The sequence below is a fragment of the Ixodes scapularis genome, unplaced genomic scaffold (assembly GCF_016920785.2).
Source record: "Ixodes scapularis isolate PalLabHiFi unplaced genomic scaffold, ASM1692078v2 PGA_scaffold3__209_contigs__length_174095766, whole genome shotgun sequence".
Lineage (NCBI taxonomy): Eukaryota > Metazoa > Arthropoda > Arachnida > Ixodida > Ixodidae > Ixodes > Ixodes scapularis.
The window spans coordinates 73,269,462-73,323,584 of NW_024609868.1; the positions used below are offsets into that span (position 1 = coordinate 73,269,462).

Consider the following 54,123-nt stretch of genomic DNA (forward strand, 5'->3'; position numbering starts at 1 on the left):
CACCGGCATTTTGGAAAGAAACACCGAAAAACATCCGCCGATTTTTGACATAACACCGGAAAGTATACGGCCTAGTTGTACTGCACTGGACAATTTTCTCATCTCATTGGGCGTGATTACCTTCTGGCTGTGTAAACATACACACAACACAATTACAATTATTAGTTAATGTTACCGAGGTGCCACTTTTAACATATTGTAGAATGTTGTACTACTCCAGGAGAGCTGTCAACAGGCAGTGTGGGGGATCATGTCTCGGACCATAACAATGAAGTTGCACTCTTGAGAAAGCAAAGCTGCACAAAAATAACCTATGCATGAATTGTAAATCTTGCAAAGAAAGGAAAACATTCCGTGTGAGTTTGGGTCAACATTTTTACCATTTATTTGAGCTTATTTTACAATTGCTTTGGTACAGTGACACCTGTTTTCAGAAGCCTGCTGCTCCAAAGAGTTTACTGGCACATTTTGAACACAACAACCCACGTGGCACTTTTTGAGGACCCTCACAATGCCAGCCCCAGCTCCTTAACCCTGCTGCGCGACCGCCACACCTTGAGCGTGAAGTCGTCGCTCGCAGTGACCAACATCTGGGGATCCCGGGGGTTGAACGCCACCGCATTGACCACGTCGTCGTGAGGAAGCTTGGCCAGGCAGACCGCGTAGTGGCGGTCCCAAAGGTAACCTTTCCGGTCTTCCGCACCGCTTGCCACATACTGTTCGCTCACATCGAGGAAGATGAAGAAGCACTCGTCGTTTGGTGTGTAGGCCCTGTGGGACCGGAGGAGGTTTCCCACTTCCTCCATGGTTGTCAGGTCGATGACGTGGATGTCTATCTCCTGCGCGATTGGGGGGGGCGACAGCGGTTGCTCGATGACATAGTTCTGCGGCCAAGGCCGGCTGTTAATGTACAGAAACCGATGGTCTGGAGAGAGCCCCATCCCGATGATGTGGCCGTGGAGGTCGACCAGATGGTCCACGGCGTCAAACGCCTGTTCGATCGGGTCGGGGGGTTCGGCCAGCCTCTCTTCCTCACGCATGGCGATCCGTTCAGACAAAGTCGGCACTTCCTTCTCCGGCTCCGCGAAGCGGAATGGCTTGATCCGTTTGAAGCCGACCTGGTGGGGAGCATAAGTGAGCGACCCTGTGGTGAAGATGAGCAGCTTCTCGCGCGGGTCGAGGGGATCGTCGGCGTCCGCACTGTCCTCGTCCGTCTCGTCGTCGTCCTGCGAGGTCCACGGTTCAGACACTGGGTTCCCGCGCACGTGGGGCTGCTCGCAGTTTGCGACCAGGATGGTCCGGACGGAGCTGGCGTTGCTGTTGAAGAACTTGAAGAGCGGCTTGACGATGGGTTTTTTCTCCGACTCGCTTTCCTGCCAGGCCTTGTTCAGCCAGACCGCCGAGCAGGACAGCATGTGGCCCAAGAAGTGAAGCTTGCCCGAGAGGAGATAGTGGTCGGTGTACCAGGTCCCAAAGATGTCGTACGGCTTGTTGAGGACCCTGCACTGGAGGGTGAAGCCCTCCCTGAGGTTGAAGACCGCTATCTCTCCCGATGCCGTGTGGGTGCCGAAGTGGACTCCAGAGACCAGAACGAGGGTGTCCGACTCGTTGAACTGTGAGAACTGCGTGTAGTTCCAGCTGAGTTCGCGCATGTTGCGTGAGTGCAGCACGCTGGCAGGGAATATCGAGCTCCACAGCTTCACGTGGCCATCCTTTGAGCAGCTCGCGAAGCAGGAGCCGTTGTGGGAGAAGCTGACGTGCAGCACTTGGTGAGTGTGGTCACGGAGGACCTCCGTCTCTACGACTGGCGCTTCGTATAGGAGCCGGCGGTACTCCAGCTTCCAGGAAGCACCGTCGCACGCGGGGACGCTGCGGTCCACCTTCCAGTCCTGCCGGAGCTTGTGTCGCCAGAGCAGCTCGTCTCCGGCCGCTTCGGACCAGGAGCCACAGACGCAGCCGCAACGGCAGATGTCGCGAGCTGGGAGGTGCACGAATACCCGCAGCAGAAGCGGGTATGGCAAGGAAGCCCACATGGAGCAGCTTCCGAGGGTGCTCTCAGCGAGTCACGGCAGGCGGCTATTGTCTTCTCTCATTGGCCGGACCTGCGATGTTCCCTACATTAAGTTCGTAATGAGCCGGATGCTCGCCGAAATGTTTAGGTAAAGGGCTTGCGCAGAAGTTGCCGACGCATTTAAAATAGTACCTCCGACTGCAATAGAAATTCCATTCCACGCAAAGAGCTAGATTCCAGTAAGTTACGAATGGGTAGCACTGAAATCATTTTGTCTAGCTCCCTTCACTGTGCTAATTTTACGCTATTCATGCGGTACTCAAATGGGAGAAACCAGTAGGTGTAAACTGGCAGGATGTTACCTGCAAGACACATATACATGACTTGCACTGACACTACATCATTTGCCACTGCGGTGGCCTCGCTGCCGATCACATACCTTCTGCAGCATACATTTTGGACTGGCAAATTAGTTCTCGGCAACAATAGGGAAGGCCTCCAGCATGATGTAATGTCATGTGCAAGCCATGTATAAGTGTCGTAGTGGGCACACTAAGTCGCATACAAGCAAGGTGCCGAACTGAACCCAAACCGAAAACCAGAGCAGAACTGCTATTTTTGACCGAACTGGAACAACAACCATAACCGAAAACAAGCATTTATATTGAACCCGAACTGAAACGGAACCGTAATCTCATGTGGCGATTACCGGTCCATTGGAGAACGGTTTGGAACTATAAAATGTGAGCCGCACCTTCTTGCGGCTACCAGTGTGAAGTTTATTATATATTTGCAAAGGTGACACCGGTGGCGCAGTTCTGACTTAACAAACGGCAGTGACGTAAAGAAAGCTCAATAATAATGAAACAAACAAATATTTCATGTGTATGTGCAGCACGAATTGGCATCAGCGCAGTGCACGTAGACGTGAACACACTGTTTCACCTGCGACGGATTGCAAAGAATGTGACGAGCCACTGGTGCGAATCTGTAGCCCAGAGGGTGTCATGTGCCCTTCTGGCTGGGCGGTACGATGTGGGGAGCGTGAAGTCACAAGACAAGCTACGAGCTTCGGATTGGCGCGGGTTGCTCGTAACATCCGTCGTGGAATTTTGTAAGGTGGAAACGGAGTATATCCGACTATGCTAAAGAGGCTAGAGAGCTATTCCTTGTGTGTGACTGCGTGTGTCATGTGTGTACTTTTCTTCCTCTGCTGTGCTAAGTAATATTCGTCAAGGAGAGAGAAGGCAAAGAAACATCAAAGTAAAAAAAAAAGGTTGACAGCTGTCGGCATGTTTGTTCCACAATGGCAAAATCTGGAGGTGCCAAGAGGCGAAGCTACGACCGACACTGTGGCGCTGGTCGCCGGAACGCCAATCGTCCACAGCCCTGGATGCTGCATGGCATTTTTTTTGTGTGTGTGTTTTTTAAAAGCAGCATGTTGCCATATTTTTTTTCTGTTTCGTTTTGTCTTTAGCCTGCCCTTCACCGTCTTCCTCCTTTTGAACTCGACTGTTTGAGTAAGTCGTTAGCGTGTGCAGGGTAGGTAGTTTGAGAGTATGATGCACAATACCGTAGCGGTGTCAATGCGTGTTCCGACTGATTGACTTCACTTGTGAGTACTGCACTTTGGTACTGTTTCTGAGTGCTTGTATGACCACTTAATACGCGTAAAACGGTGTTCGCAATATGAAGTCAAGATAACAAAACGAAATTAAGTCTATGTAAGGTGTCTAAAGTAGTCTGGCTTGGTTTAAAATGTACCATAAAAATAGGCACCTGCACAATGCAGCCTAAACTTTTCGTCAAAGGCGTATTTCACAAGTTGGTTTTATCTCGTAAAATTACAAAGCGCAGCTCCTTTTCTGTAAAGAAATAGGGCCAAGAGACTTGCCAGGGTCAACGGCGACGCAGAGGCCCGAGTTGAGTGGCGGGATACATTTGGTGCACCTATTGATAGATGGCAATACCCACTTATCAAGTCTGCCCGCAATGACTGTGGCCTATTAAAATGAACAAATCTTCTTGCAACATACCTTTGGTTCAAAAATAAATGCAAACAATGAAAAAAAAACAACAAGTGGTTGCATAACGAAGGTCTGTTTGCTGCCAACGAATTTGTTCTGTGTCGTCTGCATTCTTTTGCATGTTAACTACACGTTCCACTGCTGCTCGTGATGCCATCCATCAATACTTGTGCCAAATGTACCCCGCCACTCAACTCGGTCGTCTGCGTCGCTGTCCGCCTTTGACGCTGGCAAGCTTTTGGCCCTATTTTTTACAGAAAGGAAGCTACGTTTTGTAATTTTGCAAGGTAAAACCGACCTGTGAAGTGCACCTTTACTAAAAGTTTAGGTTGCTCTGTGCTGGCGCCGATTTTTAAGGCTCATTTTAGATCAAGCCTGGTTATTTCAGACACCTTGTTTGTTTTGCTGCCCTTGCTTCTGCAGCACGTGCTTCTGATGACCTTCGGTCTTTTTATGCAAATGACGCAGTGTTAAGCACACTTTTTTTTAATCACTGGGAGCTGTGGAAATAGTCTCTTTTTAAGAACTTATTTGAACAGATTTGTGCTTGGTGGCGCCGGTGACCGAACCATTATTTTGAATTCATAATTGAACTGGAACCAAACCGGAACAAAACACAAAGCTATTGAACCTGAACCCGAACCGAACCGGAATAATGACCAGTTCGACCCCCTGCATACAAGAAATGTGTTGACTCCCGTAAATGTTAGCTAATTAGTAGATAATCTCAATGGCCCAAGAAAGGTTGATGAGTGACTCGAGGTTTGTTTCTGCATACTACGATCGTCTATTTCACGAGCTTTTATTTTTCTCAACAACTTGTCAAATCAGATATATATATATTTGTGTATTTCTCTACCACGATCATGACGTCAGATTCAGCATTTGCCCAGAAGCACTGCAAATGCGTAGCAATTTCGTCGCCAAACGTGTTTCGAGGGAATTACACGTAGTTTTTCCAAAACCATTGCACTCGCTTAGAAAACGCATACGTAATATGGGGTAGACATTGTTCAAGGATTAGCTCCTTTTATTTTCCACACTCAAGTTTTTACGCAGCAGGCAGACCACCCCCGGAACGAGTTTGGCAGCGATCGGTTGTTCCGAATTTGTCCGAACCTACGAGCTCGAAGCCCGAAGTTCACAATAAAATGTTTCACAGGGAACTGACCTGTGGTCTGACAATGACGTATAAACAGGGAATCTCAAGAGCAAGAGATCTCATTGTGTAAGCACGCTGGTTCTCGAAAAGGCACATTTTGAAATACAACGTTCACGCGGTACGGATCGTTATCAATTCACTTACAAAATGCGGCATCAGTGGGACCGCAGGTCGAGGTTGTGGGGGCAGTGGAGGCCTTGCACGAGTGAAACTTTAGCCGACTCGGCATGTTCGGTAACAATTTTGCATCCTCCTCCGCATTTATCCCGACCAGAAACGCAAGATCAAGGCAATCAAGGGCTTTCCCCTGACCTGACCTTCGCAACCTGCGCGGGAATTTTTGCAAAAAGACTCCGCAAGATGGAGCTGGTAGAAGCTTCTGTAAAACAGTAGTTTATTTTAATTTTCTTACCTTTTGAAGTCTAGATCAGTACTAATTTTTACGGATCTTTCTACCACGGTTCTTTAGTTTTTTGTTATTTTTGGTAAGGTTTTAGCCTTCCCTGACTAGTTACGTTCTGTAAAGAACGGTAACGCCATCTTCTGTTCCTAAGCGGCGAATCGCACCAACCACGTTTGCTCGACTCCGTTTGTTTTTTTAGCGGGTCAGTCGAGCAACTCCACCCGTATCCCCGTGAGGCGCACGTTGCTGAGAGCGGTATTCCTCAATTTGATATAATTTTAGCACATGAATCATACCATCGCGGCGTGTTTTGAGTCTCGTTCTATTCGGTCTCTAATGGAAAAGGTTTCCGGCTTGGCACGATTATGGGGAATGGTTAAACACTTTTATCTCTTTTGGCAACGTTGTCAATAGCGCGTTCGAGAGTCGGAAATCCACAAATTTGTTTACATGTACTCTTACCGAGTAACGACATTTGTAAGAAATTTCTGTGAGCATTGATTCCTCTCACTTTCCTTACGCAGCCAAGTTTCAACAATGAGCCTGAGGTGCCAGCTTCAGCTGGCTTACAGACTGCGACTCATTGCACAGAGGTGCAGTGCTGGATACAAGCTACAGACGTCAACGTTGAGCAGCCGTCCCGGCCAGGAGACAAACTCCCAGTACTTCCCCACAGTCGTCAGCACCCGTAACTATGCCAAAGGCGCCAACCGTCCAAAGCATTCTGGCAAGTTTCGAATACACGCAAAATGCCGTAAAACGGGATGCGACCTTTGTAGCGATTCTAGCAGCCAAAATTAACACAAACACTGTCAATCCAATCAGATACTTCTGTCTACATCTAGGTATTGATGTTGCAGGCATGTACAAGGGCGGAGCCTCTGAGAGGGGCGGGGCTTCTGAAACGTGGGAGGCTGGGCCTCTTCCTCCAGGGGCTGGGCTTATGGAAGGTACTTGAACAGAGCGGTGTCACGAGTTTCTCTCCTAGGGGCTGGGCTTGTGGGGGATTCTGTGGATGGAGCGGCGTTGTGGTGTGAAGGTCCTTGCCCCGCGCTGCGCTGACAGTGCCGGACTCGTCGTCATCGCCGTGTGTGCATGTGTCCGTACCCGTCATTAAGCCCAAACCTTTCGAGCGCCGTCAAGCCTCAGTTTAGAGAAAGGCCGTTTATCGAAAAGGACGCTGTTTTTTAAAAAAAAAAAGGCTCCCCTACTTGCGTGTATCACTGGAACGCGTTAATCCACCCACCCCCCTTCATTCATGCCTCTTCGTGCCGACGATCTACGGTGACTCATTACAAAAATGCTAACCAGCCTGGCAGACCTGTACACACTGCTTCACGATGGCTGATTCGCTAAAAGGAGGCTTTTTGCCTTTTTCTCTGAATTGGGCTTTTTTTTTATAAAGGGATTCAATAAACTGTGGTCGGTAAAACAAGCTTCTCTAAACCGCATGCCTCTGAGCGCAAGACACGGTGTTGCTCCAATGATTTGGGCCTAGTGACGAGTACGGACATGCACATACATGACTGTGATATGAAACTGGACACGTGAGGGCGCCACTGCCAGGTAAAATGAAATGCGTGCACTGCCTGGACCAGACGGTGCGGGGCACGCTCCCGTCTCGTGCTGTTGTTCCTGGCCGCACTGGCCATTCTCCGAGGAATGCTCAGGGTAGAGAGAATCACAACTAGCGACAAGCAATACACAGCGTTCGCTTCAAATTCATGAGAGCAACCATGGCGGCCATCGGAAAGGTAGAGCCATTCGACGAGGCTACGTCGGATTCGATTTAATATTGCGAATGTGTTGCATTGTACTTCGTGGCAAACGGCATTGCCGAGACGAAAGAGACCGCTGTGTTCTTGACGTGCTGCGGGTCAGAGACATGCTCGTTGCTGCGGAGCCTGCTCGCCCCTACGAAGCCTGCTGATACCTCCTCGGCTGAAATTTTAGATGTCCTGGACAAGCATTACTCACCGATTGTCTGAGGTGGTGGCCAGCTTCAGATATTTTTTCTCGGCATCGGCGAGAACAGTAGCCCGCCAGTGTTTTCATCGCATCGCCCATACAGACGGAGTGAGTCTCCTGCCGCTGCCCACAACCGACTTTCCCGTGGACTGCCCTGCCGACGTCTTTATGCTGGCGGAAGTATACCCACGAGTGTCGTCATCTACTGCCGTTGCAGAGGTCACTGCCAGGGACCTGGTGGTTTCACGAGTGAGGGAAACTGTGGACCGGCGGTTGACTGGACTTTGGACCTGAGGGGAAGCCTTATAAACTCGCTTCACTGAGATGAGTGTACTAGAGAACTGTGTGCTCTGGGGCAACCATGTGTTAGTTCCTGTACCACTCCAAGATGACGTCCCGAGGCTTCTTCATGAGAGCCATCCAGGGAAGTGGTGGGGGGTTAAGTGTCAAAGACGAAAGTTGTTGTGCGGAGCCACGTTTGGTGGTCTATGATGGACAATGACATTGTGGCTACAATTCAGGAGTACCTCATCTGCCAGGAGCAACAGAGGTCGTCGCGGCCGATACCAGTCATGCTATGGCCATTCCTCGACAGGCCCTGGTCGAGACTCCGTGTGTACTTAAACTACGCTGGACCAAACGAGCACTTTTTTTTTATCTTAGCAGACACATTCTCTAAGTGGATTGAGGTGTTCCTTGTGTCAACGCCATCAGCAGAGACTACCATCGCGTGCCTGCTAGTCATGCTTGCGAGCCAGGGCCTGCCAGACAAATGGGCCAGCATTCGTAAGCGACATGTATGCAACATTTTTGAAGAATCAAGCGAGACCCCGCCTCCTCATCGAGGCACCAGGGAGCGTCTGCCAGTGCTGCGTTACTCCCCTTAACCTCCGAGTGCTACTGCTTGTTTAACAAATTTTTCGTGGGTTTGGGATTGTTATTAACGTGCATTTCTTAGGGGTGAGAGGAGTGTGATATTATGAACCTGAACACGTGAGGGCGCCACTGCCGGGTATAACAAAATGAGCGCACTGCCCGGATCAGACAGTGCAAGGCACGCTCCCCTCTTGTGCTGCTTTCCTTGCTACTCTGACCATTCCCTATGGAATGCGCTGGGTACAGATCACAACGACGACAATGAAAGTCCAGCACTGTAAGCGCGTTGTAAGGAGAGGGGCACACACGGCAACAGTCGCCAAGTCCAGGCACTGGCAGCACGGGGCGTGTCGCCGCTCCATCCATAGAATCCCCCGTAAGCCCCGCCCCTAAAAGAGAAACCCGCAACGCCGCTCCATTCGTGTACCTCTCAGAAGCCCCACCCCCCGGGGAAGGAGGTTGCACCCCTACCTTCTAGAAGCTCCGCCCATGGAAGAGGATGTCTTGCCTTCCTCGAAGACTCTGCCTTTGTACAGGCCGGCTACATCAAGTTTTTGTGCCATTTCTTTTCCTGTAATGGGGCTCATTAACCAGCCCAAGTTTTTTAATTAATATATTTTTTGTTTCTTTGCCGGCATGGGACACATTGGCAGCATGTGAAGATTCTTTGCGATTAGTTCCAGTGTTATTTAGGCCCATTTCTTTCCATCTGTTTGTTTGTAGCTATTGCGATGACTGTGATGCCACTCAGGCACAGTGGCTCGTAGGTCTCCAAGACTTTGTTGTGGCCATCCAATCCTCATTGCTCCTGTTACAGCTAGAGCCCTAAATATCTGCAGATTACCGTCGGATCATCCTCAGATATCTGCAGTCAACTGGATGACGCGGATAAAAATGAACCAGATTTTGGATCGGATGCGGTTGCCAGGGGCTGTGCATGTGGATTGGATCTGGATCTATGTTTTTGCTGAGGCGGGCGATAAACGCATGGGACTGCAAGGTGTAGAGTGAATAAGTGAGTTATACAATGAAGTGCATTCTGATTCTGACCAAAGATTGAATTTAGAGCGTTCTATCTTGCCAAAAATGCTGTCTATGCAGGGGCATCAATTGCCCTGGGAAAGCATGCTCTTGTTTGGCAGGGAAGGTGTTAGGTCCCAGGACTTTCGGGGAAACTGTGTTCTGTTTATATATATTCTTGTATGGTTTTTTTGTGACGGGCTCAAAAGAAAACAGGGGGCCCGCAATGGTTTACGAGTCCCGGACGCGACGGCAATTAACGAATTCCGAAGTAACCCGAATCTCGGGCACCAGGGTTGGAAATGTGGGGAGTCGGCGAGAAGAACCGCCGGGTCGGAACGACACGGCGGGGGGTGCGGAGCGACCTGGCGAGGTGACAAGCGATGCTGACCAGACGCCCGGGAAAGTGGGGACGATCCCTGGAATTTTGGGGGCGCGCGGGAAAGAGGAAGGCAGTTTACGCTGAGCGTCGGAGGGGGCAAGACGCCACCAGGACTCCGAGAGGTCTCGCGTAGCTCCTAAGATCTGTAACCCAGTCCGTAACTATATATGTAAATAAATCATATATATATATTCGTAACCTTCACCTGGGTGTCCCTCTGCCACTACATCTCCGTTGGCCAAGGCGGAATTGGGGGTTGCCATCATCAGATCGGCGGCAACCCAACGAAGATCTTCAGCCTCTCTCAACGACACCAGCAAGAGAGAGAGGAGCAGAGAAAATTAACTGAAGGAGCAGGAAACGTTCTTTGGGCAAAGGAAACCCAAATCGTATGAGCCACAAGAAAATAGGAGCCTCCTTCCCCAGTCGTCATGTGTGCGCTTCTTTTTCTCTCTCGACAGTCTGCAACTTGTTGCTAAGTGTGTGGTTCAGAGCATGCAGTTGTGGGTTCGTTTGAAACTGAAACTGAAACTGATAGTGGGTGTTGCCATGATTGGATGGTGTGATATACCACCTAAATATGAGGAGGGGTACTTCACTGCGGTGAGTGACCACCTTTTCTCCAACTTTTTTATTGTCTGACCTAAGTTAAATAAGACAGTATTATTAGTTTGTCCTTTGTTAATTTTCATCTTTAGAAAATACACGTCTGCTTGAAATAATTGTCTCAAAGCAAAAAAAGCAAACAGAATAAAATATTAAAACTTGCTTCTCTTTGAGCGCAATTTCTGAGCAGAGTGTCGCAGACTCCCAGGACAATCTCATAACTGCGGTCACTTTTCCAGCAACGCAAAATGTCTCTGGAAGGGCGATCACTTATAACATTTATTAATACAATAAAACCAAATATAATAATAATAAAACAAACAAACAAACTGATCATATTCTAACTTAGAGTTCTCTGTGCAAGATAAGCAAACGGCTTAAAACTACCATCTTTTTTGTTCATGCTCGATTTCATAATGAATCCATAGATTGCTGGTCAGATGCGGTTTTGAATTGTGCAGATGGGGTTCGGATGTGGATGCAAAGTATGCGGATTGGGCGCGGATAAAATAATTTAACTACATTGTGGATGCAGTTCGGGTGCGGATACAAGGGATCGGACGCAGGTGATAAAACTGTTGTCCATGCAGGGCTGTAGTTACAGCGATGCTGCAAGCGACCAGAAACAAACAGCCTTATTCATGTGCATGTTCTTTTATGCAGCAGTGTGGAGGAGGAAGGAAGATCGGGCGGAGAATGTGCCACTGTGGTTGGGTGATGTCGCAGAGTCATAGCAGCTAATACGAAATCCGATACAATTCTTCTGGTAGTGTAGATACAGATATGCAAAAAGTCTGAATGCTGTTCTGTGTTTAAAACAATCTGCAGCCAAGGATGCCAAGCCCAAGGTTTCACTGTCCGACGAGGAGCTCTCCGAAGTGGTGCGAATCCAGCAGTTTCGCTCCGAAATGCAGAAGGTTTTGCAGAGGCTACAAGACAGCTTCGTCAAGCACCTTTCTCTGCATTCTGTCGCAGGTGAACCTTATGGTCAACGTCTTTTTAAGCACAGTTTGTTTAAAATGTTGGATGAACTATTAAACTGGAGCTTGAAGCTGATAATGGATAGATGGTCAGAGCACAGACATTCCCAAACATTTTGTTGTAATTAAGCTGAGGCACTCTACCAAGAAATTATATTTGAGGGGGGGGCATCAAATGTAGCATACATGTTGGCAGCAAACGGTCGCATGACAGCAGCATCAAAGTTCAAACTGATGACCACACGGCACCATCTTTGCAGTGAGATTATGTACTCAACCAAGCAAGTTTATGTGCCAACAAACTCTCCAGCAAGCTTGCAGCATTTGTAGGGTGGATTTTGCTTTAAAGGGGTACTCCACCGATTTTTTGAGCTACCTCAACTAACTATATTTTCTGACTCCCCGGCCTTTACTCTCTCCGGTATGCTATTTAGAATCGCGAAATTCATAATAGTTATTGTGAAATCAGCAAATGAAAATGATGCAAAAACCAACATTCAAATATACGCGCGCTTTTCGGGGCCGTGACGTCAGTGGCAGGCAGGCTTGCCAGTCGAGCAAGCAGCCAAAAAATAGAATATGCCAATCATTCGTTCCGTGCTGGAGCGAGGGTACTGCAGCGAGCTTCCCAAGCATTCATTTGACACCATGAAACTCCTTCGAATCAGTTTAAAACAAAATCTACAGCCCAAAGAGTGAACCCCTGCCTTCCACTGACGTCACTTTTTCGTTGTTGCCAGTAGAGACTTCGAGCTTGAAAAACACGGTGAGGACCAAAACTGTAAATTCAATAACTTCGCGAAAAAACAATATTCTGACCTAATATTTGGGATACTATTGTCGCGATGTTTGTTGGTTAGTTTAGCAAAATTTCAAGCAAATCGGAGACAATGAAAAAATCGGTGGAGTAGCCCTTTAACTTCCCACTAGTGCCAGCAGTAGAAAGCAGTTTTGGAGATAACCGATTATCCGGTTATTCGAATTAGTGAATTATTCGAAGTTGGAAACTGGGTATTCGAATAACTAAATAAGCTTCTCGGTTATTCAGTTATATATATATATATGTTCAATTATTCAGTATTCAGTATTGGAATTGAAATGGTTTGGTCATAATAAATCTTTATCCCCGTAGCTCTATCCCTTAAGGGTTTCCTTGTTGTGTCCTCATGTTTCGAAAATCAGCGGGAATAAAAATAAAAAATAAGAGTTGCATTTTGTAGAAGCTGGTGGTGTTCCCAGGTCTCATACTCACACGCTTAATCTTAGTCTCAAGTGAAAAAAACAACAACAACAACAAAAAAATTCTACAGCAGCAGTTTTTAGTGGCTTGGCCCCCGGTTTCGTGACGGTGTGAGCGTAAAGAAAAATAAGCAGTTTTCCCACTAAATTTGGCGAGAAAAAAATGTCACGTGACCCGACATCGCGGGACGTAGAGACAAATTCAGGTTCCCCGCTAAATTTAGCAGAAAACATTGTGTCATGTGACCTGTGCACCAATTCACTTTTCTTGCTAAATTTAGCGGGAAATTTGATGTCAGGTGACATAACGTCACGGGATCTACATACCAATTCTGTTTCTCCGCTAAATTTAGCAGGAAAATTGATGTCACATGACTTATACACCAATTCAGTTTTCCCACTAATTTTAGCAGAAAATTCAATGTAATGTGACCTGATGTCACGGTACCTACAGACAAATTCAGTTTCCGTGCTATATTTAGTGGAAAATTTGATGTCACATGATTGCACATCAATTTCTAGGGCTGTAGGCCCTAGACATTGCCTAGAAATCATATGTGAGGTCGTCCTAGATGTCGTTCTTAACGTCATCCTCGACGGCGTCCATGGCCTCGTAACAAAAGAAAGAGGTAAACATGATGAATGCTATTGCAATTCATAGACAACCAACAGTACTGGTTTCTGTAGCCAATTTTTCTTAATTTTGTATAGTCGGCTACAGGTCAAGAAGGTAGCGGCAAATGCCTCTCCAACGGAATCATAGATCCCTCCGCCACCTCTGTATCCAATAGCATCCCATCGTTTCCGTGACGTTGCAGCCAACACGCGAGGAGGGTCTTGCTTTTTGTGCATATTTGCTTTATCCTTTAACTTTGACTTAGCATTGTGGAAGCCGCGAGAGGGAGATTAGAGTTTTCCCCCTCCGATGGAAACAAATACGACTTTCGGGGATTAGCTTCCCCCTCCGATGGATACAAAGGCTGCTTTCAGGGGCTCGGTTCCCCCTTCAATGAATACAAAGGTCGCTTTCTTAAAAAGTGGGATGGGAGACAAGTTGGAATCTATTGAAGCGGAACAAGGAGCGTTTTCAGTGAACTCTTCTTTCGACTGTGGAGAGATTTGAAATGGGCGCATCACGCTTGTGGGAGGAGCTTCTCCTACCTCCTTGACTTGTAACCGACTGTAGTTATCTACTTTTTGGAAGGCGTGAAGTATGACAAGTGGTTCATAAACAACAGAGCTGATTCGTCGAGCAGATTCAGATTATTGTGCTTGTCTCTAGGCCAAAAAAAAAATTGACTGCAGAAATTATTTTTGTTAGTAGTCTATGAATTGCGATAGCGTTCGTCATGTTTACCTCCTTCTTTTGTTACGAGGCCATGGACGGTGTCCTAGACGGCGCCTGGGACGACTTAAAGGACAACGTTAACGTCTAGGACGACCTCCAGGACAACGCCTAGGACGACCTCAAGGACGACCTCTAGGGCAACCTTTATGGCCTAGAGCCCTAGAGGTTGATGTGTGATCACATGACAACAATTTTTCCGCTAAATATAGCAGGGAAACTGAATTGGTGTGTAGGTCTTGTAGCGGCAGGTCACGTGACATCGCATTTCCCTCAAAATATTCGCGACTCCAGCAAAACGGACGCCGCCAAGCGGGAAAACCGGGAACCAGCCGGTCCAGGTCGCTCCGCGCCCCTCCGCGTCTCTGGTGGCTTTCGCGGACAGGTGTTGTCGGCGCGATGGCGTACAGTGTAATTTCACGAAGGTCCGCCTGAGTGTTAATCAGTGTGGTGAAGCCTCAGTAGGTTGTTTCCTTCCATCACGTGTTTGAAAGCCCGTTTACTCCACAACACACGGTCACGTGCTTTCGATTTCTTGGAGGGGGAGGAACCACGGAAAAACGTTTTGATTTCTTGTCTGTCTCGAATCAGATTCAAAGTGACGACTACTTGGTAACTGATAAAGTGTTTCTTTATAAGGATGTAGAACAGTGGACTGAGGACGACAGACCAGGCATTTCACTGGAGGGAACACCAATGTTGCAGTCAAGTGAATGGGAAGGTTCGATAGGTGCTTTTGTTGAGTTTGGTTGTGTTCGATTAGCTTCAAGTTTGAGCCACCCACGCTGGTCGGTGCGTTGGCTATCCATCTTGGCTGCTTTTCATCGAAAAAGCCTCTGGACCACCAGTGAAAGAGTTGGGCTGATTTCGAAATTACTTGATTCAGGAAAACCTGCTCGCTGCAAATGATGAATGAGGGAAATTATCTGTTTTCAAAAGGCGGGGGACGCGTCTTGCAACGTTAGAAGCTGTCACTGCATTTTGATCTATCGCGCCTCCAATATTTATATTATACCTCCGTCAAAGCCAGCAGCAATATATGTCTACATTGCTCAAATTGACCAACCACAAAAAAAAAAAAAAAAAAAATACTTCTTTTCTCCGTTCAGTGAACTCCAATGAAGACTCTTCAGTTTGTCTCCATGCTGCCGGCTAGAACCATTTGGCTAAGTTTAAGTAGTATGTCTCTGTCTGTCAAATAGACTTTTATTCGGCAGTTCACCTAATATCTAGTCAACTAAGCTCATATTTCAACCCGAAATATATACTAATATCGTTTTAGTGGGACATAGTACGTAATATAATACATAACCCGCTCGTCAAAATGACTTCTCGATTGCTACTAAAACCTGAATTGAAATACGAGTATCAGCTGGTTAGTGGGGTGCTGGCGGGTGAACATGCTCCTTGGCTCAAGGAGCGATTGCTTAATTTTCGTAATTTTCCTGCAGCCTGTGTGGTTGACCGAGCAGACGACTGGAGCTGTTTCTTAAACGCGGATACGCACAAAAGCTCGATTTCGCGGACAGAGAAGTCGCATGGTCGAGGCATCTGAGTTAGTTGAAAATTACTCTCGGTGGAAGAATTATGTTGTCACTGCCACTTTCCTTAGATGATCAAAACTGATTAGTATTTTACCGCCTCTCCGGAGCCCATAGTTTCGGTTTTGAACGAAATCTCCGAAACGAAAGTTTGACATGAAAAGAACAAAAAACACCGGGAAAACAAAACCATGCTTTGCAAGTTTATGCGCACCGGCTGCACTTAACCGTCTCAGTTCAAATACCTATAAAATCGGGCATTAAACAAAAGGAAATCTGTTAAATTGAACGCGCCACCTGTTCAGGCAGCCCGGCCGAGCCGACGCGACCTGGACTCAGCCGCCATGTTTGTTTGGTGGTGGCGCCCCCTATAGGTCGCTGGAGTCGCGAATAGCGGGGGAACTGAATTGGTTTGTAGGTGCCGTTACGTCAGGTCACGTTACATCGAATTTTCTGCTAAATTTATTGGAAAACTGAATTGGTGTATAAGTCATGTGACATCGAATTTTCCGATAATTTTAGCGGGGAAACCAAATTGGTGTATAGGTCATGTGATGTCAATGTTTCCACTAAATTTAGTGGGGAAACCAAATTTGTTTTTTAGGTCCCGTGACGTCCGGTCACATTGCATCGAATTTCACGCTAAATTTAGCGGGGAAACTGAACAGTGTATAATTCATGTGATGTCATTTTTTCTGCTAAATTTAGCGGGGAAACTGAACTGGTTTGTAGGTGCCGTTACGTCAGGTCACGTTACATCGAAGTTTCTGCCAAATTTATTGGAAAACTGAATTGGTGTATAAGTCATGTGACATCGAATTTTCCGATAATTTTAGCGGGGAAACTAAATTGGTGTGTAGGTTATCTGATGTCAATGTTTCCACTAAATTTAGTGGGGAAACCGAGTTTGTTTTTTAGGTCCCGTGACGTCCGGTCACATTGCATCAAATTTCACGCTAAATTTAGCGGGGAAACTGAACCAGTGTATAATTCATGTGATGTCATTTTTTCTGCTAAATTTAGCGGGGAAACTGAATTGGTTTGTAGTTGCCGTTACGTCAGGTCACGTTACATCGAATTTTCTGCTAAATTTATTGGAAAACTGAATTGGTATATAAGTCATGTGACATCGAATTTCCCGATAATTGTAGCGGGGAAACCAAATTGGTGTATAGGTCATGTGATGTCAATGTTTCCACTAAATTTAGTGGGGAAACCGAGTTTGTTTTTTAGGTCCCGTGACGTCCGGTCACATTGCATCAAATTTCACGCTAAATTTAGCGGGGAAACTGAACCAGTGTATAATTCATGTGATGTCATTTTTTCTGCTAAATTTAGCGGGGAAACTGAATTGGTTTGTAGTTGCCGTTACGTCAGGTCACGTTACATCGAATTTTCTGCTAAATTTATTGGAAAACTGAATTGGTATATAAGTCATGTGACATCGAATATCTTGATAATTGTAGCGGGGAAACCAAATTGGTGTATAGGTCATGTGATGTCAATGTTTCCACTAAATTTAGTGGGGAAACCAAGTTTGTTTTTTAGGTCCCGTGACGTCCGGTCACATTGCATCAAATTTCACGCTAAATTTATCGGGGAAACTGAACCAGTGTATAATTCATGTGATGTCATTTTTTCTGCTAAATTTAGCGGGGGAACTGAATTGGTTTGTAGTTGCCGTTACGTCAGGTCACGTTACATCGAATTTTCTGCTAAATTTATTGGAAAACTGAGTTGGTATATAAGTCATGTGACATCGAATTTTCCGATAATTTTAGCGGGGAAACCAAATTGGTGTATAGGTCATGTCATGTCAATGTTTCCACTAAATTTAGTGGGAAAACCGAGTTTGTTTTTTAGGTCCCGTGACGTCCGGTCACATTGCATCAAATTTCACGCTAAATTTAGCGGGGAAACTGAACCAGTGTATAATTCATGTGATGTCATTTTTTCTGCTAAATTTAGCGGGGAAACTGAATTGGTTTGTAGTTGCCGTTACGTCAGGTCACGTTACATCGAATTTTCTGCTAAATTTATTGGAAAACTGAATTGGTATATAAGTCATGTGACATCGAATATCTTGATAATTGTAGCGAGGAAACCAAATTGGTGTATAGGTCATGTGATGTCAATGTTTCCACTAAATTTAGTGGGGAAACCGAGTTTGTTTTTTAGGTCCCGTGACGTCCGGTCACGTTGCATCAAATTTCACGCTAAATTTAGCGGGGAAACTGAACCAGTGTATAATTCATGTGATGTCATTTTTTCTGCTAAATTTAGCGGGGGAACTGAATTGGTTTGTAGTTGCCGTTACGTCAGGTCACGTTACATCGAATTTTCTGCTAAATTGATTGGAAAACTGAATTGGTATATAAGTCATGTGACATCGAATTTTCCGATAATTTTAGCGGGGAAACCAAATTGGTGTATAGGTCATGTGATGTCAATGTTTCCACTAAATTTAGTGGGAAAACCGAGTTTGTTTTTTAGGTCCCGTGACGTCCGGTCACATTGCATCAAATTTCACGCTAAATTTAGCGGGGAAACTGAACCAGTGTATAATTCATGTGATGTCATTTTTTCTGCTAAATTTAGCGGGGAAACTGAATTGGTTTGTAGTTGCCGTTACGTCAGGTCACGTTACATCGAATTTTCTGCTAAATTTATTGGAAAACTGAATTGGTATATAAGTCATGTGACATCGAATTTCCCGATAATTGTAGCGGGGAAACCAAATTGGTGTATAGGTCATGTGATGTCAATGTTTCCACTAAATTTAGTGGGGAAACCGAGTTTGTTTTTTAGGTCCCGTGACGTCCGGTCACATTGCATCAAATTTCACGCTAAATTTAGCGGGGAAACTGAACCAGTGTATAATTCATGTGATGTCATTTTTTCTGTTAAATTTAGCGGGGAAACTGAATTGGTTTGTAGTTGCCGTTACGTCAGGTCACGTTACATCGAATTTTCTGCTAAATTTATTGGAAAACTGAATTGGTATATAAGTCATGTGACATCGAATTTCTTGATAATTGTAGCGGGGAAACCAAATTGGTGTATAGGTCATGTAATGTCAATGTTTCCACTAAATTTAGTGGGGAAACCGAGTTTGTTTTTTAGGTCCCGTGACGTCTGGTCACATTGCATCAAATTTCATGCTAAACCGGAGTCCTGCAGTGCGACAGAAAGTTTGTTGCTGTTGTTTTTATACTCTACTATTCAGATTTTTAACTGTGCAGCTGTTTCATGCCACATTTGTGTGGTAGTCTGAACCAAACACAAGCAGGGGTTCCAAAACTGGAGTGCAACATTCTGGAAAGTCATGGTGTTTTTTGCAGCGAAGCTGTTTATGGCTAGGGTTCCGTGGATGTTTTGTGTGCAGTGACTAAAAACTGTTTGCTCGCGCCACCGCACATGCACACCTTCTGCATATAAAAGATTTGAAGTAAATAACCAAAATAAAGCATTGACGAACGCGCGTTTAAGATGCCATTTGTTTTAGGCTTTTGCTTTAGAACAGTTACTGCTACAGACGCCGGCACGTGCAGCGCGTGGAGCTCCATTCGCTGCATTCTCCTCGGTGCTTCGGTAATTTAGCAATAGGTCTATTCGGTAGATAAGTTATCAATAGGCACCATTTTCAAGATCAGTAGACTCTCAGGCCGATAATAAAGGTTTTTCAAAGATTTGCCGCTCTGCAACCTGTGTCAGCCATGTCTACGCTCGCATTGCCCTTTTTTTGTCGTCGTTCCAAGCGCTTGCGTGCCTAGTTTCGTTTCTTTCTGCTCTCCCGGAGTAGCGGTCCCGTCGCGCCTGTCTGGTTTCCTTTGGCTCGTTGGGGCGGGTCTGTGACGTGTGCGAAACAGCTTTGCTGGTCATCGACCTTCACACCAGCTCATGATTATTTCCTTAAACAACATAGCTTGGCAAAAAAAAAAAAAAAAAAAAGCATTGAGGATTTGCAAGTTTGGGCTGAGGTCTGAGCTATTAAAGGGGCCCTGCAATCACATTTAAGCGTCTACCTTTTTTGCGGTTTCCACGTCTCTTGGGGTTCGGGCAAGCCAGTGGGCACGGAGAGAGTAACTAAATATCGGTGCGTCATATTTTAACCGGACGACGCGGAAACCTCCTCCACCTACGAGGGCGACCTGCGTTGCCAAAAGCGCGCAATATGTGACGTCTTTGGTCCTGGGCTTACTACTGGTCAGAACCGCTAAAATTTTTTTTTTAGTCGAGATACAAAATATATGTGTCGCGAACCGTTTCAGTTATGTATGAAAGTAGTTTTTGTTCAGTATTTTAGATCAGAAAAGAAACAAATGAAGTTTATAAAGTACGGAAACAAAAAATGACCCGTCGACATACCCACCACCAAGCGGCGGAAAAAAATGGCGCTTACTAGAAAGGGGTAGTGGGATGAGGCGCCGACGAACAGCGAGCGTAAAAAGGTCTCGGATGTACGCGGCAGCGCTGTGGTCGTATACCGGCTGTGGGATCCGACCAGTTCTGAGCGTTTTGAAGGCTTTCGGAGCGGGCTTGGCTGGCGATTTTGCCATTTGGCTGTATGGCAGTGCGATGTGGCTCCCGTTCTGAACTGATATTTACTTCATGTTTGCTGTCGTTTGTGGCCAATGAAGTGTTATGCCAAATTAGTCTCTATTCGTGAAGCAAATGCAATGCGAGTCGCCCTGGTCGCCCGCTTCATACAGCCTATCCAACACATGCTTTAGTGGCGCCCTCTCGAGCCGTCAACACGGAGTGCGGTAGCCGTGAGCGCTCGATGAGTTCACTAGCCCTCCTCTAGTTCACGGCCGCTCAAGCCAGGATCTACGACGTCATGAAGGAGGTTATTTTTGCTTGTTTTTGTAATTCTAATTTACCTATAACTTTTAAAATAATGCGAAATTTGAGAAAAGAAAAGCTTCATTAAGTTACTACGTTCAGTGCGCTCAGGATCAATGCGAATTAAAAACCAGACAAAAAAATGTTGCAGGGCCCCTTTAAGTGCTGAAACCAAGCTTTGATATAGCTTGTACCACTTTTGTGCAATAATACATCTAATCATTATCATCAACAGCCAAGCACTGACTGATGTCTACATTTATTTGATCTGACTGTTTTTGAATTCTTTAAAAAGAAAGTGAGGAGGTGCTACTACACAGATGTACACTTAATCATCATCATCAACAGACAAGCACTGACTGATGTCTACATTTATTTGATCTGACTGTTTTTGAATTCTTGAATAAGAAAGTGAAGAGGTGCTACTACACGAATGTTAGGAATACACACAACAAAAAGTAAGCGGAGGCAGAGTGTTTCTGGGTGCAAACTTTGACATGACCGAAAATATTTCCAAACTTGTAGGGAGAAAATAGGATAGAGGGATTAGTCTTCTTAAAAATGATACCTTTTCCATTAGTTTCTCTTCTAGCAGTATACCTGCTTTTTTACTTGCTCGCAGACAAAATGCAGTATTGAGTTCCACGTGTATTAAAAAAACAAATACAAATTCAAGGCGGCAGACACGTTTAGAGTGGGAATAAGGGGGCACTCGGCGGGTGACGTTTTTGGCTACTCCCTGCTAAAGTCTGGGCACCTCGAGTTTGGGAAACGCTGCTCTTAAGAAAGGAGCCTCCCCCACATATGGCGATGCTCGGACAGCAGAGAAAGAAGGCACTCGAATATAATTTGCATGCGAGGGGAGTTTGGGGAGTTTTCAATTCCCCAATTCTCCTACTGCACCTAATCCTGCTTTGACTAAGTTGTCACATTTTGACTTTTCGTCCTTTCCGTAACAACGCTTACATTTTTGTTTTCTTCTTTAGGGAACATCGACAAAATTCGGGTTCACGTTGACAGCCAAGAGTACTCCTTGGCCGAGGTAGCTCAGATCTCCAAAAAGAGTGCTCAACTCATTGTGCTCAACATGGCAAGCTTTCCTGACGTAAGTGATTGTTAAAAGCTCGCTCAATCGGCACGTTGTGCCCCCCCCCCCCCGTTTTTGTGTCCCAGGTTTCACATCACTTCGATGTTACTTTCACACACAGGCGATCAAGGCCGCTTTGAAGGCCATCCAGGAATCCGGCATGAACATATCTACTCAGCAAGACGGGACCACAGTTTTTTGTCATTTGCCAAAGTAAGCCTCCTTGAGCCTCTGGCACAGCGATTAACCGAGCAATTAGTCACATTTAACAAACGTCTGGAGCATTCTAGTTTAAAATATCATAAAATACTAAGTCCACCTTAAAACTAAAAAAAAAAAAAAAAAAAAATCATGAAAAAAAAAAAAATTGGGATGATTACGTCGGACGTAACTTTAATATTTATTTGGAGTTCCGTCGGACGTAAATTTAATTTATATATTAGGTTACGTCGGACGTAACTCGAATCCTTACGTAAAGTTACGTCGGACGTAACTTTAATTTTTATTTCGGGTTCCGTCGAACGTAATGCTAGACACTGCGTTGTTTGTAAAGGTTGGTTCACACGTCTGCATCTGAGTGGGATTAACTGCTTTGCAGCCGCTTCCAGCGAGAGAACAAACTTTCACCATCTTGGTGAAAGAATAATTTCTTGACAATAAAGAAATACATGCAGGTTGGAAGTGTTCCACGGTTGCCAGATAGATGGCACCAGTGTCATGCAGACATGTGAACCAGCTTTTTTGTCCAGGAGCAGAAAGACAGAATGCCCATGCGGTAGAGGAGGCCCTTGTTTGATCCGACAGAGCAGTATAGGAGTCCGGTATAGCTCCTAATATTCGAAGCGACTGAGTCGCTCTCGTCAAGCCCGCTTTTCACTGGCGCACGTGCGTAAAGCTTTACTGCCCGGTACCGGCTTCTTGGAGAAGCGTCCGAGACAAAGGTACACATCAGTCAGCTTGGTGGGCTCTGAAGTTTGCCAGTGCGAGTACTTATCACGACACGGGCTGCACACTAGGTATCTGACGGTAGACATATTTCGACACTTCAACAGGAAGCTCGGGAAACGGTGATCTTTCTAGGAAGTCTTGGCGACCTCTCTTTGAAGACAAAGAAAACTCGGGAAACGGTGATCTTTCTAGGAAGTCTTGGCGACTTCTCTTTGAAGACACGCAAACTGGCACCTTCATCCTCTCATATTTTGTTCCCCCTCCCTTTCGAATTCGCTGCCCGAGCTAGTTGAGTTCTCAATAAAGGGACACTGACATTTATGGTGGCCAAGGTTTTTGTTTATACATGACACATGAGAGCCCAAGTACCCAGAACAGATTTTGCGGCTCGAAATTTGTTTTCTTTCCGCCTGAAAATCGCCGACGGAGAACTGGCCGCTTTGAGTCGCGCTAACTCTCTTCTTCTTGGTCACGAGCCGTTTTCTATGGTTTAGGCGCAGTCACCAAAGGTAATCAAAGTGGTGGGTCACCGAAAGCACACACTTCTAAAAAGCTCAAAATATGTTAATTGAAAAAAAAAAAGATTAAAAATTGTTGCGCAGTTACGTGATTTTTGGTAACTTTCTCCTCTTCTATATTTCTTCTTCTGCCCCAGTCCAGTTTCGGTTTCTAGTAGTTGCATATTTTGACTTTATTAAAAGTATATGTGACACTGTTGCAAAATATTAATTGGGTATTGTTCGAACACCATAAAAATTGCATTGCAAAGAAAAACATTTTGGAGGGTGTCAGTGTTTCTTTAATTGCCACTGCCCGGCTGTATCTCTTATTGACGTAACGTTAGCTTTGTCACGCTAGGTTATGACTTTAAATTATGAGATCACTTCTTAAAATCAAACCCATTCATATTTCTTGGGAGCTGTCCTCTGCATGTGGCCAAATTTCACTTCAGTGTTACCTTAGAGCTGGTACTTTGATCCACGACGCTAAACTGTCAAGACCTTGTGCATTACTTGACGTTGGTCGCTCAGACAACAGACCTGGCACTTTCAGGGTTACTCGAGAACACAGAGAAACGCTGTCAAAGAATGCCAAGGCCCTGTTCGTCAAGGCAAAGGAAGATTTGGTGGCGATTGAGCGCAAGTACTTGAAGGAAATCCAGAAAAACAAGCTAGGCATCTCCGAAGACGTCGTGTACAATGCTTCACTACAGGTTTGTCTTTCTTTATTATTTTCAAACCTTTCATTCTCATTTAGTAACATTAGGTCTCTCATAGCTGAGACTTCTCTTATTCTTTGGTGTGTTCTTGCTATACCTTTGTGGCATGTTAAATATGGCAATTTAAATTGTTTGCCACTCTGATTGTGTCCTCTTTGTTGCATATTGTTATTTCTGTAGCCATTCCTACAGTGGTCCAAAACAAAAACTGGCAGTATAAAAAAAAAAAATGAAACCTAACTAAAATGATTACAGTAAAACGACCACAGTTTAGCAAAAATCTTGAAAATATTTCTTCCCGACTTTGGAGCATGTTGTTACGCAACTTTGTGATGCATGGAGCGCAATATTTATGTCTTACTCTCGGTAGCCACAAGGCCTTTCATTCTATGCTTGGTTTTTCCAAGCTTTCAATGCTCAAACTGCCGTCTTGTCTGTTGCCTTATGGCCCTGCGTTGAAGTTTAATTAAAATGCCTCACATATTCCCATTGCCCCAGGAGCAAGCCCTCGGTGGTACCACACTCAACGTTGAAATTTACTCTATTACATCCACTATATATTTTGTTTACAGGAGTTAGTTGAAACTCAACATTGAAATTTACTTTATTAGAGCCACTATATATTTTGTTTCACCTTACGACGGACTGTAGAGGATGCTACGAGCCATCGAAGCCAATCCAATGACGTGCGAATGTTACGTGACCTTGCGGGTGGGCGCAGTGACGTGCGGGGTGCATAGTAGTCACATGACACATTTACAGCACTGTATATATTGCGGCACGTCTGCTGTGGTCCATGATAAGGTGAAAGGGAGTATAGATGATACCAAGTGTTCCCAAGACACTGGTTAGGTGGCGCAAGCAGTCACCCGACTTGAACGGTTAGCCATATTTATCTATCCATTCCTTCATGTAGTTGGGTGCTTTGAGGGGGGCTGACACTCCTAAGGTAATATTTCTTTGTTTTCTAAAAAAAATGGAGGTTGTTGTCATAGACATGCAAAACAATACCGCAACGCAAGAACCAGTTTTTTTGCGCACACGCTCCCCTTTTTATTTTTGGCTTTTTTCTCTCCTTCTTCTCACCTCCTCGCTTCTTTTTATTTGTGACGTAATCGATTATGAAATTTAGAAGCTTTGCAAGCAACATTTTTTATATTTAGTAGCGGCATTCGTAAAACATGCTTTTTAACGCAATTGCGAATGACTTTTGAAATACCGAAAATCGGAGACTGGACTGATGTCGCCTCCTGGCTTTTTTTCCTCCCCCGGAAAACATGGCGGCGCTCGGCACATGTAAAACGGTGTCTGGTGTGTTTACCGTGTCAAAAAAAGTGGCCCCCCGATTTCCACCTGGTGACGTCGTAGAAGCGTCATGCTGTCACCGATCGCGACTCTGGCGGTGTCCCAGCAGCAGTGGTGTATGTCGCGGACGCTTGCTCGGCTGCAGGACGCTCTGCAGTGTCACAGTCCATGGCAGTGTCGGTAGCCAGGAGCTGAAACACCGCGACAACAGCGACACTCGTTCACTCGCGGTTTTCGCCGGCATTTGCACGACCAACCGCCAGGATTGCGACATCCGACAGCATGACATTCCGGCTTCTGTGACGTCATTTGTTTCCACTTTGGGACCACATTTGTTGCATGAGCAAGATAGGACGCTAAACACACCTGTCGGAGATGCGCTCCAGCCACCGTACATATAGCACTGAGGAGGATCGGTGAGTAGGGGAATCGGAAGAAGTTCTCTTTTTTTTTGTGTGCCCGACAACCTCTCAGACTTAGAAAAGTAAATTGTCAAACGGTCAAAACAACTGGTTTTGGTGTCTGTGTACCGTAGTTTCAGTGTGACTCCGCCAGGGCAGCCTCTCACACACAAACGGCGCAATTTGCCCCTCACGTCGCTCACACAAGTCCGCTGCGTGTTTTCTTCGACCTCACAACGTTTCAGATAGTTTGAGATCGCTGAAAGGGCCCTAAAAGAACTTCGAACTCGAAAGTGAAGCGTTGTTGGCTCACAGCGATAGGCGGCACGCAGAGAGAAGAGCGGTTGATCGCTGGACAAGGGCGAACGTGACACTTTGGGTCTGGACGGTTTATAGGCTTGAGAGAAACTCGAGTTGCAGGATGAATGTCGTTACTGCACTGGCGCGGATCGCACGGGAACTTCAAATTCGACTTTTGGAAATTGTTTTTTTACTTTACAAATACTGAGTTCCCAAGTTTAGAATCTTGAGGGTGATGTCCAGCATCATTTTTAATTGTTTCGTATAATACAACAAAATACAATATTGATTTGTCAGTGCCCCTTTAAGTAAACCTTTGTGTGAAGAATGAGCAGAGATAGAGAAATCGCTAAGGGTAATTACTTTAATACAATAAAGAGACTGTGGCTGCGCGCTGTCAGCAGCCGAGGGTCTGACAAACGGAAGGCACCGAGGGCTTACAGAACATTACCATTTTGAATGCTCAATGCCTCTGTTGTGATATCCTCGCCAAATTTTATTTCAGGTGAAAATGGAAGCTGAGAATACGGTGGAACAGGCGGACACGATGACAAAAGCAAAGCAAAAGGAGCTGTTAGGAGAAAAGTAGCGTGCGTAAGGTGGGAGTAGGGTGCGGAAATATACGTCTGTTTTAGATTGACTCTGTTGCTTTCTTTAAAGTGCCTGGTTTTTAGTTTCATGTGCCTCTTCAGAAACAAACTCTGTGTTCATATTAAACTGCACCATTCCACAATAAAATGAGGGAATTAGAGTGGCAGTGTGGGCGAGTTGGTTCATGTTAAGCCATATATGAAATTGTGCAAAACAGCGAAGACAGGAGAGAATGAGTACACAGGACGAGCGCTGGTCAGCGCTCGTCCTGTGTAATTTTCTCCTGCCTTCGTTGTTTTGCATGCCGTGTCATACAAAATTATTGTCATAAATAACAGTGCCGCGACGAAACCTTGGAGGAAGGCATCTTTGGATCTTTAATTTATCATACTGAAATGTGGTGAGTCATTGCTGCCCACTGCAGCAGAGTTTTAGTAGGAAAGCAGCTTTAACACAGAATGTGCTTTAGGGCTGGTTTCCAAGCCTAGAGCATCACAAAATGTTTTTAACAAAAATGTGAGAGCACGGCCAGGTGCCTTTACAAAGGCCTGTGCCCCTCAGTGGGAACTGAATCACTCAGTAATCCAGTACCCTACCCACTGGACTAGCAGAGTGGCTTTGTTTCGCACAATTATAGTTGGTATTGGCGATTTTCATCCCATGTTTTTGAACCTACTTTCACGGCTTCGACTTTAGACTGCCAAGGGCTGTGAAAATCTGATTAGCTCGAAAAAGCTGGCAAGCAAATGTGCCACGGAAGCTTTCTGTTCTAGCCACTAGGTGCCATCAATTTCATAGGAGTTGCCAATATGTGTGCTTGTATTGCCACAAAAGCATTGTCACCTTAGTGGTGGGGGAGATCAAAATGCTGTACTCATTGTCTCTCCCCCTTTTTGCCGTCGAATTAGCATACCAGTACATTGAAAACTCTTTCTGACGTCTTCTCGACTACCGCGTATGAACACGGGGGAACTTTATTCTCGTCTTCTTTTTTGACATAGAGGGCAGATCGAGCAGTGTATAGCAACCACACTAAATATATCGCCAACAGACAGAACCATCAGCTTTCTTCTGGACAACATGCTGCATTGTACAGTGCGATGTGACAAAAAGTTGTTACTTCACGGGTGCCGGCACTGTTGCCGTCGTCCACCAGGCAGCTTGTGTCATGATGGCAACTCTTGTTTACCTTGCGTGGTTTTTTTGGGCATCATCCAATTGAGATTGCTTGCCACCAGTGTTGGGAAGTACTTTAAGTACATTGTACTTAAAATACTACTTTAAAGGGAAGATGGGGCACTTCTACATTTGAGAAAAAAAAAAGCTTGAATTACGTTAATTTGGCCTTTAGAATAACAGATATCAAAATTATATTTCAATGCGACACGCCGGAGAGCCATACAATCAATTTCAAAATAGGACTGAAGCCCCGCCTCCCTAGCCTTGGGCAGTCAAAATATCCGTCGATGACGTCACGTACAGCGACTGTCTTTCGCGTTTTTCTCGCGTTTAACAATAATTACGCAGCAAATGTTTTGGGTATTCGAGTTCACGGGGTAAAAATACACTAGAATTCACTTCTAACTCATTTTTTCCAAGAAGCTCCGTAGCTTCCCTTTAAGTAGGTTTAGGAAACTTGTACTTTGCTTGAAGTACATTCTCTGAGTATGTACTTGTACTTTACTTAAATTATTTTTTTCTGGTACTTTCCGAGGAAGGTACAATTCTCGACTTCAGAGTACATTCCCCAAATTTGGTTTTGTTAAATTTGTATCACGAAATGATGCTTTGTCAACTTCGAAGAAAAACTGGGAGGGATATTTTACTCTTGCCAGAAGCGTGAGCAGACGACGCATTGCTCCATTTGTTCTGGTAGCGGCTTTCCCGTAGCTTCCTGAACTCTCGCTACTTCTCGGTCGGTCAGTGCAAGCGAGGAGGTTTAAAATATTAGGAGAGCAGAATTATTCATAATGTAGCACCTGAGACTGTGGTACGGAAAAAGTAAATTTTCAAGTCGAAGTAAAGGACAACAGAGGAGAACGTCACAATGTTTTGAGACATTCTCTTTTGTCTTTTCCTTCTATTTGAAAGTTCCTTAATCTTTTTGCACCCCACTCTCGGGTGTCACATTATAATTAATTATCACCAGCGCCCTTGCACACTCACTGTTTTTTGCATTAAGGAGAGGACACTCCTGTGTGAGAGGATTGCTTGCGGAAGCTACAGGGCTGACGTCATGCTCTCTCCTAGTACATTTAGCCCCCTCGAGTACAACAATCCAATGCAAGGGGTGCCAAATTCAGAAGAAGGACTTCTGAATTTGGCTCCATTCCTGAAAATAACTACTCTGTGGCCACTCTTGAAGCTCTTGAAGACTTACGACGAGAAACTTGATTTTATCAAATATTCGCCGCTGTTTTTGAAAATAGGCCATGCACCCCTGATTACCCCTGGGCCCTGGGCAATGCATACCAGTTAAAAAATTACTTATAGGGGAATGAAAGGGCATCACAAGAGCTTGTGTTAAAATACTTGTACTTTACTGTGAAAGTACACTGTATTTATAGCACTTTACTTGAAGTACCTTTTAGATGTACTTTACCCAACACTGCTTGCCACCAACTGTCAATGTTGGTACGATGGTATTAGCTGTGCCAATGCCCGCCTTGCATACTCTTGGTTCACTCAACCCACACAATGAAAACAAAGGAAATTTGTTGTGCCAATGCTTTCCACACTATGACACGGACTAGTCCAAGGGAGTTACCAGTGTGGTATGTTTTTCAGCTTGTATCATACAACCATGTCCTATGAAAGCACTCTAGCACATAGGCTGGAGTGCATATCAGACATAAGAACTTGCACGTAAGTCTGCAAGGGAACTGTGCTGCTGAAAGAACTAACATGCATTCATACCACTGTTTTTAAGTGAGTAGGAACTTCGCACCCATTAAGCATAGCATGTTTTCACATGCTATTGGGTTCAGGTCTTAAATGAGAAAGATTTTTGTTTTATGTTTTTTTATTTCAGCGTCCATATAACATGGTAGATATCACTTAGCATGGTAAATGCACTTCATAAGGCCTTCTTCACGTACGGCTGCACCTTACCCTGTTAAAACTTTTGTACATTCTGCTTATTCCTGTTGGTGCTTTGTGTGATCTGCTCTATATAGGCTTGCTTTGTGTGGAAACAAAGGTTTCATGAGTTTCGCTACTTTGGCGGTCAGCATCGAACGATGGAATGGCCTTCACTGTATGAGCTCTGACGAGACCAGTGGTTTGTTTCCTTGCCTTAGGAGTTCTCGTACAGTGATGGGAAAGGAAGCTCTTCAGTCGGTTGCAACCTGAAATTGTGGTGGCCAGGTTAGAGAAAATTAGTGATGCTTCAGTTGCATCACTCCTTGCATCTGTTTTGTGCTTACCAGTTCTGGGGACTGTAGACTGACTGGTCCCTGTCAATGATGTGAAATGTGTACGCAGGTCTCGGGAAGAGCGATGTGTTCTTCTCGCTCTTGTGCACAACATTGCCATGGATGACCACGCATGAACCTGCAGTGTCACAGCTGTGTTAGAAGTCAATGTGAGCTATGCTTCTTCTCTCACTTGTGATAGCAGTTTGATGGGTCAAGAAGACAGCGCCTGCAGTGTTAAGAACAGGTTCGTTGCTATATCTACCCCTTACATGCTATTCTTACAGCTTCATTGGACACCTCAAAAGCTTGGTGGATTCAACTGCAAGAGGAATATGTGCAGGTCCTTGTTCCGGGCTGCTCGATTTGTTAGCTTCATAAGGAATTAAGCCCCTTCTAACCACAGCTGTTGGGATTGATGGGACAAGGGGGAACCTTTGGAAATCAAGGAAGATGCTTTAGTGTTTTACCTCTAAAGCTGAAGTCTCGCAGAGTTTAGGAATTTCAGGCATTTGTTTCTTTTGATTTGATTGTGTAGGATGGGTGCACTGCCTTTGAGGGTAGTTTGGCAGCTGGTGCACAGCAGCAATCAAGCACCACAGAAAGCAGCTGCTTGCTTGTTTGAGTCAGAGGTTAGTATAAAAATAAGAAAGAATATATTGGTGCCTTATATCACAAAGGGGACTGAGGCGAAGTGGAACTTGGATGAATTTCTGAAAAAGTTTTGAATCTAAAAGCCTACTCGGCGATACTTTATCATTAGAGTCTGAAAGAAGTCAGACAAACTTATTTGAATGAATATTACAACCCGATGACAGCACGTTGGTTTCCCTTTGTTGCGCATAATAATTTCATACTGAAAAAGGTAAAGCAAGTTCGAGATCATGTGCTGATTCATTGCTATACTTGCAAACTCGGCAAATGCTGTTTAGATTCATTGTTCCCATCTTCAAAGATCTCCTCCAAGATCTCTATATCAGGAGCTGACAATGACTGTAAGTGATGTCGGACATCTTGGCATGCATACCTCTCCCCACTGGGACAGGCACAAAAGTCTCGCCGGTGTAATTGCTGCTTCCAAGCTCGACAAATTTTGTGAGTGGGCCATCCGGATCAGGATTGCGGATGAACCTTCTGGCTATCCTTCCTAAACGAGACAAACAGTACGTCGTAAGCAGTGTGTGGCCCTCCAAGGGGTCTGTACAAGAGGAAATAGATTACTGTAAATGTTACTAGACCAACTCGGTTATGGAACTGCCCATAGACGCGTCTGCTTTCATGAGCAGTAACCCCCACGCCCTTCTTGCCCAAAGATTCACCTCCCGCCATTCAATGTGCCATCGTTTTGGGGATCGCTGCTATGGTAACTACAGTTTATTCTACAGAATACAGGTTATAAAGCACAGCGTCTCGATGGCACTTCACCGTAGCGTTTCTGAAGAATTTAGTTTTGAATCGCAGCCTCTGGATAGTGCTTCGAACGACGGATGGTGACCTTTGCGGGGAGGGGGAGGGGGTCACTTCTCTGTTAAAAGTTCCATAAGCGACTCGATCTAATAACGTTGATCACTGTCAAAGCAGGGCTCCTTACTGGTCTTATGGGAGCCAGGGATGTACCACAAGCACCCATTCTCCAGAGTAGCGTCTTCGAGCGGAAACCAGAGCCCGATGAGCTTGTTGGGCTCCGTGTAAAGGAAGGTAGCATCTTGGTGAGGCGTCACTGCAATCATTGTATTGTTACCAGATGCAGAGGGAGAGGATCTTTCCTGTCTTTGGCACCTTACCTTCTCCGCCGATGCCCGGGTTCTGAAACAAAGTACACATAGTGGATTCGGTGGTCGGACATTACTGTTTCGGTGCCAGGTATACCATAACTCAATGTGATTAAGACCATTGTCAGATAACATTTTAAATAGTAGAGCGACGATATTGGGTTGTTTTACTGACCAACTCTTTCTCTGTTCTTGCAAAGTGCATGTACTATGGTGTGTCTTGGTGCAAGCATATAGCTGACAAGTGCTTCAATGCCGTTTCACCGTTCAAAATGTGTGTGTCTGGTTAGGCATGCATTGGCAGCACTCCATTGAACAAACAAAGTCTCCACCCTGGCACAGTTGGACATCCAGGCACCCTAGTTTGTAATGTGTTTGATTTTTAAAACATTTTTGTCGCTGGATTGTGAAGGTGACACCAAACTTGAATACTGATGTGACGTATAAATCAGTACATGGAGCCCAAGTTTGTCTGCTTCTTGCGTGGGGGTCGCGGAGACGTCAAAACGCCGAGCTCTTAAAAACTAAATTAAAAAAAAAAAAGGTAGATTTGAGGGCGTTTAGCATCGAGGTCTACGCACTATCCTCCCAATCAAAACCAATCAAAACTCTGCATTGTTCTAGCATCACTGCAACCCCCTGCACAAGAAGTGGGCAACTTGCTCTCTGCATAGGTTTTTCCTTTCTTGCAGTACTTGGGACTGAGAGGTCTTCAGTGTTATCACATCAAAAAAAAAATTTATGCATCTGGTACCAGGTGAGATTTGTTCTAATTACAAATACCTTGACCCACCTTGAAGATGTACATGCTTTGAACAATGGCGGGGTCCTTGAATCCAACTTCTTTCACTAATTGCTGCAATTAAAAAATTACTTTTCAACTCTCTTCAACCTGTAGCGAAAGCATTTCTGCCTTACCTTAACTTTTTCACTGAATGACACACTCTTGAAGATGGGATTTAGCCAATGGAGTGCTGTAATGAACAAAGCTGGAGCTGTAAAAAATGCTTAGCGGCTTTTTGCCCGGAAAATGTGGTACACTACACTGAAAGGACATCAGAAGTACTACCATGTCCAATCTTGTTAAGACTTCGAAGCTTGTTGACGACCATGTTTCCTGCATGGAAAGTGAACTTTGTCAGTGCGGACACTTCAGGTCACACAACAGTCTTGCCTTGTTCATCGAAAGCATCTTCTTCATAAAAGTATCTTATCTTGTCTCCAGATGTGAGGAAGTACTCATCCCGTCCCTATATAAAATTGCACCATATTGGGAACATCACATTTAAATATAGGCTTTCTTTTACCTGGTCGCTAGTTGTTGAAAATATAGTTTGCTTTTCATCCGCAGGGAGTTCCATGATCATTTTAGTGCATTCATCTTTTAAGTCTTGCACTTCTTTTGGTGAGAGGAAATCTGGGAGTGATGCCAGTCCATTTGCTTGAAACTGCAATAACGCATGTTAACCATTTTATTTTCCAGTTTTGGGATAAGAGTTATTGGGGACGACACTAGATGCCCCTTGCCAGGGGCTCGGGAGGTATATCTGATCTGTGGGGGCGACGCCTGAGGGCTCATGTCACACCATGTAGTTCACCCCTCTCCCTCTCTCTCCATATATATACAGGGTGATTCAAGGAGAGGCCAGGCTCTTTAAATCGACCACTACGACTTTGTGCAGCGTTGCCCACAGATGGTGCATTTTTTTTGTAAAATTTGCAAAGAGCGAACTTATTTTAGGAAAAAGTAAAGAAAGAAAAAGGCTTAGGTGCTATGGAAACACAGCGAAGCCACCGGTCTTCAAATAACACGGCGCCGTTTTGCATGGGAGACAAGAGATGGCGCAAGCGGTCGCGACGCCAACTGCCGCCAACGAACGAGCATACGACGCCGAGAGCCGGTGTCTTTAACAGACAAGTAACTGCAGTTCCTTGTTGTTACCGCGCCTGTTTTTGTTACTGCAACTGTCGCCGCCTGCGGAACGCGCGCCGCATTTGAGTCGAAAAGATTGTCTGCTAAAGACGCCGGCTCTCAACGCCGTATGCTCGTTCGTTGGCGAAAATTTATCCAATGCTTTACGTTGGCGGCGTTCGTTGCGCCATCTCTTGCCTCCCGTGCGAAACGGCGCCGCATTGTTTGAAGACCGGTGGCGTCGCTACGTTTCCATAGGAGCTAAGCCTTTTTCTTTCTTTACTTTTTCCTCAAGTAAGTTCGCTCTTTGCAAATTTTACAAAAAAAAAAATGCACCATCTGTGGGCAACGCTGCACGAAGTCGTAGCGCGATAGGTAAAAGGGGCGGTGCAACGATTTTATGATTCAAAGAATTTGCATCCCGTCATTAATTTACGTTGTTTATCGTGTCCCGGAGGATAAAGAAAACACCTCCTTCATTAAAAATGTTGCGATTCCGCTGCATAATTGCAAAGCAAAAGTCCAGCTTTTTCCCCCACGTGCATGCCCCAAGTGGCAGCCGAAAGAACTACGGCGAAAAGACTATGTGACCTCGCTCGGCTCTAAGCTGCAGCATAACGCCCGCTGATGTCAGCAGAGAGAGGGAGAGGAAGTGTCCTCCGAGATAGCACACGGGTACCTACACGGCACTCCGAATGACGTCACTAGGACGGGGACCAGGTGTGACCCTGAAGGCTGGGAGTGAGTCAAGGGGTGCCCGAAATGCCAATATTTATCTTTTTTTTACGCAACAGCTAGGACATGCAGGCGAAATCAGTTTTCTGTCCTTCACTTCAGAAGTGTCAGAGGGTAACTTCCAGAAATCTTTGACTGAAGTCCGGAAATGGTTGCACCCACCCCTTTAAGAAACCGAATTTTGCGGTTGATTTAAAGAGCCAGGCCTCTCCTTGAATCACCCTGTATATATATATATATATTTATATATATATGTGGTGGTGGGAGGGGAAAAGATTTGTGGGGGCAGTGAGAACAGCTTCGAGTGGGGGGACATGCCACACCGACTGGCTTAAAACCTGTGGGAGCGACTGCCCCCCCCCCCCCCCCCCCCCCCCCCCCGCCGCCCCCGCCGCCGCCGCCCCCGCCGCCGCCGCCCCGGAGCCTCTGACCTCAGTGACCTTTGGGCTGCATCGGCTGCATAGACGCTTGCTTGCTCATGTAACATTATTATTATTATTACTATTATTATTATTATCATCATCATCATCATCATCATCATCATTCTGTGGACGCTACGACAGCTACGAGCCATACAGGACCAATCTAGTGTTGCGGATATATTATGAGACCACGCGCCCTTTTGGTGCTCTCCAGAAGGTCACGTGATGCTCGCACGGCATTGGATTGGCTGCGATGGATCCTAGCGTCTGCGGTCCATTGAAACGGAGCATAGCAGTTATCTGTGATCAGACGCTACTCACCTTTTCCACGCACACTTGTAGGTCGTCATTACTCCAACCTTCCATGGTGGTACTGTTTCAGTTGCACCCTGGGTATGAAGTGTGCGGGAATCCCGATGGAGAAATTATCTTGGAACGAAAACTGCGAAAGTCGACACCTCTATCTTATCAGTGTGCTGAAAGACCTTCCAGCTCTAGTATCTAAGCTTCCGGGCCACAATAAGATTTATGTTCAGTTTATTTGTTATATCCCGCTCTATCTGGAGCTCGGTTTTTGTTATTGACATTTCATATCCTTTGCGGCAACCCTTGTACCGCCAGCCACAATTTTGAGTAAATCGATTCGTACATAAGACGCGCCCAACGCACCCCTCAGGTTTGAAGAGTAGTTCAACGTTTGCAACGTCATTTTCGAAAAAAAAAAAAAAAAAAAGTCAAAATAGTGCAATATTGTCCCTCTCGTTCCCCTTCTCCAGGGATTATTTTCGGCAATATAGTAGCTTTTTGAAAACATTTTCATGTTTTCAAGAAATGGCGTCAGAAATGTCAAAATAATTATTCAAAATTATTTTGAAAGTGGACGTGGAATAGAAAAAAAGTCACTGCCTTTCCCCGAGCTCTGTCGAAGAATGCTCCGTTGGATTAAAGTCTGGAGACGCTAATTGCTGAAACCTTCTACTAGTATATTTATCGTTTAATCGCTTTTTGATTCAACGTTAGGTCGGGCGGTTCATGCGACCAACGCTACGCGCGACCGTGCGACGGAGTTGATGGAAAAGCAGATCACGTGATTAGCACTGCCCATTCCGGCTTCCCGTTTTCCGTGCCAGATCGAAAGATTGAAATCCCGTACTCTACTCTTTCGAAGCAACGTTGCAGTGACTCCAGTGACTCTGCGCAGCATGGCTAAAGTGAACTAGCATGGCGTTGTTTATGACTTGAGGAGCATGGGGTTTTCTGTTCCAATTTTGTCTCGCTGGGTTAGCAGGCTAACCAAGCGCAACATTTTTGCTTCTGTGTCTCGCAGCACCGTTCACACAGGCATTGCAAGCAGCAAGGAGGAGACTGGTGAGTTTCATTACACTCTCGAGACTACTATGTATAATACTTCTCCGGATTCTCCACCGGGAACATATGATACAGCCATTCGTTTTTATTGAGATGAACCGTGTCGGTCTGAATGTTATCGTTTTATTGACACTAACTGTGTCGGTCCGAATTTTTGTTACACGTACGAAGAGCACGATGGCGATGTTCGAGTCCACGAAGACATCCCGAAGGCTCCGCTTTATCCTGGCCACATACCAACAACGCTTGCACAGAAGGTCCTGATATCTGTCGGGTCCGCTCTTGCAGCAATCACAGATCCTTTCAGAGATGGTAAGTGTAACTCGAGAACAAGAACAACAACAACAAAAATTGGCATTAGAGATTTGTGATTCTATATCTTTGCTCTTGTCTTGCAGACATGGTGGCAGTGTTCGGAGAGACAACTGGGTCCCTCGCGTTTCGCGAGCTGCATAGAATCATGTCGAATGATCCGGAAGGTAGACAGATATTGAGGTTAGACAGTTCAACAGTATCACCGCATCTAACCCCTTTTTCATTGTATGCGTGCGCCGTTTGGAACGGGTTTGAGCTTATTCTCCCTTACAGGGATCGACCAAGGATCAACACTTCTATGCTTGACTTGGACTACCTGAGGCAGCTTCCCAAAGAAACTTTTGGTCATGCTTACTACCGTTTCCTCGCAGACAATGTGAGTGCGCCCTCTTTAGCTTCCTATTCGCAACTCCAACGCCCTATAGGTGGCGGGGTGGTAGTTCCAAGATGGCGGAAGAGACGGGGATAGATTCTCCAGGATATCCCGTGTACCTGCTCGCTGACGCTGTTCAGCGCTCTTAAAATGATTTATTTGTCTACAAATGCTAAGTGGTTGGGGAGGGATCATATTACAGGTGATGGAGATGCTGATGCACGTTAGGAACACGAGCAGGCTGCTATTTAGAAGTTGCAGAAACCTCAAATTGCGCAGCTTTGTGGTGAGCGTGCGTGTTCTAGACACCGGTCACGTTACTGTGTGTGGCAGAATATTTTTGAGGGTGATGAAGATATGCTTGCGCTTTGCCTGGCCATTAGTGCTCTAAAAAGAGAGTCACGAACGGTGACCGTCAAGCTTCGGAAGAGCACCGCTCACAGTATTGGTGTCTTCGCGTTACAGCCTCACAACTCGCTGCTCACTGTCTCGGTTCTAGTGTATTGCAACATGTAATTAAACTGCTCTATGGTTATTGATAGAAAGTTTGTTATCGCAGGCTACCGTTCGGTGTAGCACTACAAACGGAAGCTCGTGCTCCGCCTTTGAAGCACAATTTTCAGTGCGCGCCAGGAGCGTTGCCGTGCTTTTCACTCTAGAAAAAAGAAATGTTGTAGTTCTTACACCTCTTGTCACATATACGACACTCCAAAACTTCAGTTCGCCGTTCAACCCACTGACGTCAAACTGACGGCCCCAACTTTCACGAGAGGCTTGATGACGGCGTAATAAGATATTAAACAGCTAAAGTACGCATCAAAGAGTACCAAAAAAAACAAAAAAACCGAGGTTTTGCAGTAAAATTAAAAAAAACCTGACTACTTTTTTTTTACAGTCATTTACACTTATTTAAGCTATTTTAATAAGTTGCACAACTCGGTTATCAAGCCGCTCGTGAAAGTTGGGGGCGCCAGTTGAACGTCAGTGCGCTGTACATCCAACTGAAGTTTAGGGGTGTCGTACGCTATGCAAAAGCTGCCTATTAATATAATCGGCGTGTTTAGAGGTTTCATTTATTGCTCTAACAAAAAAAAAAATATTTTAAAATACTGTACATTTTTGTACCGTGTTATTTGAAAATATTGCGGTCCCTCTGGCCAAAACTGCGCGTTCTAAGCTCTTGTCACGAACGCCTGGCTAACACAGACGCGCTTGAAATGTTTCGAGCATTTTTTTTATTTGCTTTGTAATTACCTGAAAGCAAGTACGGGTATTCTGTATTATTAAAGTGCTTGGAATAAATGGTCATGTTCCTTGTAACGACCTTAAAACGTGAACCCATTCTCGATTTGTATTGGTCGACACATTCCGTTGCGTGACAAGTTTTATCCTACTTATGGCAAAGAATAGACTTTCCGTAGACTGTACTATAGAGTTCTTCATTATTAGCGGGAGCGTCTTCCGTCACGTTGAGCACAGATCGAGCTGGCAGCCATGCACAAGACCAGAAATCCGCAGCATATGCGATACACGAAAAGTCCCTAATGAAATTAGACATCCCGGTTCTTCGTGCAAGGCTGTTGCGAGGCGGAGCACGAGAATTCCTTTTTTAACGCGCTCACTTTTTCGTTAAAACGGCTTCACGCATGAAGGCCCGCAGTCCTTGCCACCGTTTCTGCGCCGCCGCCGCCGCTGCCGTCCCCGCTCCTCTGGTTCTCCGTTCGTCCGCGGGAGGGCGAGCGGCACGCTGGAGTTGCGAATAGTCATCACAGGATGGAAACGTTGGGGCATCTCTTTGGGCTCGCCCAGCTGCCTGCGTGCGCTCAATGTCTTTTGTCTTGCTTGGGCTGTGTGTGCACTTTCGATGCTCAGGAGGCTTGTTACCAAAGGTAGGAATTAAGCTCGTGCTGGAAGTGGGGCAACCAAAGCTCGACCCTACCTAAACGTGCAAAACTTAGCATCTTAGACATTAGAATTCATTTGGTACGTAGGGCCGCACCTTTACTAACAATGCATACCGAAAAAAATCGGGGACTGAGAAAAGACGGGCCAAACAGACATACACAACGAGCTGTCCCATCTTTCCTCCGTCTAGGTGTTTCGCTTCAAGTGGGCTGCTTTTAGTTGCTTGTTTACCATCTGTTCGCCCAACAGAATGTGACTCCGGACTCCAGACTGGCGGTGCAGTTTGTGGATGACCCCGAGCTCGCATACGTGGCTCAGAGGTACCGCGAGGTACACGACCTGATACACACTTTGCTCGAGATGCCCACACACATGCTTGGAGAGGTGACCGTCAAATGGGTGGAGGCGATTCACACCAAGATGCCCATGTGCTCCACCGGCGCCCTTTTCGGTGCTGTACGCCTCAGGCCCAAGTAATTCAGCGTTTCCTTTGCTCTAAGTTTGGTGTGAAAACGAGGCTTTACTTCGTCTTATGGATCTTTTGTGCCTTCTGTATATGCAGGTGCTGCGGTTTAGTATTGGTGACGGGCTATTTAGGGTGTAGGAATTGAGACTTTTCTTGTGTAGACAGTCTCATCATTTTTCCTTTGGCATGACAAGGGGGGACACTTTGAGTGAGAGGGCTAAATATTTTGTCAGTAAGCTTTTTTGATTCATTTATTTTTTTCTTATATGAAAACAACAACAACAAAAAAAAAACACTGGTTAGAATGTAGTCTGCTTTTGCATTTTGGTCTATAGTCATTTTACAAGTTAAGAAAAGTTTTTGAGGGAAAGGAAGGCTGGGGAGGAGGTAGCAGATAGGACGCTGTAGAGAGTAGGACGTTTCCTACTCTGCTTTCCAGCATTCCGTCTGCCTCTTCCTCCCCAGCCTTCTTTCCCTCGCCAACATTTCTTAACATGTAACTGACTATAGTAGGGAGCATAAATTTTGTATTAGCACATTCAACTTGGTTGTGCTGCTGCAATTGTATGCTGCTCTGTCTTATTTTTAGAGGCAACTTGTAGGATGTTCTTCTAAAACTTAAACCTTCCAAAAGCTGGGGTTGAGTTGCAAGTTGACTACTCTGTCCCTCATGCCCAGTGGAATAGGCAGGGGGGGTTTTCAGGGTTGAATCCTCCACCCTCCCCTCCGAATAATCCATTTGCCTCCGCCCCTTCACTGCCTCCACGCCTAGTAGCTCCATAGCCACCCCCATCTGTAGTCATAGAGATCCTAGCCGCCCTGAGAAGAAATTCCTGGCTATACACAAACTCATCTCTGTTACGTCACGGCGCGATGGTGGCGCGTCGGTCGCACTTCCGGTCTGGAGCTGTGGGCAGAAGTCCCCATGGTAGACGTGTATTCCTGCGTTATTTTGAAAGGAAAGAGTCAAAAACTTGCCTTCTCGTCAAAACGCCGCGACTGGGGCCGTGCCAAAAGTGTCGAGAAAGGTTTGAAGGTCAGTTTTCACGTGCTCGGTTCGTCCGAGAATATGGGTATGTGCAGTGAAAAGGGAAAAGCAGACGCCGTCGGACTACGATTGCTTGGGCGGGAAGCACTTAGGGTTGAATTCACGGATACTTCTGGTCATCAGATTTATTTCTTTTGTTCCAACATGAACGCCAGAAAACTGCCAAGTTGTGCTGACCACGTTCAGTGCGTCTTCAAGTTTAAACAGCCACCTGATTGCTTGAATTGTCGTCTGCTTGTCGTCTGCTCTTTTAGATGACGCCGGCCCGTAGAACATATCTTGGCCCGGTACTTGCGATAAGAAGTAAGTGCACGCCTCAAAAGACTTAAATTTGAAGGTTGGTAAGCAGGCTCGATGTAAACAGCAGATACAAGGTGATGTTGATCATTGTTACCAGTGACCATCACCGACTTGCAAGGCCTGATTCGCATGGTCCGATTCTGCTTTAGATTTTCAATATCGATGTCAACCATCTCAGCTGCGGTTCACGCTTTTGCAGCCCGAGCGACGTTGCAACTGAAAATTGCGAGCGAAATCTCATCATGCGAATGAGGCTTTAGCGTACATTCTGCGGCGTCCACGCGGAATGAATCGCCGCATGTCACATTATTGACGCGAAGTTTTGCGGGGTAACGAGCCTTGTTAATTTCGCTGAGGCCGCTCAAGTAGTCAGACATTGCTCAGGAAGACGTAGAATCAACAATTCAAACGTGAAAAAGGGCAGGGGGACTCACACAGACGCCGATAACATAGCATTTCAATGGTTTGTTTATGGGCGACGGCGATCTTCTTGCCCACACCCCCATCGCGCATGCGCGGCGCCGGTGGCGTCCGCTAGGGGCGCTCCGGTTTGTTTGTAAACCTGAGTTGGTGTATACCACTTCTTATGCCTACCATTATGCTATGCCAGTTATAAAAGTACTGTTTTTCAATATGTGATTATAGGTTTGAAGCTTTTTTATTTCTGTGATAAGTATGTTTGCTTGTAAATGGTGACATGACCTTTACTTTCTTTCCAGGCAGCGCAGGGACTATGTTTCAAGCCATCTCCCTTGGGCACTACATGTGGGGTACAATGCAAAAAACCTAATGTGCGTTTACTACGAGAAGCACTGGGAGATGCCCCTGCTGGAGTTGCAACACAGCCTCAACATTGAACCTTTTTCAAGGAAGCAGTCCATGCAAGAGCACGTGCCCAGTTCGCAGAAAGGTGGACTCGTTGCATAGCATTACACTTCTACTGTAGAGGAATGTACCAGCAGTGTCCGATTTTGCTGTAGCTGAAAGGTTTTTCGTGGGACTGCGGAAACTCCGATCGTAGTCTACATACCTGGAAGGCTCAAGTGCGATACAGGTTCCTTCTGATTGCACGCCTAGCTTCGGACAAATATGTTGCATTGTGTTTGTACTGACATTGTTGCAAACTGATAGTCTGAATATTTAATTTATGCCAACAACTTTTTCTTTTCTGCTTAGAATACGTTACAATAAATTTTTTTTTTTTTTGGAAATGTTTTTTGTTTTTACAGACAGAATAAAATGTAAGAAAAAATGCTGGTTCGCTTCAGATTACTCAGAATGTTTTTTCAGTTCTGGGATATTGAATGTACCAGTGTATAATGTGCTTTTATGTTGATTGAATGCTCTAATAACGTGGGATTTGAGAAAAAAAAAAAGTATAATGCACGTCCAGAATGAATGATAGAAGTTTTGAATTCCAACTCTGGTTTTGGTGGGAGCTTGAACTACCCTGACACAAGGGGATACAAGAGCCGAGGGTGCCTTTCCCACCAGCAACCCCTGCGGCTGTAGAGCATAGCACTGGCCTGCGGATCCCCATTTGGCGGGTTTGAACCCCAGTTGAGGTGTTTGCAGTATGACAAAGGCTTATTGCGAGAAAAACGCTGTGTCACCGAGGTTTCAGTTGCTCTGTTCGTCAAAAGTTTCCAAGTTAGTTGAAATTAATCTTCAGTCCTTCACTGGGACATGACAGATGCCATGCCATGATTTTGCATCTAGACTGCCAAATTTACCTTGCCATTCCCCGCTGCTCGATTGAGGGCCTTAGCGAGTGTTGAAAGCCTTAACCCTAAATAAACATTCTCAGCTCGGTAAAGAAAGAGAGGTTGAAAGCATACAGATCTCTTTTCTTAGTCTTATTTTTTGATGTATAATATGCCTATCATGTTGTGAGCATGATACCCTCTGCAACACAGTTAACCTGAGCACAATATTCGGACTTTCATTCATTTTATTTCTACATGTAAGTATCAAATGCCGAATTCTACCCAAAGCTGCTGTGTCTGTAAGCAGACTCCACTACACTAGTAACTTCCATAAGTTTTTCGAGCTCCAGAAGGAAAATTATCTAAACCGTTCGTTGATCGCATGCTTACGACAACTCTGTTGCACTCTATATAAATGAATATAATATTGGCTACATTCAGAGTGCGAATGACCTTCAGAATACAATCTTCATCACCAAATAACGAACACACAAAACAACATTGATTCCTTTATTTCAGCGAGTACAGATATTGAAGAGGCAAGCAAGGTTGCTAGCACATTCATTGTCTTCGAAGAAGTGGGTGGCACGCTTGCCTTTAGTTAGTTGCACTGGCAACAGTGGTACCTACTGCCCGATGCTTTTCCTGCAATGCCACTGCAACGTCTTTTCAACCGAAAGTAATACCCGGCTTCAAAAAAAGTCGAAACAACAAAGTTGGGCTATATGCGGCATCAGAAATGAATAACATGTTACTGTCCGATTTTCCTCTAGACTTGTAGAGAATGTGGAAATGCGCTACATCAGGATGCTCTGCAGGTTGCTGCGCATCTTGACTATCTCATACTCTTGAGCGTCGGTGAGAATCTTCTCCTGGAGGCCGAGGATTTCGTCCTTGACTTCCGAGTTGAGCTTCTGCTGTTGAGCTGTCTGCTTGGCATCCATCTTTTTAGTTGCCTATTAGGATGGGGAGAAGAGGGGACGACTGTACACACTTGTAATGGTAGCTGCAATTCACTTTGAGCCCATTTAAATTTCTTTTCCAAGCATGACTTGTTTATCAACAATGTTGAAAAGAATTTACACGAGTTGGCAAAAAAGTATGCTTTGAAAGTAGAAAATAGCCAGAATAAGCATCGCTGCTTGCAGAGCTTACGTCAAAGTAGTTAGTCCAGAGTGACTTCAAAGACCTGAACTTGTTGATACTGCATTCTATGAACTGCTGGTGCTGCTTCTGGTATTGCACAAGAGCTTTCTGGAAGGTAAATATGTCAAAGTTCGAGAAGTGTCCGATTTCTGATTAGATTAAACTAGGATATCTGTTACCGTAATCTTTTCTTCCGACTCCTTCACTTTTTGGATGTCGTCTTCGATTTGTTCGGTGATGTCGGTAACTTGTTTCTCAAACTCTTCGACAACGCTGCGCCGTTCGGCTAGCAAGGATTCATCCAAGTCCGACATCTTATTTGTGATATTTTTCGTTGATGTCTGAAACGAGATTATGGTGAATTAATTGAATGTGTTCTTAGAACAAAGAAGAAAAAAGTTTGGGGGAGGGAGTTGTAAGAAAAGAAAGGTATGCAATAATATTTATAATTTTAGGAAGAGAATCAAGAAAAGCAAGACAGGAGAATGGGCAAAAACTATAGGAAAGAGATTTGATTTGGCCACTTAGACTTACACGCAGGTGTTGCCAAAGTCGTCGTTTCTTGGCACGCAGCGATTTGGCAACGTCGTTGCCAAAACTGTCGAGAATCTTGGACATTTCTCCCGCCATTGCCGACTGAAGAGAAGTTTGCTGACCGGGCTCAACGGGAGAATCATCGTCGTCAGAATACGCTCGCTTGTTGCAGGCGGCACCCGAGCTGCCACCGACCGAAGGCTCCTTATTCTCGTCGTCGCTGCAAACGCGTTTTGCACTGCTTGTCAAAGAAAGAACATTAATAGGTAGTTTCTGCATGGTGAGCCTTCTGCTCAACTTCGACGGCTTACTCTTGTTCATCTCGTTACCAAGGAATGTAGAAAATAAACCTGTTTTTGCTAGCGACGAATGTAGACGTTCCGTAAAGTGAAGTAGCTTTTCGCAACAGCCGTTTGAACTTTTGGTCGTCTGCTTTGATCGGCTTTGAAATTCGCGCTATACGCCGAGCTGTTTGAAACGCTCCCAATGTTCTTAGAAACAAAATAAAGCAAAAATTACGAGGTTGTAGTTTCAATCAATGTTAGTTTAATTATTTATTGGATTGAGTGTTGGTTGAGGCATTGTTTGTTAGTATCGTTTGTATTGTTTGTTACTTTACCCAACAGATGGCAGGACCAACCCACATTGAAATAAAGTCCCTCGAGAGCCAAGATTGCACCATACCGCTACTGCGCTTGCGCGGCCATGGAATTGACGGTACAGTCGGTACCACGTCGGTATAGTCACAGTGAAATCATAACCAGTGGTCCCACTCAAGGCCACTTCCGGTAATCGCGCATACACAGCGCTCCTCAAGCCGGATGGCGACAACTGAAGGTGTAAAACAAAAACAAACAAAAAAACAGAGTCAAAAAGAATCGCGATTGACTAAAATGAGTGCGTTAATGTTAATATTTTTAGAAAACATAATAAGCTAGGTTATAATAAGAAACCAATATGGAAAGAAAAAATCGAGCAGTTACCGTTAGCTTTAAAAGTTCATTGCCCTAACCGAAGCCATGTTTTTAAACGTCGCCGGTCGCGTTGTCGGCGTTGTTTGTGTTGCTGTTCTGCGAATTTCTCTTTTCTAGTACATTTCTCTTTCGGTTGGATCCTCGCTTAACGTTTTAATGTCACGTGAGTTATCGAATCACGCTATGAATGTGTTCTAAATGGGCCTGTTCAGGCAAGAAGCCAAAAAGCCGGGGACTCGCTTCTCCGTTCGAGATTCCGGGATTCCGCTTCAAGTTCGTTGCCGGTGAGTGCAAACATTTAAAAGTGCTCGTGCTATCCTTCGCGTCAGGTCATGGCGCGATCGTCTTTTCTCCAACGCAGTGTATGTGACTCTGTTCATTTCTGAGGCGTATGTACGTCGGACGTGACATATAGAACGGTCGAACGTAATGAATTGCTTCACGCGCAACCGGAGCTTTCACACCACTTTACTGAAGAAATATAAATATCGTGGCAAATGACGCGGATCAGGACCGAACCTGGGATTCGCTAATCTGTAAAATCATAAAAGAGAAGTTGGCATCATAATATAACATATAAAAAAAACAAAAAAAAACACGCAACATTATAAAAAGTGAATTTACCAGTTACATATTTGCAAACAGGCTAAGCTAGCTTGACTGGGTACATTGAACATTGAACATAATTCTGAATTAACTAGTCAGATGGATGTTCCTTGAAGGGAATTAACGGGAAGGCGCCTGTAACGAAAGTGTTGCTCAAACATGCCAATTTCCTGGACTCACACCTGTCTTCTCTCTCTCCTCAGGATACCCTGTGGGTATGGCAGCATCTGGCACCTGTCGTTCAGCATGCGTCGAAACCCCCCTCCCCCTGTCAAGCTCCAGACATAATTATCTCCGCTTGACACGTCATGCAGTAAGACCAACAGTACTTATCTAATTTAGAAGTATAAGCAGGGACGGATCCAAGGGGGGCGACGAGAGCGGCCGCCCCCCGTCGCCCCCCCTCGGTTCTTCCCCTCACCAAGGGGCGACGACGTCGCCCCCCCTTGGTTCTCTTCCGACGGGGCGGCCCCTTGGCCGCCCCTTTGCTCCAAAGTCATGCCCCTCCCCCTTCTCAGAGGGCAATTTGACATGGTTGGACCCCCCGGTGCAAACAAAAGAAGGGGAGAATAGTATCCTTACAAATTGTCTGCCCCCTCCCCCCCCCCCCCTCCCCCTCCTAAAACAGAGTTCTAAATCTGCCCCTGAGTATAAGGTGTGTCTCACTTCGTCCATTCACTCTATGCTGTTACTTTCCTGTTCCAGTACGATGGTTCCTCCGAGAATCAAAGGGAATACCACGAGGGCGACAAACGTGTGGAGGCAAGTTGCAAGGGCCGGATACCAGAGACAAGGACCATCAGTAACCAGGGGGATGAAGTGAGAAAACTCAAGAGGCAGCTCATCATCTGGGCCACAAGAAGAAAATCAGAGACTGTACGCTGGGAAGTTTGTCGACCCTCGTCCTTGGGTGGCATGAACACTTGCTGTTCATATTCATACTTGAGGTGAACTGTTACTGGAACTAGGTTGACTCATCCTTCTGCAGCTTACAGGGCGGTACCAAAGCTATGGCACAAACGAGACAATTGGAACATTTAGCTGAGAGACGGGACAACATATTGTGAGAGTATACTCCTCCTACGGAGAGCTCTCACAAAACTTGCTTCGTTGCTCTGATTAGCTCCAAAGGGCGGCAGTGTTTTTTCTTTGTCAAATTGGGCTGAAACAGATTATAGCTGTAATGTGGCCACCGAAATTGACATTGCGGCATAACATTCCCCATGAGGGTTCTGGCATCTATTCTATGATCTCTTATGCAATTATGAATGTCGCAGCCACAAGTGATCACTTGACAATATTCTGCAACTCGTCATATGACAAACTGCGTAAATGGTTGGGTAAGTGCACTAACGGCAGTTCTGCATATCTGGGAAAAAATAGTGACTGGGAGGGCTCTAGCTCTTCCTCATCATGATCTGTCTTAGGGAGGGCTGTCTTGAAAACCCCTTTCAAGTCATTAATCTGAAAAAAAGAGTTTCTGGGATACCGCTGACGCATAGTAGTTTCCGGCATCTATGAGGCACTTGAGAAGGAAAACCTTACGCAGTTGCAAGCTGCGAACCAGGTTGCAAACTGTGAGGACGACTTAGATCAAGTCCTGCTTTTTACGAGTGGTCTCAGCATTGGGCATGCAAGCTGTGGAGCAGTTCTGGCAATTAGAACTTCAAGCTCCTGAATACTGGAACTGTTCCCATCAGCACGACAACCACAGCTGGTTGTCGTGCCAGTAGACCTCGTTCTGAAGTCACCGGAAGAAAACAACTAACCAGTTGCTGCCATCATGTTGTGTTAGCCAGTGGTCAAGAACAAGATTTTTTTCTCTTGAGCTTGGACAAAATGTTCTTCAACTAGTTTGCTCAAAGCCCCTTTGACACGCAATGTCACGCATAACCTAGCTGAGTGAACACCCTACCTATTAGTAGTGTTTCCAGTTTGTGCTAAATCACGAAAAGAGCCCTTGAAGAATAAGGTAGTGTTGTGAAAAAGTAGATTTTTAATTCCTCATTCCGGAGATTCCCATCTGTTGGAGTTTGGACAGGAGCAAGCTGTGGTCTGCGCTGTTAAAAGCCTTTCTGAAGTTTAACTGGACGATCTCGCACGGAGTTCGGTTGTCGAGGCTGGTGCTGAGTGCATGGGTGAAGGCTGCAAGGGCCGATTTGCAGCTCCTGCCGGGCGGAAACCGTATTGGTGGGGGCTCCATTGTTTGGCAAACGATGGAGGTTATGGAGATTGGTCAGTATGAATGGATGTTAGACTTGAGGGGGCACCGTGTCCCTTTTTGAGAGGCGCTAGTGACGCAACTTTCCAGGATTTAGGAACAGCTGTGGGAGAGAAAATCGTTGAAGAGGCGAGTGAGGTAGGGGGAGATATGGCCAGCACAGGATTTAAGCAATGCAGGGTGGAGGCTGTCTGGTCCAGGGCGTTGAGAGAAGTTGACACAGGCAAGGGCTTCGTAGGTTTCACACTGAAGAATGACTATGGAAGAGTGTGGTTGCTGGTGTGGCCATGACTGGCAGAGTTGTGGGTTGGGTGGGACAAAGGTTAGGTGCGGTAGGGTCAAGTAAGGCTGCAGCCTGAGAAAAGTGGTAAGAGAAGAGCTCGTGCTATGTCGTCAAGATTAGAATAGGGCCTGCCGTGATGTGTGAAGGCCAGCGCATGGAAGGTTGCTTTTGCTCCTAGTTGCTGTAGGTAATCATTATGGGAGATATGGATGAGATGCTTGACTTCGGTACGTGCCTGGTGGGCTCGGTTAAGATGAGTGGGATTTAGAGGTGCTTTTTTGAATAGCCAGTGTTTACGTCTGATTAAGACTGCAATCTCCTTTGTCATCCATGGAAGGTTGCCGTGCCTCCTGTTGAACACATTTGTGCTGAATTGCTGATATGTTGAGCGAGAGGTTGTCAGCCTCGTCAGCCAATGGGTGATCAAACACGATGAACCGGGGAGCGGGGTGGATGAGCTGATTGAGATGAGGGGAATCGGTTTTGTAGAACTGCTGGAACTTCTTGGCTTGATGACCTCGCTTAGGGGCTGAGCAGTGAATATTGGTGAGGAGAGCACTGCAATCACTGTCTGGTAGGCTGGATTTCACTGTGCAGCGATAGGATAAGGTGGGATTATTGGTGCGGACGAGGTCGAGGAATGTAGCATTACTGTTTCGAGAAATGTAGAATGAGGCGTCATGAAGTTGGGTGAGGCCAGCAGTTTTCGATACGTCTAACAGCATGTCATCGAGTGGATCAGATGAACAGTGCAGAGAACTTGCTGGGGTCGACGCGCTGTAGGCTCTCTTGGAGGAGGGCGTACGATTGTTCACGGAGGGAGGGTGGGCAGTAGGTAGACACCAGAAGAAACTTGCCATTTTTGCAAAATACCTCGACAAAGATGGCTTCTAGACTTGGAGGGGTGAGGTAGTCGAAACGTTGGCAGGGCAGGTGTTTTGGCATGGCGAGGACGGACGCCTTCGCCCCAAGGAGGTACGGTCTTGCTGGAATAAAGAGAACTGTGTGAGATTGATTAATTGCCCATTAATTACCCACCGAAGACGGGCGTCCAGCCATGTCTCGCACACAGCGAATATTGTATTCGGGAAAGATTACTTTAGTGCTTTAAAGTCGGGAAGGTTGTTCTTTAGGAAGCAAACGTTGGAAAACCAAACGTGATTGGAGTCTGTAGACTCCGATCGTGCATTTTTGGCACGACAACTATGCCAAACGCGAAGTTGTCGTGCGAACGGTGAACGCTGCCGATGTTGTTGCTCGCCGCAGGCGGGTCAGAGAACTACTTGGTAGATCTGGCGATGATGGTGGGGTACGCAGTGGCTCCGTGCTGCTTAGGGGATGGAAAGAGTTCATTGGCCAGGGGTGGGAGCTGGCACGTCACACAGAGCCACTCAGTTGATAATGAGGAGAGGCATTGATACAGAAGCGAGAGATACATCTTCGTATTTCTAGTGAAATCACAAACGTTGCATTGGAGAGTGGCGACATTGTCAAACACAGACCGGGAACACCAGGGGCAGGTTGGGCGTGAGCCGGAGTTTGAAGGTACACCCGTGAGCGATATGAAGGTGAACAGCCCTCTTCTTGTTTTTGACGCTCCTGCAAGTTTTGGAACAATCTCTGTTCCAGAAGAGGGCTAGAACGCAAAGTTCAGACCCCAAGCCACGTACCATTTGAGACGCTGAGAGTTAATATAGCTTTAGGGAGCCGTAAAACAGGCAAGAATCCAGGTAAGGTGTTCACCTTCATATCGCCGGCGGGTGTACATCACCAGTGATCAGCAATAACGGGATTAGGTGAGGTTGTTGGCGAGGGCGACGAGTGAAGAATGCTCAACCAGGAGGTTGTTTCCATGGACGACAATGTTCGATGGTGGTGCTAGTCAGAAAGTGGCATTCTAGGTGCTTACAGTTTGTCGATAATAGGTGATATTTCTATCGAAGGGCCAGTAGCCCCGTTAGGCAGATCAGGAGATGGAGGGTTGTAAAGGCGCGCTGTCATTGAACCTAACAGCTAAACATTGTGCTGAAGAAATTGACTGGCTAGATCCAACATATCTCATAGAAAACTGACCAGGGGGGCAATGTTCGACAAATGTCTTGTTTCTCCTGAGAAGAAACGGAAGAGATGGAAGTGACGATATTGCGTCTGATTGGTTAGAGGCTTAAATGACGAAAGAGGGAACTTCCATCGTTTGAGCCTCTAACCGATCAGATGCAATATCCTCACTTCGATCACTTCCGTTACTTTTTAGGAGAAACGAAATATTTGTCGAACATAGCCCCCCTGGTGTATTGAACATTCATCTTGGTGGGGAAAAGGACGGGCAGGTCAAATGCACCTCCAAACACAGCTTTATTCTTTTCCACATTAGCCTGTAGTTACTGTTAAAGCAACTGGTTTGTAATCACACTCGTTATGTAAAACTGGGGCGTCTGTGCAGTTTTTTTGTTTTTTGCATGGTTTATGAATAGCTGTTTTGAAATACCTTTACCGCGGCTTTATTTCTACCTGCTTAGACTATGTTTGTTGATCTTAGGTTTATCATTTTTTATGCACATAGCTTGAAGGCTAACATTCAAACTGTTTGTACTACCGTGTCTGTTCGATAATACCCGTCAGCAACCGCATCATTGCATGTGCTGTTTGTAACGTTTTCGTATAAACTGTACTATGTAGAGCGAAAATAAACATTTGCCTGCTTGAAATAACTCTTGTGTGAATAAAATACCTGTGATTGTCGTCCAGCGGGCACGTCACAATATAGCGAAAACGCAACGCAAGCGGACGAGAGAAGCGGGTAAACAAAATGCCATGGGGGCCGCCATCTTGAAACGCAAAACAATAAAAACGAAACATAAAATGTGGTTAGTTACCCCATCCGTGGTGAGAGGGCGCTTTTACGAGTTTAAATAATTGTTTGAGGAACTTTCGCTCTTTTTGAATTAATTGGTTATCAATATAATTTATATTGTGTGAATAATATGTAATGAGTTAAGTTCTACAATGTACTTTCATTCACACAAGGCCCTCGATCACGTGGTTTGCGATTACCACAGGCTTATTCTACAGTGGGCAAACTGTGTATGATAAACTGTGGGTATAGTCCCGGGGGTCCCGGGTATCGCAGCGCGTTGCGGAAAGCATTGCCTCCTGGCTTCTGCGAAGATTGATCGCAAGTGCGCATGCGCTGAGTCGTTGGGTGTCAGGGAGGAAAGCGGTTGGAAAGGCTATAATTAGAATGCAATTAAATGCAAAGGTGCAAGCGAGCTGGACAAGAATGATGAAAATAATCCCTGGAGAAGGGGAACAAGAGGGACAAAGGACAAACACAAATCTCCAAACACAGCTAGGTGACTGGTGCGCGACCGAAAAGGTGCGCGACCGAAAAGGCTAGCTGTCGCTGTGACATTCGTTTTGCATTTGCAGGCGACCAACGCGTTCTTCAACCCTTTGCCGCTCGTATTGCAAATGCGACCCATAAACCACGTGACCCTGAAATCTTCCGTAGTTTAGGGGAAAGGGGTAAAGCAGGTAAAGGCTCTCTAATTTTCTGTAGGGAGCCCTTGACCCCTACTACGGAAGATTTCTATAGATTTTGGCAGACGGCACGCCGGTCAAAGGCCGGTAGGCTCGTCGGACGGTACGCAACGGACTTTTCGTAGATCGTTTTCGCCGCCCCGCAATGCTCTCCGCAACGCGCTGCGATACCCGCAACTGTACAGTTCCGGGCGCAGTAGCGGCTTCCATGGGCGCGCAGGCGCAGTAGCGGCTTCTTCGTTGCGGACGGGGGAAACGCGGTCTACGAAAACTTCCCAATGGGCGCGTCCCAAGGGACGCGCCCATTGGGAAGTTTTGTTGCGTGAAGTATGTTGTCCACTGTAGTGGCTATCCGCGGTGCGTTTCTACGGAGGTGAGGGGTCAGAGGGGGTCCGTCGCTGCGGTAGCCTGTGCTGTGTTTACGTGTGATCAGTGCCTCGTTGCCTGTGCTGTATTTGTGTTCGGCAGTGGTGGTGGTGGTGTGTGTGGACTGAAATGAAACACGATGACGGGGAGGCGGCGTGACAAACAAGACGGCTTCTGTTTTGTGCCGAATTTCAGCAACGGTTATCGTTCGTGTAAAAAGACACGCTTTTCTTTTTTTTTTTTCTTTTTTTCTGGCTTCCTTTGAGTTTGATCGCCGTGAAGAATGGTCGCGGAACATAAAGAGAGGCGATGAAGTCCTCGACAAGCGCAGCGTTGTCTGCGAGAGCCACTTTGAGCTAAGGTTCATCCAGCGGTCTTTTCAGATGACGACCAACGGTAACGTCGTTGAAATCCCGTGGCTGACCGCTCTTGACAAAAGATGCCCATGGGCGTCCGCAGAGGGGTGCAAGGGGGGAGGGGCAGGAGCGGATCCAGGACTCCGTTTTTTTTTTCTTGTTTTTTTGGGGGGAGGGGGGGGGGGCAGAAAAATTTAAAGGATACTATTCTCCCGATTTTTCTTGTGCACGGGGGGGTCCACCCATGTCAAATCCTCCTCCGAGAGGCGGGGGAGGGGGGGTTTCGACTTTGATTGGGGGGGAGCGGCTGCCCCCACCCCTTTTTGGACCCGCCCCTGGGGGGGGGGGGGGGGGGGGGGGGGTGGAGCTGGACCCACACCAGTTAAAGGGTACGCCGGCGTTTTTTTAGCCACCCAAACCAACTACATTTTTTTAATACCATGGAATTACTGTTCCCAACATGCTATTTAGTATCCGGTGCTTCAAAAATAACTACTAAAAACGGAAAAAAAGAAAAAAAGATGTCAAGGACGTTTGTTACGCTGCGAGACCGGCGAAACTTGCTTTCTACGCGCTGTGCCTTTTTTCTGCGGCACTGCGCTACCGTAAAAATTTCCACGTGTTCTCAACGGAGTCTCCACATATAGAGGGTTTTCAGGACCTTCTTCGGCGAACGATGACGAACGATTAGAAAATGTATTCAGCACGCTGCCGCCAGCCTCCGCAACGCTCCAAAAAAATGCAATTTTTAGACATGCAAGGTGGACGTCCGGGGCTTCACTCGCTGGAGCGGGAAGCGCGTAGAACCAAATCTAGGGTGCGGCCATGAAAGCATGTGGAGAGTAACATGGAAACGTGCTGATAATAGCCAACATTGTCAACGTTCCGGGGGGGGGGGGGGGGGGGGGGGATAAGTGTGCACTCCCCCCCCCCCCCCCCCCCCCTCCCCTTGAAAAAGGTATGCGGACGCCCATGAGGATGCCATTCCTACTATTTTCCAAGATGTTCTTAAGTACTTATCAGAGTCACTGTCGAAAAGAGGAAGGAACGCAACCTCAGCTATCAGGTGTTCCCCAATTCGAAGCGAAGCCGAGAGCACAACATTAGAAGTTGCTTCTGACAGCATGTTGCCAGAAGCCGCTTCTAATGATGTTGGCTTCCTGAACAATGTCGAGCTTTCTGGTCAAGCTCATCGAGGACTGTCATTTTCAGGGCTGACCGGGCGAAACATATGGTCGGAAATTTTCCTGTCGTGTGCTGAAGACTCATTTCTTCACGCAGAGTGCGAAGCACTCTGCGTGAAGAAATGTCGAGCAAAGCAAGTTAGCTGTGAAGAAGCATGGTGCAAATTACGATGCAAGCTGGGTGAACTGCTGCTACAGCTTATGCTCTCACCAGAGGCAAAAGTGGCGCCAGGAGGTACTCGCAGCACGAGAAGAAGCGGAGGCACTGATCAACACTATCAGAACTCTCTCTCTACAAAAAAAAAAAAAAAAAAAAAAAAAACGAAGAATGTGGACGAATACAGCCGGTCATGGCACGATAACATTCGATGAAATGAAGCTGTCGGGACACATTGATGTCAAACATTTTGGTAAGAACAAACAGTTACAACTCCTCCGTTATACATAATTTGAGGGTAACTATGATTAACAAAGTATACCACATACCGCGTTTGTCATACAGGAGTAGCACAATTTTTGTTGTGCATGTTGTGCTTTTTTTTTTCTTTGAAGGGTTGGCCTGAATAAGTTTGAATGACAATAAAGCATTATATAATTCTGTTTGTTTTGTCGATGTCTTCTTTGTGCGAGACCAGTCCGAAGAGCAAAAGCAGCACCCAGATACATTCGCAGGTGGTTTCCGAACTGTTAATCATGCCAAGCAATGAAATATTGTCACGAATTAAGGCGACTAGAAGGCGAAAATAGAACTGAAGATAAAGGTTTAATGGGCGAACTTGTGCCAACAAAATAAGTAACGAAAGAGCGTCGAGGGAGCAGAAAAGCAGGCGGCGACTCGGCGGCGAAACAGAAAGCGCGAGCGAGACTGACTCGACAAGGTCGCGAGTAGCTGCTTATCTACCGTGCGTCACTATCTCGAAAG

The 54,123-nt window shown here is 45.9% G+C and overlaps 5 protein-coding genes across 8 annotated transcripts; 2 read left to right on the forward strand and 3 right to left on the reverse strand.

Annotated features, from left to right (window-relative positions):
* Nucleotides 1-357: 357 nt before the first annotated feature.
* On the reverse strand, nucleotides 358-5,552 carry LOC8031654 (F-box/WD repeat-containing protein 5). 2 transcript variants are annotated; one of them, XM_002406647.5, is made up of 2 exons: nucleotides 5,345-5,552; nucleotides 358-2,102 (listed from the first exon to the last, which is right to left on the reverse strand). In XM_002406647.5, the coding sequence occupies exon 2, from the start codon at nucleotides 2,031-2,033 to the stop codon at nucleotides 507-509; it is 1,527 nt and encodes a 508-aa protein (XP_002406691.4). In that variant the 5' UTR covers nucleotides 2,034-2,102; nucleotides 5,345-5,552; the 3' UTR covers nucleotides 358-506. The 2 variants fall into 2 exon arrangements, with proteins under 2 accessions (XP_002406691.4, XP_029846770.3); XM_029990910.4 differs by having other exon boundaries at nucleotides 358-2,114; nucleotides 5,345-5,542.
* Nucleotides 5,553-5,759: 207 nt separating this feature from the next.
* On the forward strand, nucleotides 5,760-26,305 carry LOC8031655 (ribosome-recycling factor, mitochondrial). Of its 2 annotated transcripts, none has more exons than XM_029990908.4 (7): nucleotides 5,760-5,858; nucleotides 6,128-6,330; nucleotides 11,284-11,430; nucleotides 21,392-21,510; nucleotides 21,614-21,705; nucleotides 23,494-23,653; nucleotides 26,171-26,305. In XM_029990908.4, exons 2-7 carry the CDS (start codon nucleotides 6,141-6,143, stop codon nucleotides 26,252-26,254), a joined length of 792 nt encoding a protein of 263 aa, XP_029846768.2. In that variant the 5' UTR covers nucleotides 5,760-5,858; nucleotides 6,128-6,140; the 3' UTR covers nucleotides 26,255-26,305. The 2 variants fall into 2 exon arrangements, with proteins under 2 accessions (XP_029846768.2, XP_029846769.2); XM_029990909.4 differs by lacking the exon at nucleotides 5,760-5,858 and adding an exon at nucleotides 5,892-5,978.
* A 2,955-nt stretch (nucleotides 26,306-29,260) lies between these two features.
* Nucleotides 29,261-35,229, reverse strand: LOC115308177 (phytanoyl-CoA dioxygenase domain-containing protein 1). 2 transcript variants are annotated; one of them, XM_029980911.4, is made up of 11 exons: nucleotides 34,832-35,229; nucleotides 32,749-32,889; nucleotides 32,616-32,691; nucleotides 32,511-32,558; nucleotides 32,360-32,415; nucleotides 32,235-32,297; nucleotides 31,454-31,475; nucleotides 31,261-31,389; nucleotides 30,697-30,816; nucleotides 29,682-29,808; nucleotides 29,261-29,603 (listed from the first exon to the last, which is right to left on the reverse strand). In XM_029980911.4, the coding sequence occupies exons 1-11, from the start codon at nucleotides 34,874-34,876 to the stop codon at nucleotides 29,552-29,554; spliced, it is 879 nt and encodes a 292-aa protein (XP_029836771.3). In that variant the 5' UTR covers nucleotides 34,877-35,229; the 3' UTR covers nucleotides 29,261-29,551. The 2 variants fall into 2 exon arrangements, with proteins under 2 accessions (XP_029836771.3, XP_029836770.3); XM_029980910.3 differs by having other exon boundaries at nucleotides 32,360-32,436; nucleotides 34,832-35,150.
* A 382-nt stretch (nucleotides 35,230-35,611) lies between these two features.
* LOC8042657 (ubiquinone biosynthesis protein COQ4 homolog, mitochondrial) lies at nucleotides 35,612-41,541 on the forward strand. The gene is made up of 6 exons (XM_029990907.4): nucleotides 35,612-35,878; nucleotides 36,050-36,190; nucleotides 36,277-36,373; nucleotides 36,467-36,569; nucleotides 38,721-38,944; nucleotides 41,005-41,541. The coding sequence occupies exons 1-6, from the start codon at nucleotides 35,758-35,760 to the stop codon at nucleotides 41,210-41,212; spliced, it is 894 nt and encodes a 297-aa protein (XP_029846767.3). The 5' UTR covers nucleotides 35,612-35,757; the 3' UTR covers nucleotides 41,213-41,541.
* Nucleotides 41,542-42,488: 947 nt separating this feature from the next.
* Nucleotides 42,489-44,137, reverse strand: LOC115320770. The gene is made up of 4 exons (XM_029980919.4): nucleotides 43,672-44,137; nucleotides 43,317-43,478; nucleotides 43,147-43,245; nucleotides 42,489-42,947 (listed from the first exon to the last, which is right to left on the reverse strand). Exons 1-4 carry the CDS (start codon nucleotides 43,990-43,992, stop codon nucleotides 42,789-42,791), a joined length of 741 nt encoding a protein of 246 aa, XP_029836779.3. The 5' UTR covers nucleotides 43,993-44,137; the 3' UTR covers nucleotides 42,489-42,788.
* Between the last annotated feature and the right edge of the window lie 9,986 nt (nucleotides 44,138-54,123).

Coding starts and splice junctions, on each gene's coding strand:
- LOC8031654 (XM_002406647.5), bottom strand. CDS start 2,033: ATGTGGGCTTCCTTGCCATACCCGCTTCTGCTGCGGGTATTCGTGCAC.
- LOC8031655 (XM_029990908.4), top strand. CDS start 6,141: ATGAGCCTGAGGTGCCAGCTTCAGCTGGCTTACAGACTGCGACTCATT. Junction 21,511..21,613: donor ACATGGCAAGCTTTCCTGAC/GTAAGTGATTGT, acceptor TTTCACACACAG/GCGATCAAGGCCGCTTTGAA. Junction 23,654..26,170: donor TGTACAATGCTTCACTACAG/GTTTGTCTTTCT, acceptor ATTTTATTTCAG/GTGAAAATGGAAGCTGAGAA.
- LOC115308177 (XM_029980910.3), bottom strand. CDS start 34,876: ATGGAAGGTTGGAGTAATGACGACCTACAAGTGTGCGTGGAAAAG. Junction 32,692..32,748: donor TTTCAACAACTAGCGACCAG/GTAAAAGAAAGC, acceptor AATTTTATATAG/GGACGGGATGAGTACTTCCT. Junction 32,559..32,615: donor AGATGCTTTCGATGAACAAG/GCAAGACTGTTG, acceptor CTTTCCATGCAG/GAAACATGGTCGTCAACAAG.
- LOC8042657 (XM_029990907.4), top strand. CDS start 35,758: ATGGGGTTTTCTGTTCCAATTTTGTCTCGCTGGGTTAGCAGGCTAACC. Junction 36,191..36,276: donor CACAGATCCTTTCAGAGATG/GTAAGTGTAACT, acceptor CTTGTCTTGCAG/ACATGGTGGCAGTGTTCGGA. Junction 36,570..38,720: donor ACCGTTTCCTCGCAGACAAT/GTGAGTGCGCCC, acceptor TTCGCCCAACAG/AATGTGACTCCGGACTCCAG.
- LOC115320770 (XM_029980919.4), bottom strand. CDS start 43,992: ATGAACAAGAGTAAGCCGTCGAAGTTGAGCAGAAGGCTCACCATGCAG. Junction 43,479..43,671: donor GACTTTGGCAACACCTGCGT/GTAAGTCTAAGT, acceptor ATCTCGTTTCAG/ACATCAACGAAAAATATCAC. Junction 42,948..43,146: donor TCTGGACTAACTACTTTGAC/GTAAGCTCTGCA, acceptor CCATCCTAATAG/GCAACTAAAAAGATGGATGC.